The sequence below is a fragment of the Microcebus murinus genome, chromosome 11 (genome assembly GCF_040939455.1).
Source record: "Microcebus murinus isolate Inina chromosome 11, M.murinus_Inina_mat1.0, whole genome shotgun sequence".
Lineage (NCBI taxonomy): Eukaryota > Metazoa > Chordata > Mammalia > Primates > Cheirogaleidae > Microcebus > Microcebus murinus.
This window is the reverse complement of record NC_134114.1, coordinates 77,639,520-77,711,608: the sequence shown is the minus strand read 5'-3', so window position 1 is coordinate 77,711,608 and position 72,089 is coordinate 77,639,520.

Genomic DNA, 72,089 nt, shown 5'->3' with positions numbered 1-72,089 from the left:
CTGGTGCACAACTGCCCGTCAAAAATAATGAAAAGAAGGACAAACCAACTTTATAGATAACATAATTGCCTAGTTTAAGACCAATTAAAACAGTAAAGATGTTAAATTTACCTGATGTTCCCATTAATTTGGTACATAGTCCCAAACAACTAAATGCCACTGTACAAAAAGATTCAATTTCCCATATGTGGCAATTTTAATGTAATTGCCATTGATCACTAAGTCACATTTTCTTTGTTTGGATGATTAACAAGTGAGGTAACACTATTGCTACTAGTCATGTACAGTAGAAAGTGAGAGCAATGCTTATACATTGCTGAATAAAAAAAATATGAGAAACCATTTACTCTGTCAATAGTGACTGCAAAATACATTTTAAAATTGATCCACTTATCTATTAATTTTTTGTCTTTATCAAGAACTCTTTATTCCTATTATCACTACGTCTTTTATTTGGAGGAAAATGAGACAATATTTCTTTGAATTCTAATAGCCTATTTTCACATTTAAAAGGCATCAGACATCTTTGTAGGAAAATATTTCATGTCACAGCAATAATAGAATGAATCAACTCATCTCTAGCTAAATGGTCCCCCACCGCATCAAATGTACACTGACTGCTAATATGCAGCCCAGTAAATTTAATGAACCTATCGTAATATTTAAAATATATGATTGCCTCTGGCCCCTGTGTTTTTATAAAGTAGTTAGTCTAGGATCAGTTAGTACATTTTACAAAGTTCAAAGCTGAAATTCAGGAAGTTCTAATGCCATATGTGCCCTTCTCCAGAAGATCTTCATCTCAGGTTGCTGTCATTAGTATGCAGTCAGGCGAGGAAGACTATTCATCAGCTCTAGCTGAAGAAGGGATAATTGTCAGCCGCATGTGCAAGTGATCAGGCACATTTTGAGTAAGTTCACTCTTTATATGCTCCACTAAGAATTCTACAGCTCTCTGATATTAGCAGGTGGAAGAGTCCAAAGGGGCCCTCCTATGGCCATCTGGCTTCACTGAATCATCCTGTGATGGTAACACCAGCTAGAAAAATCCCTGACTTAACCTCTGTTCTCTAGCATTAAAAAAGAAGTGAGTGTTGGATTTTCAAAAAGAAAAGAAGATGAAAAATCTGTCAGGCTGTTTAGCTAGCATCTGGCAAGGTAAGAGGACCTTTGTGGGGTCACCAAATCTCAGAGCTATTCCTGGCTTTGCAGGTAATAAAACTCAATTTAGTCAGTTCACCCAGGGATGATTCGATGTCTCTCTTCCTTGGTTAAGTGTGGTTCCTCAGTTTCAAATTTCTACACTGTCAGTATCCTCATGCAGAATTCCATATTTCTTTGACCTGAATTGCTACAATATCTTCACAGGGCAGTGAGGCTCCCTGCTTTGTGCATGTCTCCATCTCATCCAGTTTATATCATGTAATCATAATGACCAATCTGAATTTCAAATCTGATCGTGCTATTCTACTGGTTAAATATTTATAGTCCCCAGTTTGGCTTTGGACAAACTCCAGAAGTACTACTGAGGTTTACAGGGCCCTGTTATGTGGCTTCTACTTTTGCCCTTCCCTCCTTATCCTGTTTGATCTAGATATGTAGACTCTTTTTCCATTCTTCATTCCCAGCATGTCCTCCCGCAGGGAGACTTCACAAGTATTGCTGCCTCTTCTTCCTCCTGCTCCTTTCTTATCTGTGTATCTTGTACTAATCTTTCTCATTTTCTCAATGGTTACTTGTTTCTCATGTTCTTCTATGTAATTTTCCTTGTTCCTTTTATGTGATTCTATAGCTCCCTGTGATTCCTATTTCAAGGCACTTTTCCCACTCTGTTACAATTATATGTTTGCATATCGATCTCTATCAATAATTATAGGCTCTTGGAGGGCTTATGTTTCTTAGTACTATATCCCCATGACCTAGAACAGCATAGAGTATATAGTGAGTATTCAATAGAAATTTTTTGAAAGCCAAAAAGAATGAATAACATGTATCTGACAAGTTAAAATGTATCAAGGCTTCTTAAGGTCTGTTTATTGATATAGTTTCCTGAAACTTCAGCTCGAGTCATGCTCTTTGAAGCATTTGTATATATTCTCAGAGCAGATGTTTTACAACCAATAAAAGAAAACTTTCATTTATGATGAATTATTAAATATAAAATATATTTTACCAAAATATATATTACATTAAACATAATCTTTTATATTCCGCATTTTTACCTATTATATTAATATTAATTTAAGCAATCTTTGAAAAATAACTGATAATTAATGAGTATATAATATACTGACACATGGATATACCAAAGATTATTTAACTTTTTCTCTATTGTTATAAATTTAGATTGTTTACAATTTTGAACTATTATAAATAGCACTTGGATATTTATTTATTGCTTTATTAAACAGGAGTTATAATCTACTTAATCTACTTTAAGCTTTCCTAAAGACAACATAATGATCTTTAACTTCAATTACTATACCGTGTTGTAATACTGATTATGCTTTTAGGCAAGAATCACTTCACTTTCTAGAAGTATTCTTACACTATGTAGCCCAGAATTTGCTCAGTCTCAGTGTTTGATTTATTTTTATTATTTCTTTGATTCCACCCATAGTGTGGAGTCTACTGAGGGTTTACAAGCCAGATCATGAGGCTTGATAGAACTATTTATAAGCATAAATGTATGATCTGATTTAAGTACTGGTATCATACTTAAGCAATTACTCATTACTTTGTAATATATATACAGATATACATAAACAAATATACATTCTTAGGAGTATATTTATCAATTTTACACATTTCTATGCTTTATATTTGAATTGATTTGAACCATTAACAACAGTCATTTAAATTTGCGTATATTATAATGCAAGCTTTAGAGCTACAGGCTAGTACAAATAACTACTCGGTGATTCAATAAGAGAATTCAATAATTTTCCAATGGTAAGGTTTTTATTTTTCAAAGGGTGTAGATTACTTTACAACTTCTATTGTCTACTCATGGAACACGTTTGACACTACTTTGAGCAAAATCTGAAAAGTATTAAGAAATCAAATTGTATTAGATCAACCATGTTGTATTTAAGTCATTTATGAATCAACATATCAATACAGAAACTTGTGCCTTTTACCAAACCATGCATGAAATTTGCATCTTATTTTAATGTATTACATCCCCAAGGCTTTAGTAATGACTAAAGAAATCAATTGCAGATGGGTTATGCTTGTGAAAACATTCTTATGCAGCCACAGTTCACAGTAGCAACAACCACCTTATACCTGTCCATCTAAACTACTGTGACACATAGCAGATATTTCTATGAATGGGCAAATTGTGCATCTTTAATAAATGCCAAAAAAGATGCCATCCTCCTAAAACATCAGACTTTATTTTCATAAAGACCTGAAATGAAAAACATCACCACATTGTCTTTAACTTCTATTATCACATAAATGCTTGTATTTAATTTTAGTTTGGGACACAGCAGATGAATTTAATATTATCAAATGCTTTGTGTGCCTTTGCTGCCCCCTTAAGACAAGTAAACATAAATAAAAAAAAGCTGGTAAGAACCTACAGTTTCCTCAATTAGCTTCTTCAGAAATCTGTTCCTACATCGCTTAAACATGTGTGCACACACACATACACACAACACAAAAAAATCACCTGAATGAAGAAATTGATTGATTAAAGATCATCAGACAATTAAATCAGTGTTTTGCTTAATTCTGCTCCATAATAAATAAAAATATTAGTTTTTTTTAATGGTCTGAGAAAACCATGTTGTTCTCTATATGCAACTAATATACCACTATAGTTAAGTTTTATAAAGCCTGAAATTGAGTACCTGTTTTTGTCTAATATATTTTTATGATTATCTTTGGGGTAGATTGTTGAAGAAAATGATATTACTTTTTATTTTTATTCTTTAATTAGAAAAATTGAACTCAAGCCTTTCATATAATTACAAATCTTAGCCATGTAAACAGAAATATATTCCTCGTGTTTTTATAAGTATTACTGAGAAGAAACAGTATATTTAAAATGATGCATGAAATAATATATTCTAAATTAAAAAACAAAAGTAGGTTAACTGCTTATAAATTTCAAAATTGGAAAAATTTTGATGTGATTTACACTATTGGATTTACTTCAAATATAACAAACATTAGAATATCTCTGGATACCATTTATCCTTTAAATTAGGTTTTCTCTGTACAGTGTATGAAGTATTATTAAGAACAATATTTTGATTTTATTTAAAAGGAATCAACAAATTTTAATCAATAAATAAACATTGAGCAAAGCATTGTAGTTGAGACTGAGTTATTGTCAGAAGCCCCTGTCTTTATTAGAAATACAATTTTGAAGAGAGGAGATCTATAATTACTAATAAGATACACTGAAATTTTCTATTAATATTGTATTATTATTATTATGGTAAAATCAGAAGCCATGTTTGTCTCATTACTCCTTCAGCTTCAATAATTTAACTTATTATTGATGTACATAGGAATATTTTCTAAAAAATATGATTTTTAAAGAGTTAAAAGGTTTTTTATAAATTTTTATTTTGGTTGATGTGTATATGGAGCACATAACAATAAATTTGGAAGATTTATTCAAAATATATATTATATTATTTTGAAGACTAAATATAACGTTTTATAAAAGTATTTTTTATTGAAACAATAGGATTTAAGCGTAAAGGCAATTGCAACTTATGTCTGCTAAAACACCTCCTTTGTTGTTTCTACTCTATTATCTAAATAACTCTGTCATGAATAAAAGGGATATAAGTGATTCATATTTATTACTCAAGCAGAAATATCTTTAAAATAATTTGCTTTGCAATTCCATCCTGAAAATGAAAACGAGTGATTTAGAAAGAAAAGGTGTGTGTGTGTGTGTGTGTGTGTGTGTGTTTGTGTGTGTGTGTGTGTGTGTGTGTGTGTGTGTGTGTGACTTCAGGAGTTAGTATACTGATCAGGGCTAGAAAAAAAGTGGGGTGTGGAAATTCTCATAGTGGAACATGTCAACCTGAAGGAAGACCCTTTCATTCATCAAAAAGATTGGTCCTGAAAGGTGCTAGAAGGCCAGGACCAGCCTGATTCATAATGGTGATAGGGCTTGATGGTGGAACTAAAACCAACTTGAATTATATTTGTCCTGGGTTTTCTGAGTTTTAGGTTCAATCCCTGTGGTGAAACCACTATCTCCTTATTGCTGTCATTGCCTCTCTCTTATCATGTACAGAAGATTAAAAACGGCTGTCAGAGCTGGGCATGCCCAATAACCACAGGCAGGCTTTGACTGCAAGCAAAAAGCTATATCAATTCCCTTTTACATCTGCATCAACTACCAGAGAGCAATCAGATGTATCAGCGGGAAGCCTCACCTCAGTGTGAATAGACTGACCAGTTCAAGCAGGATGATTTCTGCAGTGCCTTGCCAGGATGTTCAGGGCAGCCAGTGGGCTTTTCAGTTCTGCCACTAAACTGACACTTCTCAAAATGAGTTGTTAGTTCCTTCAATGGATATTTTGTCTTCTACACACAAAACTTTAATAATACAATTGTGAAATCAATGGCATATCTTGTAGTATCTTGTATAAAAAAAGTAGGGTTTTTTGACCCACAATTATTTATATGGCTATTATTATGTTAATTCAGAATTTTGGAATGCAATAGTCTCCTCTACCCTTAGATTCCCTTCCACAGTTTCAGTTACCTAGGATCAAATGCAATCTGAAAGTATTAAATGGAAAATCCCAGAAATAAACAATTCATAAATTCTATATTGTGTGCCATTTAGAGTACTGTGATGAAATCTCACACTCTCCCACTCTGTCCTACTCAGAATAGCTCAGGATGTGAATTATTGCTCTGTCTAGCATACCCACACTATATACACTACTGGTCTGTCAATCATCGGCATTGTCTGTTCAGACTTCCAGCTGTCAGTATCCACATGACTGGATGGTACAGGATCACCTGAAGCAGGTGGTTGTCAACAGAAACTTAATGCTAAATCACGTTGCTTAATTCGTTCACCTCATTTCATCTCATCACACAGGCATTTTGTTATCTCATATCATCACAAGAACTGTGAGTACAATACAATAATATATTTTGAAAGAGATAAAGAGGAAGAGAGAGAAACCACTTATTAGAGCATAGTGTTATAATTGTTTTATTTTATCTTTACTTGCTGCTGTTGATGTCTTATTATGCATAACTTATAAATTTAACTCTATCTTAAGTATGCATACCTAAGAAAAATAGTATATATTGGATTCAGTACTATAGTGGTTTCAGGTTTCCACTAGGGGTCTTGGAACGTATCTTCCATGGATAAGGGGGGAAGGGCTACTGTGTAAGGAGCATTTTAAACTGTACTACCTCATTTATTATTATACCAATTGCATGTGGCATAAAAGAAAGGCATTAACATTGTTTCAATATTATGAAGAAGAAACAGAACAGAAATGTCTTAAGTGGAAATATGAAATACAATAAGTCCAAGCCAATAGCCTCCATAGTGGAAACCACTTTTGTTGGTCTTGACCATTGTATTGGTTTGATTAAGATATGTTATATTGTGGTAACAAATGATCTGCAAAATTTTAGTGAAATTCAATAGAAAGTAATTTTGTTTCTTTTTGATCCCTCATATTATGTGTCTATCATGATTCAGTTGAATGGTTTTTACTATAGTACCAAGACCTATGAAACAATCTTATTTACATTATCATTGAAAGAAACAATTATAGAAAGAATTGATAATTCTTTTTTATTTTTTATTATTGTTGGTACATAATAGTTGTATATATATATGTGGGGTACATGTGACATTTGGATATGGACATACAATGTGAATTAATCAAATAGAGATAATTAGAATATCCATTACCTCAGGGGTTTATCATTTCTTTGTGTTAGGAATATTATAATTCTACTCATTTATTTATATGAATGCATACCCTAATTGTTGATAATAGTAATGTTGTTGTACTATCAATTATAGTTTATTCTGTCTATATTTTTGCATCCATTAATCATACCCACTTTACCTGCCACTTCTCGCCAACCTTCCCAGCCTCTGGTAAGCATCATTCTACTCTCTGTCTACATGAGATCAATTGTATTTAGTGTTTAGTCTCCATATATGGCTGAAAATATGCAAGATTTCCCTTCATCACTTGGATTATTTCACTTAACATAATGTTCTCCAGTTTCATCCATGTTGTTACAAATGGTAGAATTTCATTTTTTGTGGCTATATATTATTCCATTGTGTATATGTACCAATTTCTTTAACTATTCATCCACTACTGAACTCTTAGGTTGATTTCATATCTTGGCTATTGTGAATACTGCTCCAATAAACATGGGAATGCAGATATCTTTTTGACATGCACAAATGCCATCCTTTGGATAAATACCCAGTAGTGAAATTACTGGGTCATATGGTAGTTCTATTTTTAGGTTTTGAGGAACCCCCATATTGTTCTCCATAGTGATTGCATTTTTACATTCCAACCAACAGTGTAAAAGGATTCCCCTTTCTCCACATCTTCGCCAGCATTTTTTGTTGCCTGTTGTTTTGATAAAAGCCATTTTAACTGGGGTGAGTTTGTTGTAGTTTTGAACTGCATTTTCCTGATTGATTTCTAATGATATTTAGCATTTTTTCATATACCTATTTGCCATTTGTATGTCTTCTTTTGAGAAATGTCTCTTCAGATCCTTTGCCTATTTTTAAATTGGATTATTTTATTTTTTCCTATTGAGTTGCTAGAGGTTCTTATATATTCTGGTTGTTATTACCTTGATAGTTTGCAAATATTTTCTCCCATTCAGTGGGTTGCCTCTTCACCTTGTTGATTTTTTCTTTTGCTGTGCAGAAGCTTTTTAGCATGATGTGGTCCCATTTGTCCAATTTGGCTGCCTGTGCTTCATGGGTATTACTCAAGAAGTTCTTGCCCTGACCAATGTCCTGAAGTATCTCTCCAATGTTTACTTTTAGTAATTTCATTGTTTCTGGTCTTATATTCAAATATTTAATCCATTTTGATTTGATTTTTGTATATAGTTAAGATTTAAGTATCTAGTTTTATTCTTCTGCATATATATATATCCAGTTTTCTCAGCATTGTTTATTGAAAATACTGTCCTTTCTCAACTGTATGTTCTTGGCAACTTTGCCTAAAATAAGTTTACTATGATATGTGGATACATTTCTGGGTTCTCTATTTGGTTCTGTTGGTTGATATGTGTCTGCTTTTATGCAGGTACCATGCTGTTTTGGTTACTACAGCTCTGTAGTATTATTTGAAGTCAGGTAATGTGAATCTTCCAGTTTTGTTCTTTTTGCTCAGGATCACTTTGAATATTCTGGGTCTTTTGTAGTTCCGTATAAATTTTAGGATTAGTTTTTCTATTTCTATCAAGGATGTCATTGATATTTTGATAGAGATTGCACTGAATGTGTAGATTGCTTTGAGTAGTATGGCCATTTTAATAATATTGATATTTCCAATGGGACATCTTTCTATGTTTTGTGTCCTTTTCATTTTTTTCATTGATGTTTTATAGTTTTCAATATGGAGATCTTTCACTTATTTGATTAATTTTATTTCTAGATATTTTATTTGTAGCAATTGTAAATGGGATTACTTTCTTGATTTTCTTTTCAGATTGTTAACTGTTGGCATATAGAAATGCTACTGATTTTCTTAATTTGATTTTGTATCCTGAAACTTTACTGAATTGTTTATCAGTTCTAATAGTGTGTGTGTGTGTGTATGTGTGTGTGTGCGTGCATGTGCACACACGTGCCTGGAGTCTTTAGGTTTCTCTAGATATAGGATCATATCATCTAGAAACAAGGATATTTGACTTTTTCCTTTCCAACTTGGGTGACTTTTATTATTTTCTCTTGTCTAATTTCTCTAGCTAGAACTTCCAGTACTATGCTGAATAATAGTGGTAAAAATGGACATCCTTGTCTTGTTCCAGATCTTAGAGGAAAAGCTTTCATTTTTCTCCATTCAGTATGATATGAGCTATTTGTCTGTTTTATATGGCTTTTATCATGTTGAGATAAGTTCCTTCCATATTCAGTTTTTTAAGAGTTTCTATCATGAAAGGATGTTGATTTTTGTTGAATGCTTTTTCAGCATCAATTGAAATCATTGTATAGTTTTTGCCCACTGTACTGTTGATATGATATATCACATTGATTGATTTGTGTATGTTAAACCATCCTTGCATCCCTGGGATGAATCCCACTTGATCATGATATATTTTTAATATGTTGTTGAGTTCAGTTTGTTAGTATTTTATTGAGATTTTTTGCATCTATGTTCATCAGCAAGATTCACCTATAGTTTTCTTTATTTTTATTGTCTTCATCTAGTTTTGGTATCAGAGTAATTCAGGGCTATTAAAGGAGTTTGGGAGTTTTCTCTTCTCCTCAATTTTTTGGATTAATTCAGGTAGAGGTGTTTTTAATCTTTTTTTGAATACTTGGTAAAATTCAGCAGTGACGCCATTGGATCCTGGCCTTTTCTTTGATGGGAGACTTTTTATTACTGATTCTATCTTGTTACTTGTTATCGGTTTATTCAGAGTTTGGATTTATTATTGGTTTAATCTAGACAGATTGTATATGTCTGAGAATTTATCCATTTCTTTTAAATATTTCTATTTATTAGTACATATTTGCTCATAGTAGCCTGTAATGATTCCTTGGATTTCTGTAGTATCATTTGTAATATCTCCTTTTTCCTCTCTGATTTTATTTATTTGAGTCTTCTCTCTTTTTTTATTAGTCTGTCTAAAGGTATGTCAATATTGTTTATCTTTCCAAAAAATAACTTTTTGTTTTATTGATCCTTTTGGAGGTTATTTTGTGTCTTTTAAATTTCATTTTTGTGTGTGTGTGATCTTAATCATTTCTTCTCCTAATTCTGGGTGTCATTTGCTCTTGTTTTTCTAGTTCTTTGAGATGCATTGTTAGGTTGTTTATCTGTAGCTTTTCTACTTTTTTGATGTAGGCACTTAATGCTAGAAACTTTCTTCTTATTACTGCTTTTTTTACATCCTATAAGTTTCAAAATATGGTTTCATTTTCATTTGTTTTGAGAAATTTTTAAATTTCCTTCTTAATCTCCTTATTGCCTCACTGGTTCTCTAGGAACATATTGCTTAATTTCAATGTGTTTTTGTATTTCCCAATATTCCTCTAGTTATTGATTTCTAGTTTTATTCCATTTGTGGTCAAGGATAATACTAGCTATGATTTCTATTTTTTTAATTTATTAAGACTATTTTGTGGCCTAAAATATTGTCTATCCTTGAGAATGATCCATAAGCTGAGGAAAAGAATATGTATTCTGTAGCTCTTGGATGAAATGTTTTGTAAATATTTATTAGCTTCCTTTGGTTTAGAATGCTGATTAAGTGCAATGTTTCTTTGTTGATTTTCCCTCTGGATGATCTGTCCAATGCTGAATGTGGAATGTGGAGGTCTCCAATGATTATTTTAGTGAGGTCTGTATTTCTCTTTAGCTCTGATAATATTTGTTTTATCCATATGGGTACTCCAGTGTTGGGTGCATATATATTTAGAATTATTATATTCTTTTGCTGAATTGACCCTTTTATCATTATATAATGACCTTCTTTGTCCCTTTTTACAGTTTTTGTCCTGAAAGCTATATTTTTCTGAAAAGGATAGCTACTTCTCCTCTTTTTGTTTTCCATTTGCATGGGATATCTATTTCCTTTTGTCTCTTTATTTTTAGTTTATGTGTTTCTTTGTAGGTGAAGTATATTTCTTGCAGACAACACATACTTGGGTTTTCTTTGTTTTTTAATCCATTAAGCCACTATATGTCTTTTGATTGGAAAGTTTAGTTCATTCACTCACATTCAATAATATTAATGATAGGGATGGACCTCTATTGACATATTGTTATTTGATTTCTGGTTGTTTGTGGTCTTCTCTTTTTCTGTTACTTCTTTACTGTCTTCCTTTGATAAAAGTGATTTTCTTTGATAGTGTTTTTTAATTTCTTGCTTTTTATTTATTTTTGTAAATCTATTGTAGAGATTTTTTTTTCATTGAGCTTAGTATGAGGCTTGCAGAAAACATGTTCTAGCCAATTATTTTAATCATTTGACAAATAAACAAGCAAAGAAATGAATAAGCAAGGAGAAATCTAAAATAAATTCTGCCCTTTAACTCCATCCTTGTCCTGCTTTTTAACTTTTATTTGTTTCCATTCATATCATTTTGCACTACTTATCTTTCAAAAAGTTGTTGTAGCTATTTTTGATAGGTTTTTATTTTAGTCTTCTTACTCAAGATATATGTGATTTTTACATTGCAATTATAGCAATGGAATATTCTATATTGTTACCAGTGAGTCGTATACTTTCAGATGATTTTCTCTTTGTTCATTAACAACCTTTCCTTTTCTTTCACAGTAAAGAACTCCTTTTACCATTTCTTGTAAGACAGGTCTGATGTTAATGAAATCCCTTAGCTTTTGTTTGTCTGGGAAAGTCTTTATTTTTCCTTCATGATTGAAGGATATTTTTTCAGAATATAACATTCTAGGTTTGAGGTTTTTTTTCCTTCAACATACTGAATATGTTATGCCACTTTCTCCTGGTCTATAAGGTTTCCACTGAGAAGTCTGCTGCCACATGTATTGGAGCTCATTTATATATTATTTTTATTTTTTCTAGCTTCCCTTAGGATCTTTGTGTGTGTGTGACCTTTGGAAGCTTGATTATTAAATGTATTGAGGCAGTCTTGTTTGGGTTAAATCTGCTTGATGTTCTATCACCGTCTTATACCTGAATATTGATATCTTTCCTTAGGTTTGGAAAGTTCTCTCTTAATATTTGTTTGAAGAAAAGGTTCTACTCTGATCTCTCTCTCTCCCTCTACCTCCCCTTTAAGGCCTATAATTTTTAGATTTTAATTTTTGAGGCTATTTTCTAGAGTGTATGGGTATGCTTCATTCTTTTTCACTCCCTTTTCTCTTCTATTTGTTTATTTTCAAATAGCCTGTCTTCAAGCTAATTCTTTCTTCTGCTTGATCAATTCCGCCATTGAGAAACTCTGATGTATTTCTCAGTTTGTCAATTGACTTCTTAAGCTCCATAATTTCTGCCTGATTTCTTTTATTATTTCAATCTATTTGTTAAATTCCTCTGATAGGCTTCTGAATTCCTACTCTTTGTTGTTTGGAACTTCGTTGAGCTTCTTCAGGATAGCTATTTTGAATTCTTTGTCTGAAACATCAAATATTTTCATCACCCTGGTACTGACCACTGGTACCTTATTTAGTTCATTTGGTGAGGTCATAAATTTTCTGGATGTTTGTGATGCTTCGGATGTTCACCAACATCTAGGCATTTAAGGGTTAGGTTTTTATTTCAATCTTCACAGTTGAGGCTTGTTTGAATCTATCCTACTTGAGAAGGCTTTCCAGATATTCAAAAGAAACTGAATATTGTTATCTAAGTCTCTGGTCACTGCATCACTATCAGCACTGGGGTTCCCCAAACCCAATAATGCTACGACTCTTGCAAACTCTTGTTATACTGCCTTGATGACTAATTTTTGGTTCTTTTGACGGATTTTGCTTGTGTGAATAGTTGTTGAATTTGGTGTTTGTGCAGGGGGACAATCATTGGATATTTCTTTTATTTTACTTTCCACTAGATATTTCTATTTAGCCATCTTGTCCAGTCTCCTCTCATTCCAGAATTGATAATATTTAAAGACCCTGCTCAGAAGTGGCAAATATTCCTTCTCTTCATGTTTCATTACTTCCAAGTGACAGGAACATAACCGATATCACCATAACAGGTTAAGCATTATCCTCATAGGGAGGGCCATCATAAGTCACATGGCCACATTGCCATGCCTGCCACCAAAAGGGTAGTGAAACATATTGTTTTCCACAGGGAAAGAAGGAACTTGGAGAATAGTAATACTATTATCCACAAGCATGAAGGTATTAAGATAGCCAAGAAATAATTCGTAATTAATAAATGTCAGGATAATATTCTACATATGAAGGTGGGCTTGGATTTGGAAGAAAAGAACCTGAGTAAGATATTGTAAATTCATGTCACAATTTCAGGCCTAACACAGAAATGTTTAGCAAGAATAAGTTGAGTCAGTGTGGCATTTATATACCCAGGAGGGAACTTGATATGGTAAGTTCTAAAACTATATATTGGAAGCCCCACTATTTTATAGATATGTGATTTGTGCCAAATGCCTATTTTTTTCTTTATTATCTTTAATAAAGTTCTTTGGGAGTTTCAAATGTCTTCTATTAAACAAAGCAGTTTTTGTATACTACTGGGGCAGACAGTTAAAAGAGTGAGTTGTGCATCCCAGGCAGACTGCTTGTTAATGGCAGGGAAAACAAATGACAGACGTCAAGGGAAGATAAATTTGAGAGTGACGGAGCTAGTGCCACTTGTTCCTGCTACTTTATTTCTGAAAATCCTCCTTTCACTGTTAAACATTAGAAAATCTAGTTTTTATTTTATTAATAGAGGCAGCGTGAACTCACTCTCCCTCAGGGATTGATATTGACCCCATAAGCATAAGTGAGAGATATAATTTTAATCATAGCATTTTATAAGATATTTGCATTTTTAGAATGATGTTTACAAAAGCTTAATAAAAAATACCTATGTTTTGGCTTTATTTGGGCTTTACAATAATTATTAGAAAATAAAAGATTCTTATAATATCCTTAACATCTCCTCTCTTTGTATGTGAAACAATGACTGACAAGGCATAGGATAGCATAATTTCATTGGCCAGCGTTAAAACACATTCAATAGAAAAGCTCATTTTTGCAATCTTATCTTTTTTTTTTTTCTTCAATTATAAGTAAACTCGGGTTTCCAGGCTCAACTTCCAGGCTCAAGGTTCCTAGAAAATCTGACAGAGAGCTCCCTTAGCATAGGTTTGTTCTACTCTCAATATCTTTCAGGTTTTAATCCTCTTTTGATACAGTTGCTGAACGGAATGCAGCTCATAAAAATGAAACCTGGGAAGGTCTAGGTATAACTCACACTGAGGAGTATAATTGAGCTTAGCATTTCACACTGGTCTAATTATATGTATTCAGTTATCTTGCTGCTTATAAAACTTGGAACTCTGAATCGTGGCTATTTTGCCAGAAAGAGAGACACTTCTCAGACATTCATATCAGGATAAATATTTGGGTGTGCGTCTGTATTAAGCATTTGGAAGGACAACTATGTAACCTTTAAAACAAATATACATATACATTATTCAGATACTTGATATAGGTATGCATCTGTTACATTAGAGTTTATAAGTTTTGAATATGCAGGTTTTGTCAAATGCAATCAAATGCACTTCATAGCACTAAACAATAAGAATGATAAAGTGAAATTTCATATTTGTACTTTTATTCTTTTGTTCATTTGAGTGTAAGCTTGTGATTTTATTAAGAAATTTTAAGAAATAAAAAAATGTTATAATAGGATTTAAAATTTGATATAGAAGAGAATACGTTAGTATCAGTATTTCTTAGTATAAAACACTAATCAATGTTGCACACAAAAATATTATTAAAAATTAATTTTGGAAAAAATGTGCTAAGCAAATATTGCTGAAGTACATCTTAGAACTTTTAATTTATTAATATACATTTCATATTTTTTTAAAAAAAATACTCAATGCAGTATTTCTCGATTTCCCCAGACCTTTTCTCACAAAAATATTTTTCCTACGAAACAATCTTTGGTAAACATTATTCTGGGAATATATTGTGACAACCCACATCTCATATCCATACCCACAGGTGGCACTCCAAAGACAAGTTTGGCTCTAGCTCTAAAGACAGGAGTGATGGAGGGTCTGCGAAAATCCGTCTGCCTCGGAGAGGCCATTCCTTGGTTCAGGAATAGTGGGAAGGTCTAGACTTCAACTAGGAAGAGTCGAATTAGATATTTTATTCTGTTCTAAAATAGAAAAAGCAGTTCAAATTTTGTCTTGTTTTTAACCAGGGTGCTTATTTCTCTTAAAGCAGAGTTGAGCTTTTAGATCCAGTCTAAAACTGCCCTAGCTTGTCAGTAATTCCAGGATAGAAACGACCTTGCAATAGCTTCAATGGATTGTATTTTCTACCTCCCTTGTATTTCTACTGTATCCACCTGTAGTCTATGCTACTTACTCATGAGGACTTATATGTAAACTTGAATTACAAGTATTCCACTGTAATTAAGAGGATGTGCTCTCTGCAGTCACATAGTCTGATTTAAAACATTAGTTCCATCACTTATTAGCTACATGGTAATGGATAAATTACTTAACCTCAATTTTCTTATCTGTGAAATGGATATGGGATTCCCAAAAGAAGAGATGGACAAAGAAGTAGCCACAACAGTGCCTTCATAAATCCTGAGTAATAAAACCCCTTTAGATATGAAGATACATGTTTAACACTTACATAGAATAGAATAAAGAAAAACCCTTATAGAAGTTTCACAAGCAAAAACCTTTACTATTAGGTGTGATAAAGGCTAAAACATTTTCAGCTGTAAGTGAAATAAAACCCAATTTGAACTGGCTTAGGTCAAAAAAAGTAACTTACTGGCTAACATAAGCGACAAACAATTCATGAGTAATTCTGGTTTCAATGACAGTTTGATTTAGGCCTCAAACAAATGTGCCCGTTTTCATTTCTCAGCTCTGCTTTGCCTGTATAGGCAGCGCTCCTCACCCCCATCCCACTTCACTTGTCCTTAGCTTCAAGACGCCACGCTCACAGTATTAACACAGTAGAAAAAATATAACCTCTTTCGGGATAAAACCCACCCATATCCTAGAATTTATTCTTTTTTAATAGGTTCATATTATTATCAATAGAGAATTACTGATTGCTTTAGGCCTAAGTCTCAGGGCCTTCATGGGATGAGAACTCCATTCAACTACATAAAGGAAAGAAGTGGAGATCTGTTGCCCTCTAAAGAGAGAAGATATAGATAAAACTGAAACAATTGTCCAGGTCAGGTCTGCCTCATGTTACATGTGCTTATAGACAATACACAGGAGGAAGATGAAGAAAATTGGCCAATAGCCTGTGCCTACTATAGATTCTCCCAACCACTCAATTTCTTTTGCAAAGATATGGATAATTCAAATAGTTCAGTTTGCATTAGGATTAGTTGTTATTTTTGGACATTTTTCTATATCACTTTTTCTCTGTTTAATATTTTAATTACTTTTAATTTCTTAATTCCATGAAAATTATGATAATAGAAACTGGAAGGAAGAAGCATGGAATTATATGGTATCAAATAAATTGTATTTTATTATTAAATTATTGTATAAGTAAGAATCAAGTTAATAATTAACAATAAATTATTCTTCTAGTGGTGTATAGATAATACAACTCTAGAGAGTTTCACTTCTCTATTGTGGTATGTAATGTTGTTAAGTTTTGTTCTATTATTTCAAATAATGTGAAGCAGAGACATATAGATGAATATATTAAAAATAAAGCAGATGCTCCTTGTCTGTTTATGTATGTGTGTATACATTCCCTTTGGCTGACAAAAGGAATACATAGTAAAGATTAACATGTAAAAATTGTGGAGAAAAAAATTATAATTTAATAATCTTTATGAGTTATAAAATTTTCTGTTACTATGTTTAATATTATTTTGTATGCATAAGCATCTTACATCTATTGAAAGTGGATGTCCTATTTAGTTTATAGGATGTTTAATTTGTATTAAAATTTAAAATAAATTGGAAAAAATATTTGGTCAGAGACATTCCAAACAGGAATCCAAAAAAGATATAAAACAAATGGCATAAAGTTTATTCATTTATTCATTCTTGCATTTACTCAATAAAGATTCATGAGGAGCTGTCTATTCCAAGTCCTGAACATATACAAGGAATTCACTAAGAATGAGACATGCACAGCACCTACTTTGAAGTCTGTTTTCTAGTGGATCATTACCTTTTGCTGAGTGCTTCCTGTGTGCTAAGCATTATGCTTAGCCGTGAGACATAGTAGTTCCCTTCAAACAACCAACAGTAAGTAAGAAGTGTGCAGGTTCATTGCAGAGCTAATAAGAGTAGTACTTGAAGGCTGAAATGATAGATGTGTTTTCTGACGTTACCGAGTTACAGAGAAAGAATAGGAAATCTCTAGGATAAGAAAAGGAATAAAATGTTCTAGGTACTAGGGGCAACATTAAGGAGAAATAGCCAGATATTAACTCACGTTATTGGACAGTCTTCAACTGTCTAACATAACTGAATCATAGAGTACAAAGAAAGATATGGGAGAGACATAACCAAATCAGACATAACCAAATCAGAAATAACCAAACCCAGCCACTCCAAGGAGGTTATTCTGAAGTTATAGTAAGCCACTGAGATTCTTAAGCTGAATAGCATTTGTATATGTGAAAGACCAGGTTGATAATGTCATAGTGGCTGAGTTGGAAGTCAGGGAGTAAAAACAGAAATATAATTATTTATTAGAAAGATAGAGTTATTTAAGTGATAAACAACTGGGATGGGAACTAAGCCAGGAACTGGGGAATGGAAAGAGATAGGGAAAATAAATCAAGAAATATTCATGAATGATATTTGAATTCTATGGGGTAAGAAACAGGAAGAAGTTAATGGTCGTTTCTAGTTTTCCAATGTGATAAAGATAATGTCTTCCCCTTGTATGGCAATTAAAGAGCAATCAAGGGTCCTGGGAATAGAAGCCAGTTAGGAACTTAGGAGAAATGCATTATTTACAACGAGAGAGAACAAGGTTTACTAGTGACCAATTAGACTTGAAAGATTTCCTGCCTTCTGATCTTAGTATTATTTTGTTAAAAGTATTCATGGTATATTTTTGACTTTTTAAGTGCAGTGATCAAAGGAATGGCTTTAATAAATTCTACAAAATAGTATTAAGCAATTTAATATATTTAATCAAATCTAAGTGACCTTGTCCAAGGTGTCTTCCCTTTCATTGATCTATTTAATTTTTAGTTCTTTGCCTTGAAGTCATATTTCAGAGGTGCACACAGATACTTCTCTTTTTCCTTTGTGGCAATGATAACATTAGGACATGAAAGAAGACATTAGACATGAAAGAAGACATTAGACATGAAAGAATACAGGAAATAGTTTAAAGCCAGTTTTATTTTCAAGTCCCCATTTGATAGTCATTCTCCCTGACTGCTCCTAAACCACAAGCAAATACCCAGGTGTAAGAGAGACCAGCTGTGAAAAATCAAATGAAGGTGTGTAACTTCTGGTATGCATCTACTTTCAAATCTAGAGTCAGGAGCTCACTAAAATATAAGCTGAGGCTGGGCTAAAGTAAGCACAGTAGACTTTTACTATTTTAAGACTTTAATTTTTTAGAACAGTTTTAGTTTCACAGTGAAATTGAGAGGGAGGTACAGAGATTTCTCATTTCCCTCCTGCCCCCTATACATGGACAGCCTTCACTATTATCAACATTCCCCCCAGGGTGGTACATTAGTTGTAATTGATAAGCCTACACTGACACATCGTATTCACTCAAAGTCCATCACATTAGGGTTCACTCTTGTTGTTGTACATTGTATGGGTTTGGACAAATACATAATGACATGTACCCACCATCATAGCATTACACAGAATAGTTTCACTGCACTAAAACTCCTCTGTGCTCCACCTATTCATAGCTCCCTCCCCCAAACCCTTGGCAACCATTGGTCTTCTCATTGTGTCCATAGTTTTTCCTTTTGCAGGATGTCATGTTGTTCAAATCATACAGTAGGTAGCCCTTTCAGATTAGCTTCTTTCTCTTAGTAACAGGCATTTAAGGTTCATCCATGTCTTTTCATGACTTGTTAGCTTATTGCATTTTAGTGCTGAATAATATCCCATTATCTGGATGTACCGCAGTTTATTCATTCACTCACTTACTGAAGGACATCTTGATTACTTTTAAGTTTTGGAAATTTTGACTTTTTTAATTTGCCAGGAAATAATTGCTACTTTTGGTTGTTTGAATATGTAGGTTCTCTACACAGTGGCCAAAAATGACTATAAATTCAACAATGATTCTGGAAAAAGGTTATCGGGCCAGTAAGCACTGAAATACAACTTCACTATGTTTATTATTTCCAGTAACTAATGGATTGGTGTTACCATTTCAAAGACAAATGTTAAATATAAGACCAAGTGGCAGCTGGTTAGTTGGCTAGTTAAGTAGTCCTTTAATGTAGTAAAATTATGTATTGGCCCTGGCTGTCTCTGCCTGTCACTGAGACTGAGCCAATATCAAACTTACTATGTGTTGCGGAGTAAAGTTCCATTCATGATTCAATGAAAAATGTAAAAATGAGAATATAGGGTCTGGGGTACCACAGAAATTTCTGATTCTAACAATACAATATTTAGAGGGCTGTGTTAGGAGGAAGGAAGGAGGAAGAAAGGATATGAGAAAAAAAATAAAACTTAAATTAGTAGTTGATCATCAACAATACCTCTTGTATGTATTAAGGATGTTTATAACAGACATGCTTAATTTGATTAAGGGCCATATCAGGTGGGTATTTTGTTGATTGGTGGAAATTTTATCAAGCTGAAAAATTCTGAAGGTAGCCAAAAAAAATTTAAGCATCTGTTAAATGTTACCTTTGCACAAAGGAAATTCCTCATTTCTGTTTGTTGTGTGTGTATGTGTTTGTGTGTGTGTATGTATATATATGATTCTAAGATTACTAAAAAGGATTTCCTGCATCTTCTATTCATGAAACTATGCAAATTCTTTACACCATACTTGGAGTAGCAAGCTCAATGTGATTGAATCAGTATGAGTTCTAGATAATATTAATTTTCAGCTGTGAATATGGTTAGACTACCTACAGTTTCACATCCGGAAAGTGTTGCCTCTTGTCTTTTATAATTAATCTGCTCCATAAGTACGTGCTCTCAAAGTTCATGATATCAAGATGATTTCCGAAATTATACTATCAATTTGAATAGTCTTATAAGAAGAAAGGAGTTTAATATTTTCATGTTTAACTCAATGAATAATTAGTTTGTAAACACAGCTACATTTTTAGACAGTCTGACTTTGTATTATCTGACATTCAGTAAAACTTATTTAATTACATAAAATCTTGAATCAAGCTGCATTTGCAGCTTACCCTATTTTATTGTCATAAATACAAATATTTTTATTGTTTTTTATTTAGAAATACTTTTCATACCATAGATCCTTTCTGTTACAAAATTTTACTATTTTAAAATCTAATTTCAATCATACCAATAAAATTATGGTAGACACTTGGAAATATTTTTAATGGAAAAATAATAAATATTTTAAAATAAAATATATTTGGACAAAATAAGATAATTCTTCACACTTTGGACTCTGTTGTCATCATAGAGTTAGGCTTTCTACAAAAATATGGTTGTTTAAAGACAAAAGAAAACAAGAAATAAGTCCCACTGTCTAGAAGGCTTAATGATGCTATCATGTTTACCATATTAAGTTCTTTATAAGATATTGACTTATCCTTTCCAACTATTAAACTGTGATGTTTTCTAGGACTGTAGTTGTTTTGCCATTTTGAGGATTTCTGATCATCCACAGACTCAAATACATACATGTAAAAAAAATAATTTTTTAAAAAAGAAAACAATGATTCTGAGAAAATAAAGAGAATTTCTCTAAAATTTTCATCTACAGTTTGTCTGATCTTTTTATTATCTTTTAAGGCATAGACAGGCTCCCTGAATTTTGTTTATGTTTTAAGGCTTAGTGATATGTTATTCACTTCTCAATTGAGGCTAACTGATATTGATCTCTAGGTCTTGTAGATTGTCATTGTCTAGGAAGGAAGTTATTCCAAGGTGGTATATACGGAATAAATAGCATTCTTGGAAGAAAACATCAATATCTCAACCTGAGCAAGAAGCTTTATTCTGTCTTGTTATTCTTAAAATGGTTGAACTAGGGAGAACATCTAAGTTGAATAGTATATGAAGATTTCTGAAAGCTTAATGTACAGTGGTAGTGAGACACACTGAAAAAGAAGGAAAAAAAAAATAAAAGGAAAAGACAAAGTAGTCATTTCAGCAGGTAAGTACTTGACGTGGAAAATACCTAATCTGAAGTGGCCAGAACTGAGTAGATCTTCAAAATCATTTTCAATGAATGAGGTGGCAAAGGGATTTTACACTTTCAGAATAGGAATGAGAACTTCAGCCTATTTCAACATTTATTGCACATCTCTTTGCTTTAAAATGTGCCTTTTTCCCATCAGAAAATGATTCTTTCTAGATTCTAAATGAAGATATTGTTTTTCATAGTTGTTTCACTCTCCACATAGTTATGAAAACGTTCAGTCTTAAAAACACAGTGTAGTCAAACGGTAAATAATAGTTCCACTTTTATATTTGAACACATAAATAAATACTCAGAGACATACAGAAACAAATAAAATTGTAAGATATGCAATTCTGGGTTGCACTTCCTAATTCTCTATGCAAATATAAATTTCATGCCATAATCCACAGTAATTGTTGCTATGATATCATAGATGACCTACAATTTAATTGCAGCATTTTGGTCTGCAAGGGGTTTTAAAAATGTGTTTCCAAGTATCTCTGAATAAATCTCATCCACTAGTATTTCTTACCACTTATGTGTGACACTTAACCTGTTTTGTGCATTTTGACTATCTCTACTCTATTTGGGAAACCTGATGCATTTGAAAAATTAGCAAAAAGGTTAACTTAGAGAGCCACAGCATTTAGATTGAGAAGGGCCAGTAGAGACCATTCACCTCTACCCCCACATTTCACAGAAGGAATAGGTTAGGCCTGGGAGACATTCCAATGGTCAATGATGCTACAAGATTGCCAGGAGTAATATTGTATACTAAGATTTTAATTAAAATATAGATGTCATAGAAATAGTAAGACATAATTTTCTTGCCCTGGATTTAGAATAAGAGAAGTTTATATTCACATTAAAGAAAGTGAAATATACACTGACCTAAGAAATGATATAGAAAAAATACATGAGGATCACATAATTTACCTTAAAGCTATAGATAAATAAAAAATTTGGAAGCCCCAAATAAGTGATAAGAATATCAGTCTTCCTATTATAACATACTACAATATACCAACAACTAGTAGTATATTTTTTACAATAAACTATCTTGACCTCCACAAAAAATTAAATATTTGTCCCAAACATTACACACATGCACAGTAATTTTAGTACTCTGAATACTATTTTTAGTTATTTCCGTAATAATTATTTTCAAAGTGATATAACTAAATTTTTACAGTGTTTAATAAATTCATGATTTTAAAATTCAACATTTTATTTTGAGATAATTGCAGAGTCATGTGCAGTTGTAAAAAATAACAGAGATCTCATGGACCCTTAACCCAGTTTCCACCGATGGTAATATCTTGACAAATTACAGTGTCTTATCCCAGTCAGGAGTTTTCATGGCATTCAAGATACAGGAAGGTTCTTTCACCATCAAGATCCCTTTTATTGCCTTTTTATAGCTACGCCCACCCACCCGCACTTCTCCACAGTGTCCCTAATCACTGGCAAGCACTAATCTGTTCTCTATTTCCATAATTTTTAAAGCCAGTTCTAACAAAAGGTGTAATGATAGCAACATCTGAAAGAAAAACTAAACTTCTAGAGTAGCAAATGATACCTTTCATTACTGTTCTCTCAGTATATGAAATTCATATTATTCTAAACGCTACCTTTAAGTTAGATTGTTAGATTATCTATCAATATACATTTTAATTCTTATCTCTTATTAAGTAAGACTTCTTTATATTGTGGGTATAATTTCAAGAATTTAAGGGAAAACATTATGAAATACAAGAGCAATAAGTTGGAATTTGGGAACTGGATAACATTTCTCAGTGAACTGTGTATAGAGAAGGAAATTATCTCTTTGGGCCTATGTTTTCTCATGTAAAGAATTTCAGGAGTTGTAATGGTCCTTAAAGCATAATGCATGTTTCCATTTATAGTAAGATGAAATAATGTATTGAGATGGTATTGTAATCTTCTCCGCCACAAAGGCAGTTTTGGTTTTTTCTTTTTTTATTACAAAGCAGAGGAGCCACAAACTGTAGAAAGAAATAAACATAAAATATGGTTAACACACAGCAGATTTGACTGGCATTCACTAGTGACTACCACTAGATTTCAGACACAAGTGATGTATCAGGCCAATTACTGGGATATCCCACCTGATTGATTAATTCACTTTTTCATGAGTGGAATCTCCAGAGGAGATTTCATCTTGTAAAAAACAGGGGGGGGGGGTCAACTTATGTCATTATAATGCCATCGTACGGGTGGCAAATTTCAGAATTTAAATGTTACGATGTATATCACTCACATACGTGTCTTGGCATATACCCTCTCCCCTTCTTCTGCAGCATGGATTAATATCTGGATCTCTAAGGGGAGAAAGAAGACTGTGAGAAAAAAAGTAAAAAAATTAAAAAAGCCATGCCACTAAAAGATGTGTAAGACAGTCTTTCATTCTTTCAAAAGCAGTGCCTAATGTATGCCAGGCATTTTTCTACATGCTGGAAATACAGCAGTGAACAAAACAAGAAAAAATCCTTCTCTCTAAGAGCTAACATTTATAACACCACAAAACAGCCTTAGTTTGTTATCTGTGTGAAGAAGAGCAACACTAAGGAAGGAAGAGGTCTTTCTGTTTTTTTTTCTTTTTCTTTGTTGCAGTTCTATAGGAACAAAAATTGACTTCAATATTTTGGTAGATGCTTCCAAGCACAAGTCTATTACTAGTATAGTTGGCCATGGTAATTTGTTGGAAATTATATGACATCTAGTGGAAATATGAGCAATATCAGGCAGTAGTTCTTTATGAGCTCAGGAGTAAACCAGCAGAAGTGTCTAACAAAGGGAATTATAACCAGACTGTGCAGCTGTGTGACTCAGTGCTTCATGAATTCAGCAGTACTCATTAGGCAGAGTGGTGACACACTGTAGGACTAAAGTAGAAATGTTAAGAAATAGGATACTGTATGGTGCCTTTAGAAATACACGTAAAACACCCTTTAGGAACTCCCAGAACTACCTAGGATGCCTTTGAGTAGATTGGGGTTGATGGCACTATTGGTGACCACAGCACATTTCCTTGGGTCATGCCTGGCTTTATCTAAATCCGCTGTAATTCTTGTGATTGGTGACCCCCTTCCCACTACAACCTCAGTACCATTCAGCTTTTTGTCCCTTTGGGCCTTAAAATGCCTACAATGTCGCTCAGTCTGTGCCTAGAACTTGAGAGTGTTGACACTCTCAATGCACTTTCCAACCAATGAACAATGTGAGCCAGTAGATAAATGTTCCAGCCCCTGATGTTTCAGAAGGACCATTCTGATGTGCATTCTAAATGGCTTCTGAGAAATTCCTCATCATGATAGATTCCTACTTGTCCAGAGAGGTACCTGATCAATAATGTATCTCATTCCCCACCTGTTCTTTTTTTTCCTATCTATTTCTCCTTGTTCCTTCATGTCAACTTCCTGAGATGACCTTACAATAAATGCTATTTACTCTGGGGAACCTAAATGCAATTTGGGGACCCTCATTATAGATAAAGGGACTGTTAATAAAGTACTAGTTGCATACATATGTTTGAGTCCATCAATGTTCTAGTTTCATGCTACGACAATTGAGGAATCCAGGTTAAGCAATCCAGCTATGCAGCTACTCTTAATTACTTTGTATGAAAACGATGTAGATTATGGGTAAAATGTTAATTTTGAAGCAAGGTTGATTATAACATACAATTAATGAGATCATAGGTAACATTTCTCTGTAAGTTAATTATCTAACATGGACTAGTCTCTTCATCATGAAACTGTATGTAGAAGTTCTACTAACAAAGGTGAAAATGATGCCTGAATTTGGAACTGATAATAAATCACTTGGAATCCACTGAACACATTTTTATTGAGTATAACATATATACTGAGAACAAGATGGAAATAAAAAGTAGCATGATGCCTATATTTTCTACAGGAGAGACACATGTTGTATATGTGCAAATATCAATAAGACAAAACAGCAGAAATATATACTATATAGGTTGTATATAGACACGTGCAAGGTCAATGCCCAAAATGGGAAAGTTCAGTTACAATGTTCAAAGAAGAAATGGTGAAGAAGGAATCATTTGTGATAGATTTTTGTTGCTGGAGAGAATATTGGCATGCAAAGCTGCTGTTGGCATGGGAAGTAGTATGAATAAAAGTGCCAATTTACAATGAATCTTCAGGAAATGGTGAATCAATCAGATTAACTGGAATAATATACTTGTTTGGAAATGATTAAAATATTTGTTTGGGGCAATATTGAGAAATTCTTTAAAATTATGGATGTGTTACTTTATTCCAAAAGCAATGCAAAACCATTAAATTATCCAGAATATTTTATTCTCAGATTTAATCTTTATATAGTTTTACCTAAGGTCAACAGGAAAACTGGTTTGAAATAGAGGCAAGTCCTTAGTTATGGGAAGCACAAAAGACTCAGTATTTGCTAGTTAAAGCCTAACCTAGAACTAAAAATTGAAAATAAAGAGTGGTAACTGCTGTGTGAATGTAATTCTCCTGATTATCCATCATGAAGCTCTGGTTACCTTGTACACCTCCACATAAGCCAGACATGGGCAAGGCTCAACCACCATCTGATCTAAGTCTTAGTTAAATGCTTTGTGATTTTCCTTGGAACGTGGTGAGAATCATATATAATTTACCTCCCTGTCTTTTGGAGGCTCTCGATCTTGTGGAAGGCTGCCACAAGGATATTGGTCTTCAACTTACCATCCATTACAGACCCTTCCTTCATTGGGTGCAGCTGTGGACGATAAAACTTCTTGGTTGTGATTTAGAGCTGGCTACTTAATGGCAAAACGAGCCACCACTGATGTCACTTGTTATCTGGCCTCTTCAGTTTAGTGTCATTCTGCAAGATGAGGGATGCAGGAAGCTGACACCATGGTGGTCCTGCTTTTCTGTATTTGTAATAAACTGTTTAAATCCACTAAAAAGTTAGAGTATGAAACTATTCTCAAAGAAGTATGGAGTTAATAATTTGAGAGAGAAACTGGAGAAGTTTTATGATTGAGATGACTCAATAGGATCGTCAAGTTGAAGACTCCAAGTTTGGAAGAATGATGTGGACTTTCTAAAATGTAGAATGTCTAGAAGACAAAGTGATGGGGCAGAGGAATTAAATTACTAAAGATTATCTTGAGGGATTCAAGAAAAACTTACTCAGAGTGAAAAAGAAGAAGAAGTGAAGTGAAGAAAGTTGAGAAACAGAACTCCAAGATGGAAAATCTAAATGGTGAGCTCCAAGAGCCTATTAAATATCTTAGTTATCATTTTATCTCTAATGCATGATATAACATAGATAATATATAGTTGATAAAAGAACAAGTGTATTCTCCACATACCTGCCACATGGACCTATTTAACAATAAAGTTAGAGCCTGCATTTACTCTTGTTCAAACCTCTAATACATTGCCACATCACTAAGAATGAAATCTAAATTTCTCACTGAGGCTTGTGTGGTTCCAACTATTTGGTCTCAGGTTACCTCTCCAATCTCATCTGCCACCCCCTTCTTATTCACCACTCCATCCAGACTGTTCATATTATTATACTATTCTCCAAACACAGTTGTTGTGTTCCTATCTCCAGGCCTTGGCCTTTCCTGTTCCCTCTGCCTGCAATGCTCCTCCCCAGAGATGTCCACCACATAGCTTGCTTCCTCACGTTACTCAGGTCTCTACTTCAGATTTAGCACAGTTGCTTTATATAGAGCCACACGCTTACTTGACTGCCAGTTTCTTATGCCAGTATGTTTTTCTTAATAGCAGTTACCACCACAAAATACATACTATGAGTTTCTTTGTTTATTGGTTATTTCTCATCACTAGAATACAATCTTCATGATAGTAGAGACTTTGTCTGATTTCTTCAAGAATGTATTCCCTTAATGAGTGTGATGCACACCATCTGGGGGATAGACATGCTTGAAGCTCTGACTGGGGTGGGGGGCAAGGCAACACATATAACCTAAACATTTGTACCCCCATAATATGCTGAGATTAATAAAAAAGAATGTATTCCCAGAACTTAGAATAATGCCTGCTAATAGTTGATCAATGTATATATTGGGAAGTAATGAATAAAATGTACATTTGCGTTACACAGAAAAATAACAGTGACCACTATATCAATATAGAAATTCCTCACTTAACGTTCTTGATGGGTTTTTGGAAATTGTGCCTTTAAACAAAATGGCATATTGTTTATGAACTAATTTTATTGTAGGCTAATTGATACAAATAAGAGTTAAGTTCCTTTAACGTATTTCTTTTCACAAAAGCCTCACCAAACTTCTAAATAAAGTCCCCAAATACTTCTAATATTAAACATGTAAATAAATGTGGAGTTATACATACATTTATGAAAGATTAATAAAAACAAGTACGATAGTTACTCAATTTTTGGTGACTCCGCGAGTGACAGCAGTTGTAGTGGTGGAGGGTCAAATTAAATTAAATTTAAATTTAAATTAAAGAATGTTTGCAAAGCAAAATTGTCAGCAGCACCTCCTACTACCTCGCAGTTCAAAAACAAACAATCATGAATATGGCGATTCACTGTCAGCACTATCGTATTGAACCACTTACTGATGTACATTTGTATGATTATCATAGATTTTACAAATTTTTATTTGACAATAATTTGCATTCGTTTGTTCATTCATTCATTCATTCATTCATTTTCTAGCCCACTATTCCAGTTCTGGATCTCTGGTGGCCAGATCCCATAGTGGCAGCTCAGGGCACAAGACAGGAACCAGCCCTGGGGGACACACATCCACAGGGACATACACCCCCCACACTCACCCCACACCCTCTCCCCATCACCCCACACCACAGGGTGATGTCCTATCCACAGGGACATACCCCACCACACTCACACTGAGACCATTTAGATAAGCCAATAAACCTAACATGCACATCTTTGGGATGAGGAAGGAAACCAGACAACCCAGAGAAACTCATGCAGACATGGGGAGAACACCCAAACTCTGCATACACAGTTGACTGACTGAAAATCTACTTTTTTTTTTCCTCCATCAAAGTTATAAAAAACCAACTTTGAATGAAATGATGTTATCTGAGGACCAGCTGTGTGCTGATATTGTTCCCCTTGCACTCAGACCATGATGGAGTTGAATCAATGAAAACTAAGTATAATCGTATGACAGGAAAAAAAAAATTAAAGAAATTAACTTTAGAAGTAGATTGGAATTAGTGTGATGATTTAGCTGCCTGCTAATTCAAAGTGTCTTCTAGAGGGGGAATAGTAACAAAGAAAGAATCTGGAAGACTCTTATAATAAGATTTTAAGGCTGAAAGATTAGCCTGAAAAGACACAACTGCCGTGTAAAGTAATTAAGGGTTTCTAGAATTTGAATATGTCCTTGAAATCTTTACAGGAAAATTTTTTTTTCCTTTTATTTCATCATGTTATGGAGGTACAAATATTGCTAGGGTTACAAACATTGCCCCTGCCCCCCTCCCTCCCCCATGTGTCCAATCCCCAGGTAGTGTGCACCACACATGCCATGTAAGCATACACCCCTTTTCTCCTCCCCCCTTCCGCCTACCCACCACCTGATAAAAAGTTGTTTTTTTTTCCTTTTTCGTTTGCTTGTTTTTTGGAGTTTTTTTTTTTTTTTTTTTTTTTTTTTTTTTTTTTTGGTTACATTGTATATCCTTGCCTCTCATTTCTGTTACCCATTTCTTGATGGGATTGTTTGATTTTTTTCTTGTTAATTCTTTTAAGTTCTAGATAGATTGTTGTTATTAGACCTCTATCAGAGGTTTACAGGAAAATTTAAATCTTCACCTGCTTAGGAAATTTCCTGTTGTTGATATTGTTTCGTTATCCTTGATATGTTATGAAAGAAAATTTATTCTACCATAAAATGCAGTGAGTGTAAAATGAAAAGGAAAGTCTACACAAAAAGTGTTAGGTCTCAAAGAACAAGTGATTCCTTCAAAAAGGAAAAGGCATAAAGACGGATATCTAAAAAACTTAAAATATCTTCAAAATCAGAAAAAAGCACAATGGTGAAGAACCTGAACCCAAAAGAAAATAAATTAATTATTCTATTAAACTTAAAGTTCAAGGAAGCTGTGTAATTATTTTGAGAATATTGCTGTGGTCAGAGTAGGGTCATGATAGCCAGTTTTCGCTATCGAATTCCAGCTTTTGCCTTCTTTCTTCATTTGCCAGACAATTAATAAATATCAATGCCCCACGATTGTTTTGATAATAGAATCTACGAAATATTTATCTATGAAATATTTACCTCCGTGACTTAGAAAATTTTAAGCTATCAATAAATCAGCTATAATTTCCTTAGCAAAAATAAGAAATCAAATGTCGGAGATTTTATGTTTCTTATATAAAGTATACATACTCAAATATTTTCTTAATCCTTGTTTACCTTTTGTCACCCTTTTCCCTTTTCACACCAAAAAAGGAAAAACAAATCCAACTACTTCCATTTTTCGTATTCTAGATTTGGCATATTTTGATAGACATTAAAAACTTAGTAATGAAATAAAAAATCATATGTAATGAAATAATGCAAAATTTTGCACAATGAATATAAACACTTTACTGCAGTTATCTGTATTAACTCTCATAGGCAAAGACCTTTTTGTGAACTTTTGTCATAATGAATAATATTTTTAATAGGATTTAGAAAAATCTTTAAACCATATTCTTCTAGCATTCATAGATATTGTAGGTTTGTGAGTAACTGGTAAGCATTTGCTGAACAATACTCATAACTACTATTGTTAGCAATAGAAAGCACGAATTCCTCAATAAGCAAAGCTACTTTTATGACTCTTTTTTGTTGATAAAAATGAGTTAGCAATTAAAATGAATGAATATAAGATTTTTATTTTTACTCAAATGTTTAATACATGTTAATTATCTTTGACTTCTGAACATGTTGTCATGCGTCTCTGCAGTTGATTCCTTTCCAAAGTAGCTTTACATTGAAGTGCTCAGTGAAAACAAATAGTAGTCAGTAAAAAAAGCCTGCAATGTAACAATGCAATCTGGTGTGTGAGAGAACATTCAGGAAAAAAGTCATTCATTTCTTTAAGTAAGGCAAAATCTGAAAGTCGGTTTTTCTCACTTGTCAGTAGATAAGCATAATCAAAGTAAAGTCCTCTTTGGAGAGCTGTGACCATAATGGAAAAGAAAGTCATATATTTACCATGCTGTAATACAATATTTTGTAATAACACTTGTTTTGAAGCATTGCCAAGGTTTTTGTAAGAAGTAATGAAGATGCTGTGTTAGTATGAATAAGAATCGCTGATTCTCTCTAGCAATAATAAATGAATGATAGAATTCCTTATCACCATTGCCAAAAAATGTATACTGACAAGTATACCCATAAAATTTATGGCATGACATAGAACATTGTATTGTCTTGTCAAATAAGGGAGCATTTTAATTTAAAATGAATTGTACTTTATGAGTTAGTACAATCTTCAGAGATCATTGATCAAAGTTCTAATCATTAAGATACATTTTTTAAAAAGTTAAAAATGACCTTTCAAATATTGTGATTTTAACCAGTAGCCATGTTTTTAAGATGATAATCTTGATAATTAAAAACAGATTTCTTTTACAAAAAGAAGTTTCTACAAAAAGAATTATATACAACCACAATGAATAAGAGGCGCAATGTTTGAGGGATGGACACGCTTGAAGCTCTTACTCAGGGTGGGGGGCATGGACAATATATGTAACTTTAACATTTGTACCCTGATGATGCAATAAAATAAAAAAATAAAAAATAAATTAAAAGAAGTTTCTTCAGTGACATTAGTTTCTAAAGATTTAGGGTGCCTCATATGTGCATTACTTAGTTTACAAAAGAAAAATAATTTCGACATGCCTGACTTAGCAAGAATTGTACATGAAAATTATGGTGTTCATAGAGATATTTTAATGATTCTCTTTACCTGAATCACATAATGCATGCTATTAATAGAAATAGCTCATCAGATGGTCTCACTCTGATACAATAGGTTTGAATCAGCAAAGTTTGGATTAAAATAACAAAGATATGGAGATACAAACCAATTTTCATGTCTTTTTTCTATAAGAACATTGCAATGAGTTATTTCATGATAAATAGTATCTTACAACTAGCCACAGCTACTCTGTAATAAATTTCATTTAAAATTCAAAGTACATATAGGGTAATAGAAAGAAATCAGGAACAAAAATAGTTTAAAGCTCTAAAAAATCAATTTGAGAAGAGTATTAGTACCAATAAATTAATAAAAGGAAAAATTTTTCTAATAATTTGTTCTGTTCAGCTACAACCTTTACATTAAAAAATTATTCTTAAAGTTATTATTTGACAAATGATGGTTTTTATAATTTACGTGCATATTTTGATTCAGAAGGTAATGAGCAACGAATACATATCCATTAAGTAATGAAATATTTTTAGATGATACAAATGATCTTGAGATATGATGCAGTATTTAAGTGGTGCTAATTATGATAATAAAAAAGGCATGCACTAAAGTAGAAAAGGCAGTATTATGATAAATCATAAATACAATGAGCAAATTATTAATTCTGATTACTAAATCTTTTAGTAATCATACTAAATCATACTAAATCATATATAGATGATTACTAAATCATCTATGATTACTAAATCATAGAGTTTGGTAAGTGTATTTTATGGGTCAAGATGTACATGTGATGAGTGTTCTTACTCTTTGTCTAAATTTTAAAAAATCTGTCAAATGAGTGAGAAGTTCAATCTAAGCCATTTGAATTATAGATAACAAAGTATTTGATGGCATGGATTTATAAACATTTTCTCAGATATTGTGGTTTAAGAACTATGGGAGTCTTTTTATTCAAACATTTAGGATAACGACTTTTTAAATTTATAATTATAAGGGAATGAGTTATTTTAAACACTCTTTCTCATATATATAGACAGAGAGAGAGTGTGTGTGTTAGCCTTTAATGACTCTCATGAGCATCTTGAAAATAATCACTAGCACAATACATTCCTAATATGCCTTGTGCATCAATATAAATGGCAGCTATTGTTACTGAGGGCAATTTCCAAGAATTTAAGGCATCATAAGTGTACTAGGCAGAAAAATTGATTCAATGATATTTACGTCAAAAAACATGGAGCCTATGAACACACTAGATTCAATGGCAAAGGGGAATTAAGGGTGAAGATGCAATTGCAATAACTAATCAACTGATCTCAAAATAGGGATATTATTTTGGATTATTTATTCAGGCCCAATGTAATCTTATGGGTTTTACTTTAGATCAGTGAAACCCACTTCATATTTCTTAGTAAAGAAGTGTAAGGTAATATATTTGTTTTGTTTTAAACCACTCAGTTTGTGGTAATTTTTTACAGCAGCAGAAGAAATCTAGTGCAATAATTATTATACATCAGTACAAACAATCTCATAATTCATGTTTTTTTTCTTTTCTCTCTTTTAACATTAGAGCCTCACAAAAATGGAGAGAGACAGAGCAGAAAAAAGAACCCAAATGTCATCCAAGTGCTAAAGATTAAGAAACAAGTCAAATCAAATGAAACATATTCAGTCTTAAAAAATATATAGGTAAATTGAACAATTATAATACAATGAGTCACTGATAAAAGAAAACACAATAAATATATCTAAGAGTAGTAAGACAAGGGAAAGACAGAGTTTTCTAGCTATACTGGGGCAGTTTTTACAGAGACTCTGGACTGTTCTAAGCTTGTAGTTTACTAACTCCATAATCTAAAGCAAATGATGCAATTTCTCAAACCAATTCCTATTCCTTTCTGAATAAAAAATATACAACATAAAACCCGAGCTTAAATTTCTGCTCTATTATTAATTATATAGGTGGTATTAATATTAGATAAGTATCCACATCTCTGGAGTCATGTCCTTATTCAATAAAATGAAGGAGTTTGGTTAGATGAGCTCTAAGGTATCTTCTGTGCCATTTTTCAGTAAGTCTATGATTCAATTATTTATATGACTTATAAATAAATCCCCATTTGTTGCTAAGAGCAGAGCCTTCTATCCCCTCATTTCCCTGTCTCCACTTCCCACCAAAAACACACATTCATATGCTTTCCTGCTACACATCCATGGTTGTGGCTTTCTTAGGACGACAAAGACAGATGGATCTGTCATGCAGATCTTTGGGTATATCATAGAATTATGGCCCTTCAAATTGGGTATCAAAAAAAGCTAAATTAAATTGCTTTCTGAGAGTTTTCCTTATGAAAATTCCCCATTTCTCTACAGTCCCTAAATTCTTCCAGCATGATTTTGTCATACTAACAAACAAAAAACCCCACAGAAATGCATAAAGAAAAACTAGGCTGATTTCATATGGATAATCTAAAAATCTTTCATCAAAACATAATGCAGTCATATATTTGCTTTAAGAAATAGAAAAAAAATTAAAAGTGCAATGCTAGAGTTTCTAAATATCCCCTGGGAAATTATACAAACCTTAATTTTCAATACCACTTTATAGAACCGCTAGCACATCTTTATTTTGTTAAATAAGTATGCACAATGAAAATAGTATTTCTCACCCTCTATAGTAGGCTAAGTAACGATCACTCAAAGATATCAGGCCCTAATCCCTGGAACCTGTCAATGTTATAAACAGAGAAAGACTTGCAGATGGGATCAAAGATCTTGATATGGGGAAATTATGCTAGATTGTCTGAGTGGGCCCTAAATCCAGTCACAAGTGTTTTTTGCAAGAAAGAGGCAGAAGGAGATTACACACACAGGAAAGAAGGCAATGTGGCCACAAAGGCACAGATTGGGGTAATGTGACCACAAAGGAATGCTAACAGCCAACAGAAGCTGAAAGAAGCAAGGAACAAATTGTCTGCTATACCTTTGGAGAGAGAAAGTGCAGCTGTACTGACACCTTAATTTCAAACCAGCCGTTGAAATTGATGCTGAACTTCTAGCACGCAGACCTGGGAGAGAATAATTTCTGTTGTTTTAAGCCACCAGGTGTATGGTAATTTGTTACAGCAGCCACAGGAAACTGCTATAGCCTTTAAGAGAGCTCTCCCCCATTTTTTTATACTTAACAATTTATGGTAAATGAGTTGCAGGGGATAGTTTACAATACAAGAACTGAAGTAATATTTTGTAAATAATATAGAAAAATATTTAGCTTATTAGTTATTTGGCACTTAATATTATTAGAATAATAATTGCATTTGCTATCAGAATGTATGAAGATATTATCTATACAAATTTTCCTAGTTTGTAAATTATTCCCAGTACATCTGCAATTTTTGTAGGTTTTTCTAGTATCTCAAGCTAATGAGTTAAGACTTAGTATTTAACATTATCACATACCATATTAGTGCTATAAAAAGTTTATATAAACATATATATAATTTCACTGTCTTTTCTGAAAGAACAAGGAGTAAAAGTTGTACAAATTATAATTACTTTCAAAACTATAATATTAAAGTCATTGTGAATAATACTAGTATAAAGTTAATGGCTTTAAGAACTTGCAAAAAATTGTTCCAATTCAATTACTCTGACAACAGTTTCCTTATTTTTATAAATGTTAATTTTAGTATCGGTTTGGATATAAGGACAATTTGCAGATAATACAGAGTCCCCATATATCCTATATCCAGTTTCCCCTATTATTAACATCTTACATGACAATGATACATTTGCCACAATTCATGTGCCAATATTGATATGTTATTAAGTTCATACTTTATTCACATTTCTTTAGTTTTTTACCTAACATTTACTTAATTGCTAAAAAGTAATGCTGAGAAAATTTAAAGGATATGTAAATAAATGAGAAGGTATTTCTGTTTATGAATCGAAAGACTCAATATTGTTAAGATGTCCTCTTTCCAACTTGATGCACAGATTTAAAGCAATCCCAAACAAAATCCCACTAAGCTATTTTGTAGCTATGACAAACTAATGTTAAAGCTTCTATGGAATGGCAAAATGCAGCATAGCCAAAACAATACCAAGAAAGAACAAATTCGGAGTTCTCACACTGCCTGATTTCAAGCTTTATTAAAAAGGTGCACTAATAAAGATGATGTGGTTCTAGCTAAAGAATAGATAAAGAGATCAATGGAGCAGAATAGAGGACCCAGAAATAGACCAGCAGAATACAGTCAACTGATCTTTGACTAAGGTGCAAAGGAAAAAAGGCAGTCTTTACAAAAAATGGTGAGGGAACAATTGAAAGTCCAAATGGGAAGAAAAAAAAAAAACCTGAACCTAGACAGAAACCTTACACCTTTCATAAAAATAAAATCAAATGGATTATAGGCTTATATGTAAAATGCAAAACTTTTAAACTGCTAAAAAAAATACAGGTAAATCTATATGACCTTGGAGTTTGGAGATGAGTTTTAGATATTACACCAAAAACACAACCCATGATAGAAAAGATTCATTTGTAAGACCTTACTAATTTCATTTTTATATTTTTACTTCTGATCTTTATTCATAATTCTTCCTATTTTCAATAGGTATGACATAAACTTTAAGTAGTATGTGCTCTGGGTTTGCCTCTGCTAGGATATATTTTTCTATGTCTTTAAGTAGTCTTTATGGATTTTATATCATTTTTAAAAGGGTATACATAATTTAATTACTTTTATATGCAAGTGGAGAAAAATATTTAACAACTGTTAGACCTAAATATGATTAATATCCTATGTGTAAATAGGTAAGACTCAGGAGAACTGTAATCATAAAATTGTGGTAATTTTGATATTATTTTGCCAGAAAATTTATAGTATAACTACTATATATCATTAGAATAAAATTGATGACTACAACTCTCTTGTTACATGTGTTATCAAATACTGATTAGAAGTAGACTTTTGCAGGACTCAGATGAATGAAGAATGTTTCCTTAGAGAATTGAGGTAACTGTGAAATTACAGATGTAAACAGAAAAGTAAGTGTTGGATAATGTTTTATGCTACACAAGGGTTTTGTATCAAGAGAAAAATGATGAGAATCTAAACATCTGTTAGATTTTAGGAATGATTCCAAGTGCATCCCATTACCTAGGATGGAGTGGCAACATGGTATCATTGTGAACAGTATGGACTGTTCACAACACTTGAGTTCAAATCCTAGATTGTCACTAGCTAGCTGGATGGCATTCTTTCTGTGCTTTGGTTTCCTCATCTTCCAAATGGGAGCACTACTGTTTCTTTTCCAGGAGAATGCTTTGGACTAAATTAAAGAATGCATGTTGTATAAACAATAATATTAACTACTAAATCTATCCTTATAATATGTAATATATGTACATGTATTATATAATAGTATACCTAATGTGCATATACCTATACATGTGAATTTAAAATAACCCCAAATTTATACGTTTGTGATATACTACAAATAAAGAGTGCCTTATTTAATATACAAGAATCATTTAAAAGCAATACATCCTCAATTTGATTTAATTCCAAATAAGTTAGGTCTTTTTATCGCAATATAAAACCTACATATACTAATGGTAAAATTACATGCATAAATTGGCAGCTAACAAAAACAAAGCATTTCCCAGAAAAGTAATTAGGTTTTGTAAGATTCTTTTGTTAGTAAATTAAAGTTTTAGTGGCACATACTTATATTGTCTGTCATTGAAGATAATGTTTTTAAATACTTTTCTAATCTATGAAGAAAAGATAAAAATGCCATCCATGAATATTTTTAATTGTATCATTCATTAAAAATATTTCCAGATGGAATATACAATTATATCTTTCTGATAATTTTCACATTCCATCATACAAAATAAATGATTCCCAGTTTGAATGGAAATGAGTTGAACACATTAACTTCTCTCTCTCTCTCTCTCTCTTCCCTCCTCTGAGTCTCCATCTAGTTTTCAGTCTTATGCTCACTCTATTTCACTCTCAAATAGGCAGACTCCAGGGGATTTATGAAAACAGGTCAAATAAGGAGCACCAATTATTTTCCACTTAAAATTAATACCTGGTGAACACTTATGAAATACTATTTGAATGCTGAAACAAATAAATACATGGGAACCAGCTCTCTAGATGCATGTGTGCTCAGACAAATACACAGACACACCGTGAAAGAAAGATGACTCTACAATTTTCTGACCTCAGTCTAATGTTTCAGATGTTGAATAATTGAAAGAATAAACTAAAACTATGTTTTAAACTCTGCTAACCCTCTCTTAGTCTTTCTCTATATATTATAGAAAGTAAAATTTCTCCTATGTCAGAATGCTTTCAGAGCATAGCTTTATCTTAATAACCAAATATATTTGATAATTATTAAATGTTATATTTTATGAATGGATAGATAAAAGTCACTTGTTAGATGGTAGGAGAGCAAAATATTGATAATGGCGCATTCTGTCTTTATACGACCACTAAGGTTTTAGAAACCTAACAGTCTTGACAAAGTCTGAGTTTTAAGAACAACAAATCAGTTGCAAGCATTTAATTAGGTAACTTTTGTGAGATATTTTGTCCCTTAACACTATTCCAAAGCTGAGATAGTAAACCAAAAACCAAATAAATCATTTGCCTAAAAGTGCACTTGAATTTTTTTTTATTTCAAATAAGACTAGTCACATTTACATAGATTTAGACCAGCTAGGAAAAAAATTAAAATTTTGACATAATGAACAGCCATTTCCTTGAGAGATGTGGAAATTTATCCAGGTGCAATGCTCGTAGAACATGTTTATGCACAACATGCCATCACACTTTCCAAGGTGAAAGTAAAGCATTAAAAATAATAGGTTATAGAAAAATTTTGCTGTGATTATGTGAAATATCCTCTAAGTTTCAGTAAAATAATTTTAAATTTTTTTCTTAAAAATATAATCGGTCACTACATATGAAGAGAATGATTGAATAAGAGTGGTTCATTGCCCTTAAAATATTATAGAGCCACTGGTTATTTAGGAAAATGTAACTGGATAAATTGAGAAGGAATACAATGTATCTTGAATGAGCAACATTTTTGTGCCATAAAATGTGGGATTTACTCCAAAATTTGACTAAAATATCTTGGCTAAAATTTCAAGATTAATTTGTTTTTCCTGTTTAAAGAAGGTAAATAGAGGATACCATACCATCAAATAATTCATGAAAGAAAGCATAGCAATATTAGGAAATCTGTGCCATCATATATTTTTAAAAGAAAAAATATACAAAATGAGACAGAGAAAGTCCTATAAATTGAAAACCATAATAATTGCACCCCAATGGTGAATACGGGCATTAAAAATTATTTCTCAGTGACAAAATACCTTCCTTTAAGGTCCAACTGCAATGGAAATTATTCTAGCCTGTATTTTTATTTCACTTCTATTCCTACTTTCCTCTGGATGGTCACTTAGGTTAGGAATATGATTATTTGCTGTGAAATTTGACTTAGAATTTATTTTAGACACTGAGGCTTTAACCTTTATCATGATATATTTAAACACTAATTTAAACAAATTAAATTTCCTTGCAGCTGTTGTTACTGCCTTTCAGAAGCCTAATATGTTCTCCTTTGCCTGTATCTGCTCTTCAGTCTTTGCTTCAGGGAATATCCTGCAAAGCAGTTCAAGATTATGAGAGCTTCTGCTTTGGAATCGCACACAGAGCAGTTTAGGTATGTGTGTTTGCTGTAAATAATTGATGGGTATAAGGGATTCTGGATTGGCAACAAGCAAAGTGATATTCACTATCTTAATCTCCTTAGATTAAGCACAGTATGCTCTATAGGGCATCTGGCCCCGAGAAACAAAGCATAATAATGCAGATGGAAATTGCTTACTTAGTAAACCCAGAGAGGACTGTGAAAGTTAATACCATAATAATCACAAGAAGTAAGTTATTATTATGACTTTGTTAGAGATATGGTTAAACCCTCTAATACTAATGAAAATTTTAGGGTTACAAAGCAAACTAAGAATTGGAATATGATACTTCTCCTTGCTTGTATTAATGTTACAGTGTAAATTAAATTTGCACCTGCCATCTTTTGAATTTTTTTTCGCTGACAGTGGTGAAATTATACATTGCATAATAGGTTATTTTTAATACATGGATCTCTGTACGAGTATGTCTTAGCCCTGCAAAGGATGAAAGATAGGTAAAGTGGAGGAAAAGAGATAAAACTAATGTGAACCTGTATATACCAGGCCCTGCAACAATGCAGTTGTCAGAAATTTTATTTTAAGCCAGGAGTATCAGAATAAAAACTGCACAGTCCATACTATATGATCTCTGTGTGAAGTCAAAGGATTTGTGTAAAACATTTCTCAATTTTATAGGCAATTGAAAGAAAACTTAAAAAGAGAGAGTGTCACTGAAAAGACTAACATATTAGTGAAAAATATAGATCTGGACTACAGGTTACTCAGAATGAAAGAAGATATATTGAGTTTAATTGAGATTAAGAATCCTTAATTATGTAAAAGGGAATTCTAAATGGTAAGGATCAGGTGACACATTGACTTACATCATTTTACCAGGAGAGGAAAGGCCAGAGCATTTTACTCAGAAATGTAAAAGAAATGAAATTCTGATGGAAATGTTAATATAACTGAAGTAGAGATGGAATAATAGGATTTTAGGACACATTTAACTACCATTTTTTATATTTAATATTATTAAACTGAGATGGCACCCAGAAAGTATCATTTATTAGCTGATTCTTAAATTATCTCTTCACTGTCATTTATATTTAAATATAGCTAAAACTAATAGCTTATTTATAAACTGAACATATTCTATTATTGATTGATATTCTCTCAGAAAATCAATTCTATTTGAATTGACAAATACTATAAACTACCCTGAACTAAAGGTCATATATTAAAGGATGTTGTTAAATATATTTAGTACCTAGCTAAATTTTTCCTCTTGAGATTATTGAGAAAATCAAATACCATTGGAAATAAAAGTGCTGGATAAAAATTAGTTTAAATAGTATGTATCAGAAAAAAAGGATGTTGTTAAATATATTTAGTACCTAGCTAAATTTTTCTTCTTGAGATTATTGAGAAAATCAAATATCATTGGAAATAAAAGTGCTGGATAAAAATTAGTTTAAATAGTATGTATCAGAAAAAAATACGGATTTTTATAATTAAACCCTCTATAAAAATGTCTTTCGTAATTATGAAAAGTTATTTGTACCTCAATATTAAGTTGGATGTGATTTAGAAAATATATGGGTGGTAGGCATTAGAGAAGTGAATTAAAATGTGTTGATACGAAATTTGACCTAGTTCACAATTGTGCTATTCCCGAACATAAGGAATTGCACAAAAAACATTTTGCAGTATAAGAAAAATTGAAACATCTCCAAATAACTTCTATTTCATCAAATAATTTAAATATGTAAATAACTATTGTATATAAGCTCAGAAACTCAAGTGACCCATTCTTTGAAATGAAGTTTTCATCAAGATGAGATTTCCTGAGGGTACCATAAAAAATGTGGTATAGTCTATGGATAACTCACAGTTACCCAGGCACTCTTGCGAGTTTGCCTGAACTTTCATGGGGAAGCCCTCCTGCTGTAACAATGGGGTGTGGATTACTGAAAGTGGCTAATTACCTAGAATCATTTAAATTAGGATATCAGCTTTCATGCTTTGTTTTTAAAAAAGGCATTGAGCAATAGACAAATAGGGAAGTCACATTTTGTACATAGTGACTATAGTTATATGTTCCTGTCCTCCCTTCTCAATTCCCTAGCTCATGAATACTCAGTGGAATGCAACGCTACATATAGGGTAGACGGGATTGATTAAATAATTGAAATTGCCATGATATACCTAATAAAAATTATCCTGGGGAAAAATGGAAAGACATTTCCATCAATGGAATAAATGGAGAGCCAAACTCCTTAAAGAAATAACATTTCCACATTTATTTTAAACCCACTTATAACTAAACATTTAGCATGTCTGAATAGCACCTAGATTAACTACTTTTGCAGATGAGAAGCAATTTGAATTTTTTCTTATCTCCAAGGAAATTGTTTATTCCACATTATAGGTTTTTCACCTGCAAAATTTCATTTCAAAATTACTTGGTGATGCATGAGAAAACAAGGGGAAAAAATTAAAGATTTTTAAATGAGTGTATTAGCTTCAATTTTCTTCCAAATTTGAGACATAAGACTAATCCACTTGCTTATTGCCAATTTGAAACATAAATGAATTTTCTCTTCTCTCCTGTGAAAGTCTGTCATAATAATTCAGATCCTATGGAGAAACACATTAACTCTTTCATCACACAATGATGATATTTAACTAACTGTTATAAACATTTACCTGCCCACATAAATTTTGCTTATCTAGTTATAAATGAGATTGTGGTGGAAGTGGTAAAGACTGTTAAAATAAAAACAAAAGAAATTAACCGTGAATTACAACCATAATTTAATTAAATATTAGAGCAAAATAACAAGATATGTCTCTTTTGACTACTACAATAGCTAGAATTACAATATTTGTAAGCTTTTTGCTGTTCAAACAGCTACATGGCTCTCAGTGATCATTTCTTCCAGTGAGAACACTGAAAATCTGCTCTTTTAGGTTTTTTTTTTTTTTTCTCCTTACACTTCAGTGGCATTATTCCCACTCTCCATTGAAAGAGCCCAACAAACAGTGAAAAGAGACGGACTTTAAAGAAACCTATTGCAATGCTGAAGACAGAGTATCAGTTGGAATGGTATATATTTGGACAGTCATAGCTGTGATATTAAAGAGACAGGCCATGCCTGACCTGCTGTTGATATAACCATAGGCTGGCAACACATTCCGTAAGAGCCTCCCAACCTTCCATCAGTCAAGATTCGTGGAGGACAGATGTTTTCCATCAGAGTGATAGTAGTTTTACACTACTTTCATTAAACTGTCATTTTTTAAACTGCTTCAATTTCAGGCCCCTTTTATCGCTTTGTTAGTTTTAATGTATCCCTCTTTACCTTGGATGACAGGAAGGTGGCACTGGCTTTAATTGTGTGTATACTTGCCAAAGATGGGACCGTGCACACTTACAGTAACTCTCTCTGGAATTGTACCTAATTGTGAAGTGAAAGCAATATTGGAACAAGCAGCAGCATAAAGATCACCAGTGATTCATGGCATGGAGACTGAGAAGTATTATGTATGTATTAAAATGCTTTGAAGTGAAACATTTATGCAACTCACTTTGAAAGAATCAATAGCTCTGATATATTAGTGCAGTTGAAAATATTGTTCATTTAACACAAAATGGATATGAGGCAGAAATAAAATAGATGTTCGAAACCAATATCTATCTGGCAAACTCAGAATCACCCTCAGTGCAATCCAACTAAATGATCCTTTGTCAAATTCCTCTTTAATGCAAAAGTTTAAAAATGCCCATTGTATATTCTTTTCATCACAATATTTACTTGAATTTTCTCATTTAGATGTTTCTCCTTTGTTTTTGTTTGTTTGTTTGCATGACTTATGAGGCACAACCATTAGGACTTTAGTTCATGTGTAGGCTTAAAGTGGAGAATTTATTCCTGAATCCATTATTTGAGGATTAGGAAGTGGGGGCTCCACCATCTACTATGTAAAAGAACCAGGTGTTGATAGACCTTGTACAACATCAGCTCATTCCAATGTTGCTCTGATTTTCCCCACCCTCTTATGAAAAAGTATCAAGAATAAAAATTCTGAGAAGGTTATTTTAGAATGAAATGACAATTTCCTAAATTTGTGGTTTGATATATATATTTTTAGAGAACTATAAAAGATGAAATTTAAGAGAAGACTATATTTAAACATTAAAACTATGCATTTGGGTTCAGAATTTATTAAATTAATATAAAGATACTAAATTATATCCTTGATCACTGTGAGGAGTCATTCTTCAGGATGTTTTTCCACTGACACTCCACTTTTCTTTGTATATAGCATTTTGGGGTTATTACGACAATTATGAGAGTAGCTGTTAGTGTGGTTTCTGATCTTTCTGAAATAAGTTTGTTTTCTATTAAAATGAACTGACAGTAAAATAGAGGTCAGTTAGATTTTATCACAATATGAATTGATTGCTTGGACTGAAATTCTTTCCTAGGTTATATTTTGGTCATGTTGAAAATTTGTTTATGAAAGCAAACACAATTTTGCCATCCTGTGCTTTTTAAATATGCACTAAACAAATAATCAAGAAATTATCTCTACAAAAAAGGTGCATTGTCCTCCACGCTTACTAATATACATTCTACAACATGAAATTTAATTAGCCTAACTCAATAATTCACAAAGCTGGTAAAAGAATGATAATGGACAATCACAGCCTAAGCACAGGGACACTATGCACAGATATATTTCATTAATGGAATTAATTTAGAATTATAATTAAATAGATTACTTACTCTCCTACACTATAATTTCATTTAGTTAAATGATAATAGTTCACCACCAAATATCTATTAAAGAAACCTCCCCCCAATTGTGGCGTATATTGCACAAGTTCACACATTCAAAATAGACCACCCAGTTATAAAACCTATTAATCCTTGTTTTAATTATGAGCAGAAAGCTTTCATGCAAAACAATGAACAAATCTATAAATATACTTTCACACAATGAGAATTAAACTAATCTCCCAGTAAGTAAATTAAGATTCTCCTGTAGGTTCTCTGCCTAAGTTTAAAACCATTTGTTGGTGTATGAATTTGAACATTAACAAGAGTAGAAAACTCTGATTTATATAATTCCTTTGCTTATTAACAAACATTTATTGAGTGTCTATTATGTGCCAATCCCTGTACAAGATACGGGGAGATATAATAAAAAATGAGGGGGAACTAAACGATGGGTACACACGGGTACAAAGAGATGAAAGGACATTGGAAACTAAGAAGAGGGAAGGGGAGAAAGGTGAGGGATAAAATTTACCCATCGGGTACAATGAACACTGTCTTGGTGCTGGGCATACTAAATGTCCTAACTTCACCATTGCGCAGTGTATGCATGTAACAAAAACATTTGTACCCTCCTTAATATTTTGAAATTTTAAAAATATTTTTAAAAAAGAAATTTAAAGGCAGATACATAATGTCTGCCCTTTTAGAGCTTACTATTTGGGATCTTGTAGAAAATTTATGAAGATAATCAAGATTATTTAAACCTGATAGTCGTATATTGAATTTTATATTTCCCCTACATTTAATGTTTATTTTGGAATTTTACTCCTATATTGTAATTTTAATTTTATGTAATTTTCCAGACATATTTTATGCCCTAGTAGAGAAATTATATTGTCATTTGTGTTATACTGGAACCTATTAGATATAGTATATTGGACTAGCATTTTATCAAATATTTGATGTGAAAACTGAGTTATTTTAATATAACATAGTTTAAAGTATAAGGTTCTATTCTATGTAATGTTTTCTAGTTACACATTACTTTGATTTGATATTAGTCATTAAGACATAGCGATAATTTTTATTTTTCTCAATCACTATTATTTTAAAGGTTTATATAAGATTCAAATAAAGCAGGACTATATTTTGGGGTAACCCAATATTAAGCATATTTTCCCTATCACACAAGTCTACTTCAGCATTCTATTATTTTCTCTTTATCAGTAGTTACTCACAGATATGAGAGTAGATGAAAAATAGATAAAATACAAATATTAACATATAATAATTTATAGTAGATTTTAACAATAGTAAACACCACAAAAGAAAAATATAATGAATCTAGATGTAGGAAACTAATGGTTAATAATTTCTTACAGAACAAAATATTAAATATATTTAAATGGTATTTTTAAGTAGTTTAAATATATCAACCAATGATGGAAAATTTTATTTCTTCTTTAGGTACTTTTAAATGAGTAAAGATACTGTACTTGACATTTTAAATGAAAACCTAGAAATACATAAGTATAGTACATATAACAATGAGTACTGCAGAGTCCAGTAATTCATTTTTTAACATTTTCATAATTTCACTTTTACAGTTGTAATAAATAGCTTTAGATAAATGAAAATTTTTATCACTGAATTCTCTTCTAGTTCAATTGAATTATAAGAAGCAATTTTTCTTTATGGATTATAAGAAGTGAAAAAACTTGATGGATAAATGTTCATTTCCTTCACATCAAAAATACACATGTGTTAATATTTTAGTATCTTATTAAATGTATCTAACATTATGATATTAAACTTTGTGAGTTGTATGTAAATAATTTATCAGAATGAAGTTTGATTCCATTCTTTCAGTTATAATAAGAAACTAAGCATTAGTTTAAGTAATTTTTCTAAAAGTGGTTGACATGAATAAATTACTTAAGTTTACTAATCTCTTATCTCCTCATTCTGTCTGTCTGACATGATATAGGATTTTCTTTTATGTAAAAATTGTTAAAATATATTTACAAAGTAGAACGTAATTATTCTTTTATTTTCTTACACAAATATGTTACACGGCTCATATCAGTTACATTTTGCCATACATTTCTACTACTCGCATATAAATACATCTTATTATACATAAACATATCTAATAAATTGAAATTTCTTGAAAATATTTTTAGGCAACATATTATAAAAGAAATGTAAATATCTTTTCACTAAAAATTAAACCTAGAAGAAGAAATATTTCAAGGGTATCTCCAATAAGTTTATTCAAATAGAGAATTGGAAATATAAGACATATAAACTACATTAAAATGTACTTATCTTTCCTGTATTTCTTGGAACTTATCCCATTCCAAAAGTTTAACTCACTGTGATAAGCTTTTTGAAAGGCACTCGAAAATAATGCATGTGAGAAAACATTGTTTATTATTCATTGCATTATTAAATTTCCTCCTATTTCCAGCATTCAAAACTACCAAGGAATTGGGCATTTCTGTCTTTTTCTTATTCTCATTACCAAACAATAAGAGTAATTACTCTCATCTACTACTGATTTAGATGTTTTTAACCATCACCTATGATCAAATTCCATCAGAAAGAGATTATGCTTTGCTGTCAACATCAAAGTTTATGGTTATTAACCTCATGTATACTGACAAATGGATGATTTGCCTATATTTAAAAGAAATATCTTTAAATATTTTTAAATTTCTGCATCTAGACTTCATGGATAATGTCCATTCTTTGTATTGTATGGATATATGCAGTGCTTATATTGGTTATGTTGCATACAAGACAGTGTTTTCATTAATCAGAATGTTTTCTGCAGTATCAGAAGCATCTAATTCAGAGACAAACCCTATAGATTAAAACTAACAATATTTGCTTATATAACAACTGAAGGATGAAGTTTAATGCTTTTATTTTTTCTATCTTAAAATAAAACTTCATATGCTATTGCTTTAGACTCAAATATCACATGTGAGAAAGACACTGATTCCAAATACCATACTTAGCTGAAGTTCTCATTCTCTCTGTGTTTTACATTATATCCTCTACCCTTAATTGCCTGACAGGTCACCTGAAAAATCTGCCAAATATGTGAATAGAACTGAAAAAATATATATTCAAATCACACGGAATACTCAAAATTTCAACAAAGTTCTAAATATAAGAGAATAAAACGTAAAAGTAGATTACCACTCTATATAACTATTAAAAGCATAAATATATATTTGTAGAACTGTGTTGCACTAGGTAAAATTAAAAGAAAAGAAGCTTTGGAGTAAGACAGATGTGGATGTTATTCCAGCTCTCACTTTCTAGCTTGTGACAATCAGCAAGTGACTTATTCTCTCTTAGCCTCAGTTTCTCACCTCTGAAGTTGGAATAGTAAAACTTACTTCACATGATGGTCATATTTAAAATGCATCTGGCACATTTTTAGACTTTTAATTCATGTGAGACCTGTTACATTATTTGGTAAAGTTCAGAATTATGACATCTGGACATGACTTTAAAAGATATAGTATGAAAACTAAGTCTTTAACAAGGAACTTTTTCCATGGAGTACAAGACTTTGTCTCTATACCCTACTGTATTTCAACTCTTTTATTAAACAAATACAGCAAACTACAAAGGACATTATAGCAAATATTCATAAACCACGAATTAGCAAATATTAATATTTTGTGATTGGCCTTCATGTTTTCTTAGTAAAATAATTACAACTTTATTCTGTTTTCTAGACCTGACCCTCCTTCTCTTATCAGGAACATCTACCATCGTAATTAGGCATTTATCATTCAATATATGACTTCACATATTCACTACATACATAAGCATTACATAATATATAGCCTTAATTTACCTGTTTTAGTCATTTTACACAAATGCTATCTAATTTTCCATATCTTTCTGTTCATTTATTTTATTGTTGTATAGTATTTCACCTTGATAAAACCTAATATTTACTGAACATTTCTAGGTGTCAATCACTGTATCCAATAGTATTAACTCAATGTGCTCAAAACCCTCAGGGAGAGACTTTTATTATTTTTATATTACGATTATGTTTTTATTTTTACATCACACTTATATTTCGTAATATTGTTATTGTGCACATGATTAAAATGCAGAACAGAGATGCTGAGTAACTTGTTCAGTGCTACACAAATAGTAAACGGTAGAAACAGAATTTGACTCACAGAATCCACACATTAATCTTACATGACCTTGTGCTTAGAATCAAAGAATAGGCCATATGTTTGTAGTCATTTTCCTATTGATGGACAAATCAGTTGTTTTCAATTTTCACTCTTGCAAACAATGCTGAAATAAAAATCTTCAGATATGTCATTTGGTTTCCATACAAGAGATCCTTCAGATCAGAGGCTCAGCTGGGTAATTTTGGAATCTCAGGGTAAGCACGTATTTATCAGTGGTCTATCTTATATGGACCTTTCTACCTCTAACATACTGAGGCTCAAAAAACCAAGACGTAATTGACAAGGTTTCTTCTAGTTCAAGATCTCTGAGGATTACAACTAGCTTCTATGCCTGGTAAGTCTGGTATTCTTTAGTCATCTTATATTTATGTGTGCTTCTAGGAAAAATCTATGTCTACTTAAAAGAGACTTGTCCTATCCTAATAAGGAATTGTTAGATAAAATGCAGGGTGCCCAGTTAAATGAGACTTACTGATGAACAATAAATATTTTAGTATATTGGGTGTAATATGATGCACTTTAAGTTATTTTTCATCTGGAATTCAAATTAAGCTCAATGTCCTTTATTTTTATCTACTAAATTTATCAACCCTTCTATATAACTCATCCATTGGATGGCTAATAAACAAAACAATCATTCCTATTTAACAGTAGGTATGTTGAAGGGATGTTATTGATCTAGTGCCACACAATCCCTCTTCATATTATAAGGAAGTGCAGTCACTTCTCTGTCTTCCAGAATTTATTATAGATTACTAATGTGGGTGTACACAGAGGATTTTTATATTTCACTCAATTTATCATATAAAAAACGTTATCAGAAACTTTTTCCACTTGTTCAGTAAGTACTACAATGCCTTTCTTAACCCAGGATCTCATCTCAAGTTTTTTTCTTGTATAGTGACACATTAAGGTGCTTTGTTTTTTTAACATTTTATTCCTAAGGACACAACTAGAAGGATCATTACTATCTGCCAACCTTCCATGCTTTGCCTCCTCAGTCCCATGCCTACGTTTATTTCCACTTTGTTCTATGCCCTCAAAATGCACTCTGGTAGAATAACACTGGGTGGCAGAAACAAAAGGTATTGTCAGTAAGCTAAACTGACATCACATTAAATAATGAAAAAGTTGCAAGTAGGAAAGCTCTATATAATTCACCCGATACACTATTTTATGACAACAAAACAGAAAAAAAAGAGAAAGAAAGAAAGAAGAAAAAAAGAAAGAAAGAAAGAAAGAAAGAAAGAAAGAAAGAAAGAAAGAAAGAAAGAAAGAAAGAAAGAAAGAAAGAAAGAAAGAAAAGGAACTTAATCCAAATCGAATCATTTTCCCTAGGAAATGAGACTCAGAATGAGCAGGAACAAAGGACAGCCAGTGGGCCTTAGGTATTGCAGCTGCCAAAGATAAAATTTCTGCTCCAGGGCATATTCGTTTCACTAGTTAAGTGCTACTTGAACTAATAGCACTTTCTTAGGTGAAAAGAATGTTGATCCTTTTCTTATTTTTCCATTATGGAGCTTTGGCATTCCATCAATTGGCATAACCTACCACATTGTGCTGCAATGTTTCTAAGGTTTTTGCACAGAATGTGGAAAGACACTTTTGTCTATAAAATAAACCATCAGTTTGGATTAGGATTTTTTTTTTCCAAAAGAAATGAAGTTGATTACAAGTAATCATTAGCCCTTCATCACAGATACTGATGAAGAAAAACGAATGTGAAAAAAAGAAAAAGAAAACAAAACAAAACAAAAAAACCCCCTGAAGGACACTGAAGCCTGTGGGGAAATAATGAAGTATAAGTGCTGCAGAGACCAGCCAGAAATGGAATAATATTTCTTCTGTGAGGACCTCAGTAATAACAACCCATGAGTGATGGAACTTACTGCAAATGGCAAGAGTGCTATGGGAGAAAAATAAAAAATACTACACTGTGAAGTATACCGTTTCACATGCCCTATCTGCTTCCCTTTCTTCACAGATCATTTGACTTCCCCTTTTCATTATTCCTCTTTCCAAACAACAATAAATATTCATAGATGGCCAAATATATGCCAAGGTCTAATAGACACAGCTTTGGAAAACACATGTTGCCTGATTTTAGAAAAACCTAAATTTGTTGTAAAGACAGATGATAAGAATAATTGCAAAACAAACAGAGAAAACACCAATAACGTTGATATGTGGGGGATCCACAAAAAAAGAAGGAAGTAATTCTAGCCACGAAGTTGGCTAGGGAAATATTCACATAGGACGTGGCATTTATGTATGTTGTAACAGAGGAGTAAGGTTTTATCAGGCTAGAAATGGGGAAAGAAAATTCCAACTAAGCAGATCAGCTAAAACATATGTAATATATATATATATATATATATATATATATATATATATATATATATAAACCTGATTAATAAGAAGATTTTTCTGCTTATAATGCTGAAACTAGAAAAATATGTTGTGGAAAATTCTGAGTTCTGAGTAGCCTTATAGAACTTACAGAGTAATATGAATAAATATAGGGAGAAGAAAGCAAATGAGTGTGTGTAAGAAAGAAATGCAACATGATTCAGTGTCTATTTTTAGTGACACTGAATGTGTGAAACAAGTTAGAGGTAATTATATAAATTAGAAAATTATTACAATTATCCAGATGAAGGCTCAAATAAGATGATGACAGCCAAGAAAAAATGAAAGGTAGATTGATTTAAGAAGTAGAATTTACAATATTTGGTGATGGGTTAGGTAAGGCAAGAGATAGCAGTAGAGATAGTAACTACTCTAAGATTTTGCTCTTGCGTGAATAAGTACAGGCAGCCCTCCATATTAGAACTTTCTGCGTCCATGGATGCAACCAACTGCAGATCAAAAATATCGGGGAAAAATTGCATCTGTACTGAACATGCACAGATTTTTTTTTCTTGTCATTATTTCCTAACACAGTATAACAACTGTTTACCTAACATTTATATTGTATTAGATATTATAGATAATCTAGAAATGACTTAAAGCATACAAGAAAATACGAATAGGTTATATGCCAATACTATGCCATTTTATATCAGGGACTGGAGTATCCATGGATTTTGACATTTACAGTTCTTGGAACTAATTCCCAACAGATACCAAGGGATGTGTGTATATTAATTCCTTAGCAAGAGATCTGGGCACATAGAGGAGGAAAAAAATGTTAAATTTTGAATCTAGAAGTAAACATGGAATTATAGCTATCCTTGGTTCAGCATGTTTACCACAAATTTAGTTCTATGTCCTTCATAGAAAAATGGAAATGAATTATGATTAGAAAGTCAATTAATCATATAAATGTTTCTTAAGTGTTCATAATTTTAAGTTTAAAATATAGATGGCCTGAATTTTAAAAATATTTTAAGATTATATTTATCAGACCTATGGAGCTCATTAACAGTTTGTAGTGCACCAGCCTTTTAGTTCTGAATATAACTCTAAGAATGGAACATTTAAGGTGAAGAATGGATTCTGTCCTTGAATGACCTTTAAACTTTATTAATGAGTGAGAACAACAGATGTTTATAAAATTTCAAGTCACTATCAATTAACCAATTGTTAAAGAAAAATAACTTTAATTATGCAAAACATATTAACCTGTTTAAATATTTATCCACGTAATGTTATATCCAGCTGAGCATAACAACAATTGAGATTTTGATTGAAATTTATAATATAGAAGGTCCTTTCACAAAAAAATTGTTTTAAAATTATTTAATTTAATCTCACATAAACCTACAACCTACTCTTGTAAATTTGTCTTGTCACAGAAGAAATTGAAAGTGCAAAATATTTCAGTCTCAGAATGGTGACAGTTTTATTATAATTAATGCTGCATTAGGTAATGAAGTTAGGACACAAACTAAATTTTTTACTTAGTGACTCAATTATTGACTGCAATAAGTCCTAAGAGCCGTGTAAGACAATTTTGAAAAACTTTTCCTTGAATCTGTATGTAATTTCCTCTTGTAGTGCCTGTCAAAAAGGGAGAGTTTTTTTTTTCTCTAAATTACATATATTAGAGAATGGGATGTAAAACAACTGTGCAAAAAAAAGTTATTTGGGAAGTATATAACTAAATGGCTTGGAAGGGCTAATGGAATCATAAGAAAACAAATTTGTTAGGGATGGTGGCCTATCAGAGTGGTGTGGAAATGGGAATGGCATTTGAAAATTGATTTCGAATCTGGTAAGATTTCATAAATAATATTAAAGACATTTCTGAAAGAAGAAAATAGAATGAAAGTCAGAAAGGATGAACCATAAAAAAGGGATAGGAAATATTGCTCAGATTTATGGTATAGATTTCTATTAATGAGAGATTGTAAATGTAGTCTGTGGTCATATTGAGAGGGATTTTAATTTCAGGCTAAGATGTGACTAAATTAATAAAATAGGCCAATTTCTTCTTTTGCTTTTTAGATATTTTACCAACAGCAATAGTTTTGTTTTTCAAACAAAATCTTAGATGAAACCCTAAAGCATGAGATATATTAAATTAGAGAAACCTCAGTTAAAACTGGAACAAGGGAATAATGTTTATCTCTGCTTACAATGATAAATGTGATTACAATAAAATAAGAAATTTTATACCACAAAAATCTTTACAAAGTGAAAATGGCTGTTATTAAAATAAAACTACAAAATGAATGCAGCAAATATGATAGGCACAAAGTTACACATTTAACATAGATGCATGATATGAATCTATAATAGAAAAAGAGGAACTACCAATAACAAATGGGTAAGAGAAACAGAATGAGAACATATGCATCCATGAAAATAATTAACATAATTAATAAAATTCAAATTGTAATCACATTAGAATAAATTTTTCCCTATCAGAATAGCATCTATTGAAGATTTAAAAAGCACAATATTATGAAGAACATCCGAAGTGTAGCCATCTGGTCTGGGACTTTTCTTTTGTGGAAGGTTTTTAATCACTGCTCCAATTTCAGTGCTTGATATTGGCCTATTCATAAATTTTACTTCCTCCTGGGTGAGCTTAGGGAGGTTGTATATTTCAAGGAATATATCCATTTCCTCCATGTTATGTAGTTTTTGGATATATAGGTTTTTATAGTATTCAAAATTAATATTTTGTATTTCCATGGTGTCTGTTGTGACTTCTCCTTTTCATTTCTCATTGAGTTTATTAGAGTCCGTTCTCTCCGAGTTCTTGTCAATCTGGCAAGAGGGCTGACAATTTTGTTTATCTTTTCAAAAAACCAGCTTTCGGTTTTGTTGATTTTCCATATAGTTCTTTTGTTCTCAATTTCATTTAGTTCTACTTTGATCTTAATTATCTCTTTTCTTCTGCTAGGTTTGGAATTTATTTGCTCTTCCTTTTCCAATTCCATGAGACTGTTTGTTAGATTGTTGATATTTGAGCTTTCTGCTTTTTGGATGTGAGCATTTAATGCTCTTAGTTTTCCTCTCAGGAATGCTTTTGCTGAGATTTTGATAACTTGTGTCCCCTTTATCATTAAGTTCAAAGAATGTTTTGATTTCTCTTTATATTTCCTTCTTTACCCAATAGACATTCAACAATAAATCATTTATTTTCCATGATTTTGTGAAGTGGTATGTATTTCTGTTGGAATTGACTCTAATTTTATACGACTTGTACAGCCAAGAAAACCGTCATTAGATCATATAGACAACCTATAGAATGGGAGAAAATATTTGCTCTCTACACATCCGATAAAGAGCTGATAACAAGAATCTATCTAGAACTTTAAAAAAAATCAACAAGAAAAAAAAATCAAGCAACCCCATCAATAAATGGGCAAAGGACATGAACAAAAATTCTGTCTTCAAAAGAAGACAGAATAATGACCAGAACACATATTAAAAAATGCTCACTATCCCTAATAATCAGGGAAATGCAAATCAAAACCACACAATGAGATGTCACCTAACTCCAGTAAGATTGGCCTGTATCAAAAAAATCCCCAAGCAACAAATGTTGGCAAGGATGTGGAGAGATAGGAACACTCTTACACTGCTGGTGGGAGTGCAAATTAGTGCAACCTCTGTGGAAAAGAATTTGGAGATACCTCAGAGACCTACAGGTAGAACTACCATTTGATCCAGCAATAGCAGTATTAGGCAACTACCCAAAGGAACAAAAGTAATTCTATAATAAAGATATGTGCACTAGAATATTTATGGCAGCACAATTCACTATAGCAAGGATGTGGAAGCAACCCAAGTGCCCGTCAATTCATGAGTGGATTAATAAAATATGGTATATGTATACAATGGAATACTACTCAATTACAAAGAATGATGGTGATCTAGCACCTCTTATTTTCCTGGTTAGAGCTTGAGCCCATCCTTTGAAATGAGATATCACAAGAATGGAAGAATAGGCAACACATACATATACTTGCCATCAATTGGCACTGACTGATCAACACTAAGGGGTACATACAGTAGTAATATTTTGGGGGGTATGGGGTTTGGGGGTAGGTAAACTCACAACTAATGAATGTGGTAATGTGGTGAGCTACAAAACATGTGTCAACAAATTAAAAAAATATATAGAAACTATACCATGTGTCTTCTTATACCATAGTGGAATAAAATTAGAAATCAACTCCAATGGAAACACTCAATGCTGCACAAAGCCATGGAAATTAAAATACCTACTGCTGAACAGTCATTGGGTCAAGAAGGAAATGAAAGTGGAGATCAAAACATTCCTCAAAGTAACTGACAAAGGGGACACAAGTTATCAAAATCTGTGGGCTTCAGTGAAAGCAATCCTAAGGAGAAAATTCATAGCCTTAATTACCTACATCAAAAACACAGAAATATCACAAATCAACAGCCTAATGAATTATTTTAAGGAATTAAAAAAGGAATAGCAAACCAATCCCAAGCCCAGCAGAAGGAAAAAAATAACAAAGGTCAGAGAGCATAACTAAATGAAATCAATAACAAAAGAATTATATAGAAGCGTAATGAAACAAAAATGTGGTTCTTTGAAAAGATAAACAAAATTGATAGAATGCTTACCAGATTAACCAGAAATGGAAAAGAAAGGATTCAAATAAATTCAACCAGAAATGAAAAAGGAGATATTACAATTGATACCACAGAAATACAAAATATCATCTGTGAATACTATAAAAATCTCTATGAACAAAAATTCAAAAATGTGGAGGAAATGGACAAATTCCAGGAAACATACAAACAACCTTCTAAGGCTCAACAAAAAGTAGAACTCTTGAACAGACCAATTATGAGCAACAAAATTTAAGCAGTAATAAAAAAATGTCCCAGATCAGATGGTTTATAGCTGAATTATATCAGACCTATAAAGAAGAATTGGTATCCATACTGCAGAACTTATTTCATAACATTGAGAAGGAAGGAATCCTCCCCAATTTGTTCTATGAAGCCAGTATAACTTTGATACCAAAGCCAGGAAAAGAAACAAAAAAGAAAAGTATAGACTGATATCCTTTACGAATACATTAATAGATGCAAAAATCTCAATCAAATTCTATCAAACAATATTCAGCAGCACTTCAAAAAATTAATCCACCACAACCAAGTGGGCTTCATCCCAAGGATGCCAGGATGGTTCAACATACATAAATCCATAAATGTGATTCACTATATAAACAGAAGCAAAAATGAAGACCATATAATCATTTCAATAGATGCAGAAGAAGCATTTAACATAATTCAGTACCCTTTTATGATTTACTCTTAACACAACTGGTATAGATGGAACATGCCTCAAAATTATAAAAGCATTTCCACTCAGAACTGGAACAAGACAAAGATACCCACTGTCGCCACTTCTTTCTTTAGAGTAAAACCAAAGAGGAACATGCATGTGTCCCCATACCCTATGTTACCTGGATCAAAATCTAAAGACTTTTCTACTAAAAGCTTCTGGGTAGAAGCATGGTGGAGATAACCAGTGCAAAGTAGGAAAGTTTGAGAAACAAGAACCCCAAAAGATTATTCTCTCAGTTCATTTTTTTTTCTAGATCTCAAATAATATTAATTCTAAGAAATCACTGAAGGTAAAGACCAGGATCAGCTTCCAGGACAATTCCCAATCTTGTTGAATAAATACACAGATTTTAGCTTTAGGCTCATGAAGTCTTTCCAGAAAATAAAGCTGAAATAATTTATTTGCCTGTAAATTCACATATATTGTGAAGTCCCCTTTATCCCACCTGCAATGTTTATTATGGATTCCATGTATTTCAGTAATAATTTCCATTCACTAAGGGCTTACTAATACTGTCACATTTCAGTGAATATCTGAATGGGGCCTCAGACTGCCTATGGTGGAACTAAGCTATGGAAATTCTCCCTCTCCCTTTACAACATTATTTGCTAGAGGAAAGCCAATTCTCTCTCCCTCCTCCTTCTCTTATTCCTCCCCCTCCTCCTCTGTCTGTCTGGTCCCTCCATATCTCTCTGACTCTCTTTCTCTCTCATGTTCTTTATTGAACTTGAGGTCCCAATGATCTGTTTCCTGCTGTTATTACTGCTTGGTTAGGGAAGAATAAATAATATAATAACTTCATGAATCGGGAAATGAATTCAGTTCTCCAAATCTTTTTCTTCCTGAAGGTCATGTGGTAAAGAGGAAAGAAACAGGAAAGTATTCAATTCTGGACATTAAATTCCTTCTTGAAAAAGTGAATATAAGGATATGCACCATTTCTTGTACATACCAAATCAATTGGTACATATGAAATTATTTTATAAATATTAAAACATTGACCAATGTAAAGTATAATTATTTGTTTCACTAATAATATGATTAGCTACTATGCACTGAGTGAGCACTCTCTATGAACCCAGCATTATCCTTAGCTCTTTACTCACTTTTACAACTATTCTGCCAATATCAAGCCTTTACTTTATTTCCCAGTGGATATGACTTTTGCTTTTGACTTTCCCAAATTTCCAATCTGCTTGGAGAAGCTAACTTGGGAAAATTCACTACTTAGAAGGAAAAATTAGACTCTTCCAGTGGCAAATATCACCCACAACAGCTAAGCTCACTTGTATAAGGACTGATCCTTTGTGTTTACATATGTTATAGTCTTTACACTATAGTGAGGTTTCTAATGGCTATATGCCAAGAAAAACCAAAAGTGAACCTCTTAGTGACTCTGACAACAAAGTTTCCATTGGCATTCTTATAAGTTAAAGGGAAAGGAAATAGAGATATGGCCTTCAAATATGTGATGAGTCTCAGTCTACTACTGTGTGTCCCGCAAAGCAAGAGTATGGTTAATTAGACATAGAATTAGTCTAGAATTAGTCTAATTAGTATAGAATTAGACAACAGCTCATGCATGGCCTAGGTGTTAAGAATATCAGATGATGGTTCTCACAGAAAAAAATGTAATTGTCATTTTTTTCCCCATTCTGATGTATTCAAAATCGATTAACATTATCAAGATTCATAAAACACTTGAATTTTCTTGCAAAGATGACATCAAGGCAATTGAATTTCAGTTTGTTTTCAAGGTCAAAAGAATAAGGACAAAACTCCCCACTTTGTATAGCATTATAGCATTATGGAAATTTAGCAAAATAATATCAATTTTGCTAAATTTATGACTTCATTGTGCTAGAGTTCCCATGGCCTACTACCTTAACTAATCCACAAAATGAGAGTTCAACTCAGAGGAACTATCTAAGATCCCCAGCATGAAAGAGGGAGCACATTTATTTTGTCCTATAACAAGGTTTCCCCCTACACTGTGTTTATTTTGGAACCAAACACATGGATTTCTCTTTAAAAAGTTCCAGAAAATATCATATGACTCCAAGTGATTTCGATAAGTTTACACTCTGTTAACATAAGGAAGCAGAATAAATTAGGGAAAATAGTAAAAGAAAAAGAAATATATATAGTTAAGCTAGAAAAAGAGAAGACCCCAGATCTAAAAATGAAAGAGAAAGCAAAACCAGAGTTCTTAGGGGTACTGACCTTTGGGGCCAGTATAGTTTTCAAACTGAAAATAAATTCTGAAGTTTGAGTCTAATGCCTATTGGAGAACAAAAGTTATGTTCAGGCATGCAAATGCTGGAGAGGCAGGCTCAAGTCTTCTTCAGGATGTTCTTTGAATGTGTCCTATCTTATAGAAAATCCAGGGAAACATCAGAAAAGATTATTGTCTCTCTGGACATTTTGGTGGAAATAAAAGCACTCACAAGAAAGAAAAATTCCAACCTAGTGTTCAATATGAGCATGTGGCTGACATATATTCTACCTGCAGGGTGCAGAGACTAAATTGCAACGTGCTCAATTTGTATTAAAATGACTCAGTTCCATTAACACAGGAAGATGAGCACCTATTCAATAAAAATGAGCTTTCTAAAGTTTTTTTCTCTTTCTTTCTTATTTCTGAAGCTTCAAACTTCTATGGGTGGGGAATCTGCAGCCTTGGGGCCACACTTGGCCTTCTGGATCCTTGAGTGCAGCCTTTTAACTAAATCCAAATTTTACAGAACAAATACTTTATGAAAGGCTATGCCTCTTAGTATTCCACTTGGATTTGTTTCATCTTAGAGTCTCTTCTCTTTGGAAAGGACTTGAAATCACCAGGATTTAAGACGAATAATTTGTAAAGTCTATGTTCTACTACGGATGGTTCAGGTTATGAATAAGATAATCCATTATGAGCACAATTAAATACAAAAAAACATTATTGTATAAGGACATAAGAAATCTTCATGAAACTCAAAGGCAAGAATGTAGATGGCCCTCAGAAATAAATGGATCTATATTAATTAAGTACATAAGAAACCCAAGAAATAAAATTCCTCTCTGTTGACCTGGTCACTTTTCTTCATCTCTGCTCTATTTCTCTTTTTTGTTGTGTAGATTTATTTTTCCTCAAGCCAGTTAACATCATCAAAAATCTAGCTTAGACAAAGTTTATAAATTTTTACATTTCTTCTATTTAAAAGAGAAAGGTAGAAGATTTGAAGGTCATTCTGATAATTTAAGCTTATTACAGCACATAATGCTGCTGATTAATGATAGAACTCTGGATAAAATACAAATCATAAACAAATTACTAATAAAGGATTCTTAAAAGTAAACAAGCACAGGTGACCTATGGAGGAGAGTAACATTATAGAGAAGTGAAAATTAATGAGTAGTTTTATCTTCTTTTTCCCTCTTTCCTCTGAGTATGTTCCTAGCCACAGAGTATCATGGAAACACAGGCTAAAGAAAATAAAACTTTGGTAGGAACCACATCTGTTTGGACGTAGGAGTAATGAGGACCTTATGGGCTATAGAATATACATAGTCTCAGAAGGGAAATAACATTCAAGAGCATCCTCTATTCTGTGTATTAATCTCAGGTATTAATCACACATGCCCAGAAAAGACCTAAAACAAGGTAGCAAAAGCTAAGAGTTCTGAATTCTTGTCTAAACCACCTTCATAGGTCTCAGACTAATATTTGACACATGCATCAGAAAGATTCAAACCAGCAAAGGAAAGACATAGAAAATGGAACTGGGATTTGAACTATCGCTTATAGAAAGCAAAGCATAGATTACCTCAATGTTGCTGACTGGTTTCATCTTAAATTCATGGCCCAAACCAAAGCTCCTAGTGACTATTCATACTATAAATTTTATGATTTATTCACAGTTCCATGTTCCTACTTTCTTTTCTCAGTTCAATTCTCCAGCACCTCTCCCTCATCTTCAAAGTTACTTCATAGCCTTAATTAGCATAATTCACTGAGAAAATAAATAAAACCAGAAGAGAAATTCCATAAGCTTTTAGAACATAACTATATCTATCCCATCCCCATACCTAAGGTGATATACTTTCCCCTCTCCATTGTTACTGTTAGACAAACTTCTGTCCTTCTAAGTAGGGTCATCACCTCCATGTACAAGGCCCCATACCTCTCAAGAAAACAATTTAGCAATTCTTTCCTCTCATTCTTTCATCATACTCTTTCTCCCCCTCTCTGTTGTTTCTTTTTACCATGTCTTCCACCTTAAATAAACCATTTCTGAACATTACATTACCCTTAAATCACTGTCTATTTTTTATTCCTTCATTTAAAGCTAAATTTGCTACCTAAAAATCTTTCTTTCCAACTAGTTTTTGAAAACACTACATTCATACTTTTAATACTATGTCTTATTTCACTCTGGGAAAACTGTTCTTACCAAGGTCACAATGGAATTTCAACATTTATAAACCTAGTGCTAAATTATGCCTGCTCTCTGAAGCATCTGAAAGAGTTGATCATGTACTTTTCCTCAAGCACTTTCTTTGCTTGGTATCCAGGATAACACACTTATCTGGCTTTATTCCTACATTTCTGGATACTTCTCAATCATCCTTTCAGGTTCTTCCTCACATCTTCAACCTCTAATTTTGGGTGACTTTTTTCTTTCTTTCTGTTTGCTCCCTTGGTGATCTCATCCAATTTCATTGGTGTAAATATCATTTACATGCTAAGGACTCCCAAATTTGTTATTTTTTATCTGACTCTTTCCTTGAACTCTAGGGCCTTGAATTTCTAAGGAGATCCCTAGCTAGGATCCTTCATTAGGATGTACAAGATGTCTATTAAGCATCTCAAACTTAAAACGTCCATATCGGGCTCATTGGCTTCCTCCAAAAAACATGTTCTTTACACAGTTGTCCTCATCTAGATTTAATGGAAAATCTGTCCTTATAGATGTTCAGGAGAAAGAGCTTGGGGTCATCCCTGACTTCTTCCATGCTCTCAAACCAGGTATCCAACCTGTTGGCAAATATCTTTTTTTACCCATCTTTTTTTTTTTTTTTTAATAGGGAATCTGATGATTTCTTGCTACCTCCATAACTGCCAATCTGGCTCATGCCACTTTATCTCTTATTTTATTAACTTTCTAATAGTTATTTTTCCTACTTCTGCATTTACCTATTTTATACTAAACACAAAAGAGTGATCAATATTAGCCTGAAAAAATGTCAAATCATAATACTCTGATTTGAAAACTCAACAAAAAACTTGAATGTCTTTCTATCTTACTTATGTTAAAAGCCAAAGTCCTATTGATGATCTACAGAGCTATGCAAGATGTTGGACCACATCTCCCATTGCTCTCTTCCTTTCTTATTACTCACAATCACATTGGGAGCTTAGTTGTTTCTCACATATGCCAGGCACATTTTCACTTCATGGTCTCACCTACTCACACATGCCTCTCTGTTCATTCTTTTATCTCCACTCTGGAATGTAAGCTTCATAAAGGCTGGGATTTTGTTTGCTTTATTAATGATTGTAATATACCATCTTATATAGTATCTATTTCATAGTCATTTCGCAATAAATATTAGCTGAACGGATGAGTAAACTCTTTGTCTGATGATTTAATCAGCTGTGATGAGATTGATGCTCTACTGCAGTGTAATCAGAAGAGCAGTGGACCTAGAATCAGAATAAATGGGTTCAGATTTTCAATTTAAAAGTCACTTACTCTCTTGGCTTGTTATCATCTGTATAGTGCTATTTTTTGTGTACTTTTTTACATATGTGTGTGCATGTGCAGCAATGAAGCTAATATGTATAAAACATAATAAATGTATAAAGTATCATACACTAGTAAGCCTATAACTATTTTATGCTGGATCCTGTGATTGCTGATTGATATTGAGCATAAAAATACATAATATTGCCCTCACCTCCATATATCTAAAACTCTATCTAAAAAATGGGGTAGATCATTGACTCCAGCCATTAAAAAATGGTGAATTGAGTCTCACAAAGATTAAGCAACATTCTCAATGGCAGAGAGCAATAACCAAAGTACTTAAACCAGAAGCAGTGTTTGTCAAATGTGGCCTTTGGACCACTTGTATCAGATTTTCATTATTATAATACACATTCTTGAGCCCCACTCTTGACTTGGTATTTGGAATCTCTGAGATTGAAGTCAAGGGCCATACAAGCACCCTATGTCACTGTTTAGTATACTGTTGGAGAGCAATTAGACTATAGAAAAACAAAACAAAATAAAAAAAATAATACTTTTTGAGCAGTAGGTTGTATGGACCTCAATAAATACTGGAAGAGCTCACACATTAAATAATGGAACTTAGGTATTGTTTTTCTTTTTTTTTGTAAATATTCATGTTCATATGAAGCTTTGCAAAATATTTGTATTACATCGGCTGCCTGCTCCCTACAAAAATAAGATTTCTTGGTTTAAAGTTTTACTTTTTTGAAAGCAGTATACTTCTGAGTATAGGAACCAACACTTAGAGAATTTAGTCATAGTCACCAAAATTTATGATTTGCAATAATATTTCTTTACTGTAGTATTTTAGTGATTCTTACTAGAATTTTTATTATTCACGGACATGGCAAATAGTCTGAAAATAATGTAGATATCTCTAGGAGGACTTGGTTAGCAATGTCATTAAAGTATAACACATACACTAATATCCCTTTTTAATATTTATAATTATTCTTTGGAAGAGTACACAATTTTAAATAAGTAGTATTATATTAGGCATACTTCCCTCTTGAAAATCAAACTAAATGTAAAATTGTATTAATTAATGCCCCCAAAATTTCACGCATCGATAGTAAAGAAAAACAAATGCCTTTTTAAAAATGTGTTATATAATTACCAATAACTGAATGAAGCAGAAGACAAATCCACTCATGTCTAAAAGTAGCAGCTGCAATGCTGGCTTACTAATCTAAACATAAGTTTAGAAAACTGTTCCATGGAACACTAAAACACTGAATTGGAAGGGAAAATTCTATGTTTATTTTATCTATTATTGGCATACTTTCAATTAAGTATTAAGTGTTTAAATTCTAATTTCTGTGGCCTTTCAGAGATTCTGAAAGCTCTAATTTAAGTTTCATAAGAATCAGAGATTTCTTGCCTAGAACCCCTTAGAATTTTCAATTCTAGACAATTGTTTTGTATGAAAACTAAAAGTAGACAAACAAAATCACACCTCTATGTCAGTTGAACATGAGCTGTATAATAGGATGCTTGTATATCAGAAATAACATAGTCCTTAATGTAGGTTCCTATATATTGGTAGATAACTGACTATTTTGCAATATTTTAAAATACAAGAGCTAAAAAGAACATTTAATTTTATTCTATCATCTATTATAAAATGCACAGTTGAGGTATTCATAATTGCAGCATGTTTGTACCATGATAATGTACACACCTAAAACAACACACCTAAAACAACAAATCAATGCATAAGCAGATTATTCTAATAAAGTATGAAGAGGGGATTTGAGGGGTCATTGGAGGCTGACTCATTAATCTGGAGTATTTTGTCTCCAAGAGATTATGCAGGTGCAGAGCCAGTGAAAAACTTTTGGCAGTGCTTCTTTTTTGTTTTAAATTTTACATTTTTAATTATTATGGGTGCATAATAGCTATACATATTTATGGGGTACATGTGATGTTTTGATACAGGCATGCAATGTGTAATGATCAAATCAGGGTAATTGGGGTATCCCTCACCTTAAGCGTTTATCATTTATTTGTGTTAAGAACATTCCACTTCCACTCTTTTAGTTATTTTAAAGAATACAATAACTAATTGTTGACTACAATCACCCTGCTGTGCTATCAAATATTAGATCTTGTTCATCCTATCTAACCATATTTTGTATTCATTAACCATCCCCACATTCTGCCCACCCTCACTACTCTCTATCTCCATGAGATCCATTGTTTTAATTTTTAGCTCCCTCATACGAGTGAGAACATGTGAAATTTGTCTTTTTGTTCTTGGCTGACTTCACTGAAGAGAAGAGAATTAAGATTTAAGCTGTCAGTACCAAATGTAACTGTAAGGAGAACTGATCCTACACGGAATAAAGCAGCTAAACCAATAGATACCTTCAACATACAGAAAGGAATTCTCATGTCTGATTGTGATCTGGATACAATGTACTAACCTTCTATTTAAATGTGAATAGAGAGGAAAATCCTTTTTAACTCTCACCAACACAACTTTCCGTTCTAGTCATGGCCAAGACGCTCTTTTCAGCTTATTGGCTCACTGTAAACAGAATCAACAATAATAATAACTAAACATTTATAAAAATTGTCCAAAATATATAAAGTAATTCTGTTTAGACATTGGACAATAATCAATTTAAGGTCACAATCTTTGAGAGAAGATGAACAAAGATGAGGCAACAATTCACACAAGCTTTATCCTTGTATGAACTGTCCAAATTGTAGTGTAGGGAAAGAGGGCCCAAGAAGAGAAGGGATAACTCAGTGGGCATAGGAGGGAGATATTGGACATTGACGCTGTTGAGGTAGGTGGCATGTGAGTGGATTGCATCCTAGAGAGAAGATGGCTTCAGAGCCCCACATATCTGTGCATGACTAGTAGAATATAGTCACTTAGAGGCCAGTGAAATGTACACAGATGGCAGAGACACAATAAAGATGCAAAATGGAGTTTGGAGTCCAAGCCCAGCCAGAATGGAATGACCTTAGTGAACATCTGAACTTCCTGTTGAAACTCCAGAAAGACAATGAACCATGAATAAAAAGTGCATCTAAGGAGTAATGTTTACAGGAATAAAGTAAAACCCTGTCAGGTTTGCCCTGACAAATATTGAACAAATCTTTCTTATGATCAAGATGGTCTATGGGGAATTTTAAGTGTATGACAGAAAATAATTTAATAATTTTAGAGAAACATAACAAATCTAGATTCTATAATATATGTATTAAATAAATCTAGTAAGTTACAAAAAATTCGTGGTTATGTTTATTAGTCAATTGCAGCAGAGCCAGAAAGGATCCATACATTGGATGTAGCAGGCAAAGATTTCCAAATAATATAGTTAATGTAGTAAATGGTAAATGCTTAATATGTTAGAAAAAAATGGAGTTGAAAGATGGGGAAAATAGAAAGATAAATAATTTCAAAACATATTTGGAATAAATAAAATAAGAATCCAATATATATTCTATAAATGTAACATATAACCATCTGAAGTTAAGGACTTGATACATAGGTTCAACAGAAACCAGGACACTAGAAAAGACAAGATTCATGGCTTAAAAAAGAGATCAATAAAAATCACCCAAACTGAAACACTGGGTAAAAAATAATGGAAGAATGGTAGATACACATGTAATACATCATAATATTTAATATGTACATAATTGGGGTACAACTAGGAAATGAGGAGAGAATATTGGAAGATATATTAATAAAACATGACTAAGAATTTTCTAAATTTGATGAAAGATATAAAACTACAGATTAAAGCAGCTCCATGAACATGAAGCTGTATAACTATAAAAACATCACAGCTAAGTTATTTTTATTATAAGTACATTATAATAAAATTACTAAAAGCTAAATCCAAATAGAAAATACTTAAAAGCAGACAAAAAATATAAAAAGACAAATTATTCAAAATGACCAAAAACAATAATATTGAAAGTTGGCTTTTCAACAAAAACTATAAAAGGTAAAATACAATAAAATTATAAGTTTAATGTGTTGAAAGATGAAATAGCAATAAAAAGCAAAGGGAAAATAAAGAGGCTTTATAAAGAGAGAGGAAAAAAGCTGAGGGGAAAGAGAGGAGTTGAGGGTAAAAAAAATGCTGAAGGAATTTATCTCTAGCAGATATGAATTGCAAGAAATACTAAAAGTATTATAGTTATCTATGCTGGAAGTAAAGCATGCTGGATGAAAACACTGAATTGCAAAAAAGACTGAAGTTCCAAAAACCATAATAAATTGTTAAATATAATGAATATTGACAGTTCATAATAATCATAATGATATACTCTGAAACTTCAAACATGAAGTAAAACATAAGATAACAAAGAGAAAAAATGGTAGTTGGAGGGTAAATGAAGTTTAATTATGCATCATTTCAGAAGTGGCTAATGTAGTGTCTTAAAGAAATTTTAAGTGAAAGAAAAAAATGAATATTATCATCTCCAGAACAGCAACTAATAGAACAATTAAGTAGTTATAATCAAAAGCTAAAAAATAATAAAATGGTAAAAAGATTTAAAAATTAAATAAATAAAACTAAAAAAGGTTAACTAAAAAAAGAGCATATGAAACAAATTCAAAACAGTAGCAGTGTGGTGGATTTAATCCCAACTCAATCAGTAATTACATTAAAATTAAATGGTACAGAAATTTCTATGAAAAATAAATATTATTATATTGGATGAAGGTACTAAATACATATATATTTATACTGTCTTATAAATATAGATATATGTAATCTATACATATACCATTTTAAATGTGAAGGAAAAATTTAGTTAGAAGCACATGGATGGAAAAATACATGCCAGGTAAACACTTTGGTAATGATCAGATAAAATATTCCTTAAGTCAAGAAGGATATAAATAAAATATTTCATAGTAATAAATGGCCTAACTCAACATGAAGACAAATAAATTCCATTTAAATGGGCACCAAAACATATACAGTATATGCAAAATGCAAACTTAATAAGATTTAAAAGAGAGAGAGCCTGAGAGAGATGGATAAATCAGCAATTCTACTTGGAGATTTTAACAAACATATTTCTCATGTGTTATTATAAAGGAATACCAAAGGGGCTGGGTAATTTGTAAAGAAAAGAAGTTTATTTGACCCATTGTTTTGCAGGCTGGGAGATTAGGCATCTGTTGAAGTCTCAGGCTGCTTTAACGCATAGAAGGGGAAGAGAACAATGTATACAGAAATCATAGTGCAAGAGGAATCAAGAGAGAGAGGGATGAAGTGCCAGGCTCTTTTTAATTACCAGCTCTGGCAGGAACTAATAAGAGTCAGAATTTATTCATTACCTCAAGAAGGGTACCAGGCCATTCATGAGAGACCCACTCCCACCACCCAAATACCACCCATTAGGCCCCAATTCCAACATTGGAGATCAAATTTTAACATGAAGCTTGAGGGACAAACATCCAAGCTATACCAATAACAAAGAGATAAAGCAGATGAAAAAAATCAATAAGGAAGATTTGAATAATTCACTAACTTGCCCTAATAGAGGCTTATAGACCATTATACCCATATTTGTCGGAAAAAAAATCTTTTAAAGTACATAAAACATTTACCAAATTTTGATCCTAAACCCTTAGCTATTAAAAAGAAATAAAACTATACAATTATATGCTGTCTGCCTACAGGGAAATTAAACTAAAGCACACTAGTAGGATGATAACTAATTATAATGATAGATGTTTGAAAATTAAGAAAAGTACTTCTAGTCACCCCCCCAAAAAATAAAATATAAATAAAGAAATATTTTAAGCTGGATATAATGAAAATATGACATCAAAACTTGGGTAATGTACATAGAACAGTATTCATATGGAAATTTAAAACAAGAAATGTTAAAAATTAAACTTCCAACTCAAGGGCCTAGAAAAAGAACAGCAAATTAAAGCCAAAGTAAAAACAAAGAAAGAATACTTTTTTAAAAATATAGAAGAACAAATATCAAAATTATAAAAGCTATATAGATATACCACAGTCAATATCATACTGAATGGGGAAAGACGAAAGCATTCCACTTAGAACTAGAACCAGACAAGGGTGCTCACTGTCACCATTTCTATTCAACATAGTATTAGAAGTCTTGGCCAGAGCAATCAGGCAAGAAGAAATAAAGGTATCCAAATTAGGAAAGAGGAAGTCAAAGTATTACTTTTTGCTGATGATATAATCCTGTATCTAGAAAACCCCAAAGACTCCACCCACCAAATGACTCCTGGAATTGATAAATAAATTCAGCTAAGTCTCAGGTTAAAAATCAATGTACACAAATCAGTAGCATTTCTATGCATCAATAGCAGCCAACCTAAGAATCAAATCAAAGACTCAATATCATTCACAATAGGTACAAACTGAGTAAAATACCTGGGAATATGCTTAACTTAGGAGGTGAAAGAGCTCTACAAGGAGAACTATGAAACACTGAGGAAATAAATCACAGATGACATAAACAAATGGAAAAATATATCATGCTCATTGATCAGTAGAATCAATATTGTTAAAATGTTCATGCTACCCAAAGTGATTTACATATTCAGTATAATCCATATCAAAATACCAAGGTCATATTTTACAGATCTAGAAAAATAATTCTATGCTTCATTTGGAACCAGAAAGGAGCCTGAATAGCCAATGCAATCTTAAGCAAAAAGAACAAATCTGGAGACATCACATTACTAGACGTCAAACTGTACTACAAAGTCACAGTAACCAAAAGGACATGGTATTGACACAAAAATAGAGACATAGACCAATGGAACAGAACAGAGAACCCAGATATAAAACATATAAAACATCTATATTTAAAGCCTACTGATCTTCAACAAAGCAAACAACATCATACACTAGGGAAAAGAAGCCCTATTTAATAAATGGTCCTGGGAAAATTGGACAGCCCCATGCAGAAGAATGTAACAGGACCCCTATCTCCCTCCCACTACTTACAAAAAATAATCCAAGATATATAAAAGACTTAAATGTAAGATATGAAACCATAAAAATTCTAGAATAAAGTGTAGGAAAAACTCTACAAGAGACAAATAATTTATGCCTAGGACTCCAAAGACAAATACATCAACAACAAAAATAAATAAATGAGGCATGATTAAATTATAAAGCTTCTGCATAGCTAAGGAAATAATCTACAGAGCAAGTAGACAACCTACAGAATGGGTGAAAATAATTAGAAAGTATTATATATATCTCATAAAGGACTAATATCCAGAATCTACAAAGAACTCAAACAAATCAACAAGAAACAAACAAACAATCCCATTAAAAAGTGGGAAAAAACATGAACAGAAGCTTTTAAAAAAAAAATATCTTTTTTTGCCAACAAACAAATGCCAACAAACAAATGTTGGCAACAAATGCCAACAAACACATGAAAAAATGCTCAACGTCAGTAATCATAAGGGAAATGCAAATTAAAACCACAATGAGATATCAACTTAACCCTATTAGAATGGTTTTTATTATAAAGTCCAAAACAATAGATGCTGTCATAGATGCAGAAAGAAAGAAACTCTTACCCAATATTGGTGGGACTACAAATTAATACAACCTCTATGAAAAACAGTAAGGAGATTTCTCAAAGAACTAAAAGTAGAGCTACCATTCAATCCAGCAATCCCACTGCTGGGTATCTGCCCAAAGGAAAAGAAGAGATTTTATTAAAAAGACACCTGAACATGAATGATTATTGCAGCACAATTCACAATTGCAAAGATGTAGAATCCACCCAAGTGCCCATCAATTCATGAGTAGATTAATAAAATGTTGTGTATATATATACCATGGAGTACTACTCAGCCATAAAAAGCCTTTTGTATACAATTTGGATGGAACTGGAGATCATTATCCTAAGCAAAGAAACTTAAGTATGAAAAAACAAACACCACATGTACTCTCTAATAAATCGGAACTGACTGAGTAGCACACCTATGCACAGAGGGAAGTAAAAGTCATTGGAAATCAAACATGGGGGAATGGGAGAAGAAGGGAGGGGCTAAAACCTACCTAATGGGTAAAATGAACACTATTTGTGTGATGGGCACACTAATAGCCCTGACTAAAGTTATCCATTACTGAAGTTATCCATGTACCAAAAACTTTTGTACCCCCTTACTATTTTGAAATAAGAAAAAATTTCCTTAAAAGAAAAGGAAAAAAATGCTAATATACAGACTATCTACCAGTCCCATAAATAAAGATGAGGATATTATATTTACTACAAATATTAAAAATATAATAAGATATTATATATAACTGTATTTCAAGAGATAAGAATTTTAATGAATAGACAAATTTCTTACAGATTCAACTGACCAATACGAACACACAAATGAATATAAAATCTGAATAATCCTATATGAAAAAGAGAAATTTAATCTATATATAAAATTCTTTCCAAAAAACAAAACAAAACAACTGAGCCAGGTGGTTTTACTGATGCAGAATTCAAAATATTTAAATAGAAATATGGCAAGTGTTCTAAGAAGTATTCCATAGAATAGAAAAACAAGCAACATTTTATATATTTCATTTTATGTTACCAGAATAATGCTAATATCAAAATACGACATGGAAATTAGAAGAAGGAAAATTGGAGATCTGATATCCTCATGAACATTAACACAAATATTGTTTAAAAAGTTAGTATATTTAATCCAGTGATCTATCAAATGGTTAATTCCTGACAATGATATGGGATTTATATATAGACAACCATTTCTTTTAATTCACCACACTAGTAGAATAAAAGATAAAACAAAAAGATCCAGAAAAATAATTTGCTAAATTCAACACAATTTCATGATTTTAAAATATTCTCATGAAACTAGGAATAGAAGAGAACTTTCTCAACATAACTAAGACAATCTGCCAAAAATATCTATATCTAACACCATATTGACAAATGAAATGGTGAATGCTTTCTCACTAAGGTCAAAAATTAAATCCACTACCAACATTACTATTCAAATTATACTGAAAGTTCAAGCCATGGAAATAAGAAGAATAAGAATGAGAAGAACAAGAAGAATAAGAAGAATGAGAAGAATAAATGAATAAAAAAACTAAACTGGTTTTATTTTAGATGACATGAATTATACATGGAGAATACGAAAGAATCTAAATATAAAATATTGACAATAATAAGTAAATTTAGAAAGTTTTTCATATGTAGGGTTAACATAAAATATATTTTACATATGTATATAATATTATATATGTTAACATTCAGCAATGAAAAAAGTAATAATTTTGATTATACTTATCCATAAAAATATATGGAAATTACATAATGAAAAGTAAGCAATACTTTGAAACTAGAAACTACAGAGAATTACTGAGAGAAATCACAAACCAAAATCAATGGACAGCGAATCCATGCTAGTTGATTGAAAAACTGGGTATTTCCATAAAGTCCATTCTCTCTAAATTGATATATAGATTCAACACAATCCTACAAACCTTTTTGTTTGAAGTGATTTGCAGATTATAAAATCAATATGAAAATGCAAAGGACCTAGAATAACCAATATTGAAAAAAAAAAACACAAAAGTAAAGAACTTTCACTATCATAGTTCAAGACATTCACAGTAACTTTGATAGTGTGATGTTGAACCCAGGAGTTAATTTTACCAGTGTATTATATATATATCTGATTCAATTCAAATACTTCAGTGCAATTTGTTGGGAAAGATAATCTTTTCAATAAATTAGATGGCAGAAAATAAACCTTAACTCCTTCTTTGTACCATAACACAAAAATTAATTAAAGGTAGATTAAAAGACAAATTGTGAAAAGCAAAACAATCAGCTTTACAATATAACATTGGAGAATTCATGGTACAGCAAAGGCAAAAGTTTACCATAAAGAATCCTAAAATCAATAAACCTAAAATGAAAGACTGATGAATTTTACTAATGGAATTTATTAAACTTAATTACTTTTGTTAACTAAAATTAGGGTGGCCCCTGTTTCAGGGTTCCCAGATGTGGGACATTTTGGTGCTAACATTCGGACAATCTCAGGCAAACCAAGCTGGTTGATCACACTACCTTCACAAGGTATTAATATATTTGTGATTCTTTCACTAAAAACAGTAGGGTGAAATGATGCTATGTGAATTCAAAAGCTAATCATAAAAGGTGATTTAGTTTTGTTCTTTGGAAAATTAGCACTGATTAGTCCTGATTATTCATGGTAGCTGTCTGACTGCCTTCAAGCTATCATTCTGGGAGGAAGCCCAGACTAGTCCACCTGGAAATATGACATGGACAAACTCTGAAACTACATAAAAAAGAGATATCCAGAAAGCTCTTAGCTTCTCCACTCCCATCAGCCATCTGACTGCAATTTCAAGAGAGATCTGAAGCCAAAACTGTTCTACCAGGACATTCCCAAATTCCTGACTCAGAAATTGTGGGAAATAATAAAATGACTGTTATTGCTTTAAGCTACTAAGTTTTGGAGTGAATTTTTATGCAACAATAGTAATCAGAATAGTAACTGATTTTAAAAAATTCATGTATTTTTATTTTTATCATATCCAAGCCTTATTTTTGTC